We start from the raw sequence: 72,089 nt of genomic DNA, 5'->3' as shown, positions 1-72,089 counted from the left end.
CTGGCAAAGCTCCGCTTGGCATGCCTTGATCTAGCTTTCCTTTTCTGACTTGAAGACAAGACCAGCAGAAAATCAGAAAGCAGATGTGAAGGGAATTTAACGCTCTGTGGTAAAGTGAGCAGCTAACCTGTGTCTATATACACTATGCCGTGTAATTGAAAGCAAAAGCCCCACCCCTGAAAATGCCAGACCCAGCCATAAATATGCTGATAGGCACAATAACATGCTCAAGACTAGCAACTAAACATCCTAATGCAGCAGTTGGAGGATGGCTACAAAAGAGGAAGAGACTGTTGCCACACCCTGGGAGACTTTTCCAATGGCAGCCTTCACGATGAAGTATTGCAGAAGCCTGGCAGCAAGCAGTGACCCAAAGTGGTGCATCAAAGAATATTTTCTCACCACTCAATTATCCTGTAAGGTGAACCCCTCACACACAGAGCTCTGTATGCATTTGCCCATACACAAAGCTGCTCCAACTGACCTGTCTCTCCGACTCACGTCGGTGGAAGGCACCGGCCTGGGGTGGGAGTGCAGGGTGTGAGACAGATTGGCTTTGGTGTATCAGGAGAGAATCGGAGTGGGTAGCAGTGCCCAGTGAGGGCCATCCCTGGCTGCAGGAGGGCGCACGCTGCCTGGGTGGGTTCATGTGAGGTCACAGTGGTGAGTGAGGTAAGCAGGACACACCGCATCCCTCTGTCCTCCACCTGAGGAACTGCTGGCCTGGGGGAGGGGGCCAAAGACCGCTGCTTTCCTTAGTCTTACATCCATTTAGGCTATGGACACGTGAGCACTGGGGCACTGGCCTCAACCATGTCGGGGTCCCCTGGAAGTGTGTCCATCTTCAATGAGTGTGGCTGCTCGGAAATAAATAGCTTCCTTTATTATCATTTGTCCTTGTCTTGATTTAACAGCTTCTCTTAGCTTTGGGGGTTGGGGGGGTGGGGTGGGGTGGGGTGGGGTGGGGTGATGATTTCAACTACGAACAATGCTTCTCTTTGTGGGGTTGCTCTAATGTAGTTCAATTTAGATGGCTAACCGAGAAACTCACAGATTGATTGTACAGTACATCTAGACTGATAATATGGCCATTGTCTTGACAAGGGTTTAACCTAATTCAACCTCAACATGGCATCCACATGCTGCTCAGTATCCAACAGAAAATGTCTACAGATGTTTATACACATCTAAGGATGTCTAGCCAGCTCCACAGCACATCCCTTGCATAGGGGACTCATGTCTTATCAGTTACTTAACACATCGTCATCATTATCTTTAATCTGTAAGATTTCTGAAAAGCAATCTTTGGAGCAGAAAAAAAGTAAAAGTAAATGAATTTCTGGATTTAGAAAAGGGGGTGGGTTGGGCACGGGTGTTACACATCTTGATAAGTCCTTATGGATCTTCTTTGATGTAGTTGCAGTGCTATACATAATGTGGGCTTTCATCTGTTTTATCATGAGTATGCCTGACTGTATATTACTCCATGCTTGCTTCAGCTAATCAGAATTTCACAGAATGACTCAAAAAGGAGTGTTTCTGTTTAGAAGGAACTGGTTGGAGAAGGAGGTGTTCATGTTTCATTTCAATATAGATTTAAGAATAAGACATGAGGAGCTCACTGTTCAGATTACTGGTCACTGTCAATAGGAACTTTAAAGAGAAGCCATACACAAAAGCTGTAAAAAAAAACACAATGGTGGCAATTACCCACATGCTTGTTATGTACATTCTTTCCACATGGTATGGTTGTACTGTGTATGCATGACCATGTTGTGGATACCTGCCTTAAAGAATTTGGAACAACATTGTCAGTTTGCTGTCAACAGTGCACTGCGTTCCCCCTTTCCTCCAGTAGGTGGGGTCATTTCACATGAAGCCAAACCATCCTCCTTTCAAAACAAAATACCATAACTGCACCACTGTTAAAAAAGTGGAGTCATTCCAGAATATTTCAAAACACAAATAGCTTACTGTGGTCTGAAAATCTGCACACTAAGCTCAATTTGTCACTTTTCCAGCAGGTAAGGTGGCAAATAATGTTTTCTCACACATGTTTTCAGCAGCCTTTTAGTGCAAAGTCACAGGTTACACACTTCATTCTGATTAATTACAGAGTCTGTAAAAACATGCAGGCCAGGAATTTTTCCTCCCCCTCTCCAAACAGAAGTTAGTTACCACATGTTCGCCGACCTGGGCCTTCTATGAATACAGTCAGGGAGAGATTTAATCCAGACTTAGACACAAGTCTCCGTACGTAAATCACCTACAAGCCGAAGAATAGCTTGTGGGTAATTTGGGTCATTAACTCTCGCAACTCTACTTGATTGTGCAGCCTCATTCTACTGAACAATCATGTGATGAGCACCCTTAAGCTGCCTGCAACATTCGAAGTGGTGGACTGTCACATCCCCCTGTGAGGTCTTATACAGTCTGGCACCACCATGTACTGGATCACCTAAAAAGCAGAGCACTCCTACCAGATCCCCTGTGCTGTGTCCCCTATGCCGGCACTGCAGGTATGCAGCAAGGCCTAGATTTTGGTCTGTTACTCTTTTCCATATACACACATAGGTTGCCTCACATTGCCTCCCCTGGGTTTGAATGCCACTCTTATCCAGATGACACTCCAATCAAGTCTCCTTGAGATTCCTGGAATGTCTCAAAGACTTCTCTTCCTGAACAACCTCCAACCACCCCTCAAGGCCAGACATTATTTACCTCCAAGCCAAGTCGTCAATAGCCCTTATTGATACTTAACCAAGGACAACTCCATCCCATACACCTCCGACACAGCATAGAATGTTGGGAGTTACCAATGCATGCGCTACTTCCCCAAAGTCTTGCTTTGCTGCCCCATATCTGTAAGTTGGTATCTGTCTCCACTCTGGCCATGCCTCTCCATCTCTCCACTGGTTGTCAAAATCAGCCAGAAATCTTCACACAGAACACCATACTGCCTCTACTTACTCACAGTCTCTCATCTCTTCCCAAATGACTTATGTGCTCCTATGCTGGTCTGCCTGCCTGTCACTCCATGTTGACACTTGCTCTCAGCCTCAGCCCCCTACTGGTGGAATGTGGTACCAATCCTGAGCCATTGTTTCCACCAGATGGCATACATTGACAGTTGTATGCATCTATTGACAGTCTGTGAAGCTGACATGTAAAATCGTGTATTTTTCAGCTTCTGATTACTAATAATTTCTTAACTCAGAGTTTTACTGAGGTCATGTTGGAATTGCCAATTATGCTGCCACATGAAAACCAAGCTTGTGTTGGTTTCAACTTAATGGATAATGCCTTTTTCAGAGTTGCTGACCCAAAGGAAGAAACAAGATTTGTTATTTAGAACATACAGGAGAAGCTCAGTGACCATAGCAATAGTAGCAATTTACCTTCAGGCAACACCTAATTGAAGTTTTTTTTTTTAAAAAATGGCTATGCATTTCCTTTTCACTTGTATGCTGCACCATTTATTATGGTTACGTATTCCTTTATTTGTGTTTGTATTTTGGACTGGAATTTCTATTGGCTCCAGCCACACTGGATAAGGCCACCTGCCAAACAAATGATTATGTTTCCAAGCCTGTTATTATTGTTCATAGTGGCTCCTAAGTGCTTTCATAATAACCAGTATGAATCACAGCTAACCCTCTGCACCGTACAGTAACATAATCTAGGTAGCAACTATTACCATAAATCATGGGGCCAGCATTTCATGACCATAAGCACCAGTTTGGCCGTTGATGGTCATGTCTCCTTGGGCTTGGCTATCAGTGAAGCATCAGCAGTAAAACCATCGACATCCACGTGCTGCACACGACCCCCATTGCAGAGGCTGAAAACATTGAAACCCCCACCCCTACTCCACCCCCACTCCCCATTTGTTTAGCTTGCTTTCATGTGTCCGTGCCTTTCCTGTGAAGGGGGAAACGGTGGGCTAACCCAAACATGGATGTAGAGCTACATGGCTCCCCTGTCCTGTCTCCATGGGCGGTGTGGATGTGGGAGGATCAGGCCGTGGCGGGTGGGATACAGGGGGGAAGACAAATAACAGAAGCGTTTTCATCTTTAAATAAAAAAGCTATGATCTAACAGACCTGGGCCGTTCTCCGAATGTAACTCACAATGCAGCTGGACCCTTTCAGATAAGGTGCCTGCACAAAGTAACAATATCCTACATAAACAGCCCGCCACCCAGCGCCAGGCCTCCTCCATGTGTAAATATAAACACGTTCACTTAATAAAATGCAGAAAAAAGCCATCGTTCATCTATATGTACACCAGTCATACAGGGGTCATCTCCAACCCTATCCCAGCGGCTCCTACTATAAACACATATGTGCACGTAAGCCAGTGGCGGCTGGTGAGCTGGAAACAGGGGAGACTGAAACATTACCTTTAAATCTATCATTACTTTCAGCCTGTTCCCCTTTATCTTCCTTGGTTAACAATAAAACAAATAATTCACAGAATAATTGACGCCAATCGCGTAAATGGAGTAAAAAATTACACTCGCGAAACAGCACAGAATGTCTGTAGTTTGTGTGCTTGCGAAAGCTACAACGTCAGATTGTTTAATTAACAAGGATGGCATTTATCGATTTAAATTACATTAAATGCTCATGACACATCACGGCTTTTCTGAGGTCTGTGTTCTAAACGTTATTGTTCATTGCACTCAACCTAACATAAAAGTTTATTCTCTCTCAGTAATTTAAATCGATATAACTAAATTTAGCTCCGTTTTGTAATTTGAATTTTGTAACACAAGAAAGCCATAATGTGAAACATTTAATAGAAAGCTTTAGGATTACTTGCCACCTAATTGTTCAAATTGCCATCCTTGTTAATTAAACAACCTCATGCTGTAGCTTTCGCAATAGCGCACAAACTACAGACAATCTGCGCTGTTTCGCAAGCATAAGCATTTACTCTATTTAAGCATTGGTGTCAATTATTCTGTGAACTATTTGTTTCATTGTTAATCAAGGAGGATAAAGGGGAACAGATTGAAAGTAATGATAGATTTAAAGGTAATGTTTCAGCCTCCCCACTGACGTAAGCATGCCAGCATAATGGTTCCTTAAAAGCATAGCACAGCAACAACAAGAACATAGGGCTAGGAACAGGCAGAATTACAGAAAAATAGAGGTGTTAAGATGAAAACCAGTGTCAAAATAACAAGAAAAAATTACTTACTTCAGTGCAAGCTTTATCTTAACACTTCCATTTTACCAGCAAACAAGCATGTGGTAACATTAGTGAGTTAGCTATAGGTGATCACCATTAAATCGACCTTCTGCTGACTCCAGAATCAACATTTACATTTAAATTTATTCATTTGGGAGATGCTTTTATCCAAAGCAATTTACAAGTGAGGCAGAGTACAACACATGCAAAAAGCCATAAGGAGTCAAGCAAAAAAACATAAGGAGTCAAAATGGCAATCAAAATGGCAAACAGCTTGTAAATAAGTTGGGCAAAAACAATGCAAACTGCTACAGGAAACTACATGAATGAAATGTACTTAGAAGTAGAATTTGTCCCTTGAGAGCTTAGGAACACCAGAAAAAACATTGCAAACAATGGAACTATCCACATGTATTTCCACTGACATTACCGTGGCATGCAAGACTGCATACCCATGTCCCATGTCGTGCCATGTATGAACATCAGATAGTGGTGTAGAATAAACAACGTGCTTAGCTGGTGTCCGGTCCCCACACATTATTCGCCTTAGTCCGGGTGTGATGCTGGGAAGATCTATTACTTGTCAAGATTACTGATTGTAATGCTTACTTATGCTTTCCTACAACAATAGTACTGCTGCTTCTCTACATCTTGGCAGCTACATACTTGGTCAAGTTAGTGCTACATCTAACTTAGTATTCTTTGAATGAGTTAGTTGGAAAAAAAATATATATCGTGTTTTATTTAAACAGCAATAAAAAGTGAATTATTCCCTAATTTGTTAACATGAATGGAATTCTTAAGTGAACTTGCATGCATGTCATTAGCTTGCCAATCAAACAGCCCTCGATTTTCAAGTTTGCCTGCTGTGGCCCTGACTGAAACAGTTAGCGTGGCAGCTGTAGCTAGACGCCACCCAAGTATTTTGAAGACTTTAATTAATTATTAAAACAAGTAATCTTTTTTGGTAAACTTCACTGACAAACAATGCATCTGTAGGGAGATAAACTCATTGAGATTGAGATTGAGATTGAGCTCATGAATCATTGCTTCCATTCTAATGTAGGGGACAAAAACTTGGTTTCTGTATGTTAAGTTTTCCATCATGAAGAGACCATATCCCTGAATTATTATGGCATTGGTCCACTCGTAACATGTCACATGCCACAGGTCATGTATAAACCGCAAATGTCTGTATGTCAGTGTGTGTTCATTCCTAAAGACTGACAACGAGCAGACACATGCTTTAGGTCCTTATTGTTTTAGTATAACTCTCAATAAAAGTGCATTAGCTCAAGTAAAGATGTTTACCCATCATCTGTTCATTCGACAGGAATGAATGAAAGGTGACTTTTGACATGTAAAGCAGACTTGGCTCCAGGCCAAAACAATGAGAGCGTGGCCTTGGTGTGTTTCATCAAAGCAGAGCAAATTTACATGTTCCCATTCTGTGCCCTAGTGCAGAGCGTGTGCCAACAACAGCATTTTCACATGTTCAGCTCACCAGGAAGCAGGTGGGAAAGTAAGTCCTCACTCATGTGTGCTCCTTTTAGACATCTGTCTCCCATCCCATGGCTACTATATGTTCCAAACGACTGTTCAGTAAACATATGCAGCATGAGACAGTAGGTTTGCGTGTGTTCCCACACGGGTCAACTGCATTACACGGTGCTATTTGGAGCTCCAGCAACCACCTCATTATGTAACCGCAGCTAACATTTCACCGGGTGCTATTTGAAGAAGGTGCACAAATACCTGTAAAATGTCCAAGCAAAGATGGTACAACAGATGATCTGTGAAAGACACACCTAGCTGCTTTCTCATTTTAATGTGGGCTCAGCTAAATTGCTGTTAGCCTCATTTGGTTTTTTATTACTGTCCCCAGTTAATGGTGACCAAATTGACTATTAATAAATGCCTACATGAGTAATCAGTGTTATTCACATTGAATTAGAAGCCACGCATGCCATAATACATTTTCTTCAAGTTTAGGATGTTTGACTATGTGTCTCAGAGGAACTGACTAATGCAGCCCCTGTGTAGTCAAAAATGTTCCCTATTTTCCCAGTTAATTATGATAGGGCAGCATAAGTAAAAACGTGCATTCTATGTTTGCGATACCATCAAACTTGTTGATGTGCTTAGAGACTGAACAGTTATTGTCTTCGGTCTTACACATACCCGCTCCAGAGTAGCCCCATGTTGTTGTGGTTTGAGAACAGATTCCCTCTGTCCAGTTTCTCTTTCACATTGATATGGCACAGCTGGGCTGGGGCTGCCGCAGGGAGTAGAAGAGAAGGATTGGGATTGGTCTCGGAGCAAAGACACATGGCTTTGCTCAGCCAACCATTATTACATTAGCGCATTACTTTTTCTATATTGACTTTTTTTACAATCGATGGAGAAACTTCATGCAGAGAAGCCAGGATCAATGGCAGTTGATTATGGACTGGGGCTCACCTGGCCTGTTCCCTTAGCAGCTCATGAGGCAGTGTGCTGCCATTTTGCTGCACAGTGCCCAGGGCAGAGATTGCATGCTGATCCAATCTGTATTTGCAGTGGGTGGGCCTGGTTTATGGACTTTGGTGTACAGATACTGGAATAATGAGAATCCATCCATAAAGCTGGCTCAGAGGTGATGCCTGAATTTCCATCAATCTCCCCTGAAAGCCCACGTGTGCATTTTTCAATCTGTATGAACCAAAAATTCATTATTTGTGCATTAGTCTTGGGGGCTAATTTAACCTCCAGGTCTCCAGGTCTAGACAAGAGACCTGGAGGTTAAATTAGCCCCCAAGACTAATGCACAAATAATGAATTGTTTTGCTGTACTTGTATTGCTTCACTCCAGGATGGGCAATGAGCACACCACAAAGCAAACAGGCCTTTGTTGCATCAGTGATCATGCAAAAATTGACTTCAGAAAAAGAAGGAGACATGGGTAAAACAGCAGCAGCTGTGACCAATCATGAAGCTACTTTTTATCATTTACATTTTTGTATTTTTTCCTCAACTTTAGTATTTTCGAATTATGCATTTAAGTGCATCACCACTGCAACAACAGCCCTCTCAACAGCATGGGGTGAGACGTTTGCAATCATCTGCCTGTCGCAACAATTTTTTCATGCTACAAGTCCCACAGTGCACCAGGAAGCAAACGCCATCAGAGGTTAGGCACATCCTGCTAATGCTGATTAACTGAGAGGCACCCACATAAGTCCTGGGGAGGCAGGCAGGCAAACAAGGGGACCTTGGTCAACCCTACCCGCCTCCATTCCCGGTGGAACGGAGCAAATTTGTTCCACCAATGTGAGCTCCTGGTCGTTGTCAGCAAATGACAGAAGGGGTTTTGAACCTGGTGTGCAGGGTTCAGCCTGTGCTAGAAACAAGTATTTTTTACTGTCTGAGCCATTCAGCAGGCTACAGGTCCTTGGCTGTCTGGAGGGCCGTCTGAGATGCCCACCTGTGCCTAGATTTACTCCTCAGAATGTGACTCTGGGTTTAGCACAGAGGCTCTGAATTTGGGGAAGCAGTCAGCTTTGTTGAGAAACCCCAGATAGGCCACATTTAGGGGACTCCTAAAGGGCCTGCATAACTGCTGGCACGTTGTTGCTCCCAATGGCCAAATGGAGGTGCACAAAAGGTGCTCTCGGCTCACAGTCTCAGCCCTGTGTCTGGAGAATGTAACAGTGCTGGCCAATTTGCCACCCAAAAAATGGAGGAGAAACCCACAAAACAATAAACAATTTCAAAACCTCAAGCATTGGCCAGGAACCTCAGCATTCCCAACCCCACAAGAAAAACCCCAATTAACTACTCAAACCAATTGCCTTTCAGCAGCCACAGACCTGAATTTAAACAAAGGCTAACTAGGCTCATTAGCCAATGGCGGCCTTCCTTTATGTACATACCTCACATGTGACCATTGACAATTGGCATTTGGAAATGAAGTTGGCAGAACTGGTTTGCCCTTAATTAAGATTGTGAGTGGAAATTAATGAATACAGGATCCTGTTAGACATAACTGTGTCAAACACACAGTATACACATTCATCACATTCACATTACAAAGAAAACATTTTACTGATTATTTTAAAATTTAAATGTCAGAGTAGCTGATTTTTTAATCCCTCAGAGGATCACTTGGAGGCCCTTGGAGGCCCTCCTTTGTAGCGACACCACTAACTATTGTTGTGTAGAGATGCCACTGAAGTGGGGGTTTCCCAAAGGGCATATTTGGAATAAGCTCTGGAGTGTGTGGTGAATTTGTGAGCATAGTTACCCCACACCAGCAGCGGGTATGTCTGAGAGGCTGACAGCCCCAGAGAGTTCAGTGAGCCACTCATTTATCCAATGCGGGGATATTACTCCAACCTAAATGTGATGTTAGCTGGCAACTAGTGTAGTAGTCTCTTCAGTTCTGCCCTTCTTTTGCTCTGGAACAGTAGGTTTTGCCTTATATGAGTTTCCTGACGGTTAAAATATTACTTTCTCAAACAGTTTCTGCCATTTGGGCCTGGTCTCACATTTCAGAACTAATTTGGAGACTCACTCCAGTCCATATGAACTGTCCACAGGAGGAAACAAAACACTGCCATAGGGCCCCAGATGCACAGCACAAAAAATTGTGTTTTTTTAATTACACAGATTTAGGCTAAACATGGCATTTTTAGGTCTGTTGTATGTAATTTAAATCTTAACTCTGGAGGCAAAAATAAATATTTCACTTTGAAATAAATATTTAACTCATGTCTGAAATTTGTACGTGACATTGTATGCTTTCTGAGATCTGAAATGTGTAGGCAGAGTCAGCAGAAGAAATGAATTAATTAGACACGCCCCATGGATTAATGAACATAAAATAATGAATCCAACAAGTGTGATCAGATTCATTTGGCTACCATAATGATCTCATTGGTCATAACGTGATACCACACTTGTATATAAATAACCTGAAAGAATGTCCTCTGTCATGTGGTGTTCTACAAGAACAGATCGGCATGTGTCCTGCACAACACATTCCTGTGTTCCCGACGGAATGATTCGCTTCGGCTCCGTGAGGCCCGGGTGAGTCCCCAGGCCTCGCTCAGATGGGTCGACAGCCAGAGTGTGTCTGACCTCATGTCCAGACTGCACACAGTTCATCTGGACAAAGCAGCCATTTGTCATTTTCCCAGGCCTTTGTCTGAGGACCTGGAAAGCAGCGTAAATTGACCCACTGCGATTCCAGTCACGACACAAAAAACCTGCACACCTTGTTCTTTGCCAGAAGGCTCTTCCAGTGAGTGTTGAGAGATGTGTTAAGAATCTCATTGGCGTCCAGGTGCTTCAGCCACCTCCTGTGTGGGACAGCACAGCACACAAAGTTGCTTGACACTCAATTTTAAATTAACACTTTAAATCAACGGTAGTTGTATATATATGTATTGTATTGTATATATAGTGTATATATGTATATATGTATTGTGTATTGTATATATATGACATTTTAATTACATATTTAACAGGCTTTTGGGATTTGTGATTTAAATCACAAGATATGTAATAAAAATATATTTAGGGTGACAAATTGCATAAACAAGACATTTTAATATTAAAATATGAGATAGCTATCATCTACATTCAGCTAGCTAGATATATTATTTGTTTAATGGGCTGGTCTTTTGGTGGTGTTTGTCATTTTAGTCATTTTAGTTACAGTGACCTAACGTTGCCAGTCATAACACACACTATTCGACTCTTTTGAAGAACTGTGTATTATGAGTGTCACACAAGACTGAAAAGCAGGGCACTGTTGTAATGGTTAGATCTAAAATATTCATCAGATAGCTAGCTTTCTAGCCAGACAGATTTCACCAGTGCATTGTTTCAATGTAAAAGTGTCATGAAAGGTATCACTAGCCAAGCAGATACACCGCATTTAGCTAGCTAGGCAATTTAGCTATTTTCTTGTCATGTAGGATATAACAAAAATGATTAAATAATTAACAATTCCCATAACTAATGACACTAATGAATTGAGCTCAGTGTTTCATTTCCCCTTTACATCTGTGCACCGAGAGCTGAAATGCTTCACAGAAACATAACACTCTGCATCAGGTTCAGTGCAGGAGGTTCCTCTCTAGACATGTGATGACTAATGATCTGATGACTCTGCTGGGCTTGGTACAGAGCCTGAACCTAAACCACCCCCAGAACCAGAACATGCTCCCCAGGGCCAGGTTCTGTGGTGGAGTGTCACAAAGCATATGCAAACTGTCCAATAACAGGAAGCTTCATAGTTACGTTTCTGAACACTGTTCAGCCACATGTGTTACTGTGCTGTTCCTTTCTGGATATCTCACTCACTGTGTCCTTTTAGCTTGTGGTTGCCAGCATCCATGCAAGGTCATGGATCAGCAGCACTTAAAAAGCAGGGCCCTAGCATGGAACAGTTGCTATCAGAGATCACATGGAGATTGATAGAGCAAGGGTCCCACAGTCAGAGAACCCAGAGATGCACAATGTCTATGAAGAAGCACTTCCCCCGATTAGTGATGGACATGTACAGTGTTGTCCTTTAAAGTGGAGGTGTTGTAAAGCTAGCTTCAAGTAATGGCTGTTCTTAGGGACTTTTTATACCATATAACTGACTATTTATACCATATGCTTTATGTGACAGTGCGTGTTTGTGGGATAGCATGATGTCTATGCATAATGGGCTATGATTTTAGCTTTGACGTTTTTGATGACTTTTGCACGTGATTAGCATTGAGATACGGAAATGTGCATGATTAAGTCTATAATATGTATGCTCAGTGCAGTTCTTAGGGTTTCTGTTATCCGGTAATTACTGGGTTTTGCCTGGAAACATTTATAAAAACTGATAAATTAAAAACTTGCTGGTCAAAATGTCCGGTAATAATGCTCATACAAAACATATCTATAACAAAGGCTATCCCAAAACAGGACATTTGTGTTTTGACAGCGAAACAGCCTATTAACATCCTACAGTACTTTTTCCCCCCAAAGGGTGCGCTCTTTTATTGCACGATACTTGCTACTAGGCCCACTACTATTCAACTTTGAAGCAATTTATCAGTTGCCTTAGCCTATTCATAGCCTGCAGCTAGCTGTACCCCGACTGGGCTACACTGGCTAAAATTGCCTGTGTTCTGCCTTGGTCAAATGTGCCAACAGAGAGGGGCTTCTCTCTGCAGAATCTAATTAAGGTGGTGCTGTGAAGTCGTCTTGAGGAGGAGAGAGTGATGCGGCTTATGCGCATTGCAACCTACAAAGACACATTGGACACGTTTGTTTTCAAGTCGGCAGCAGAGGACTTTGCCGCAATGAAAAAAAAGGAGAAAATAAAATGTTACCTGGTAGCCTATAGGCTACATTTGATGCCATGTAGGCCTAGCCTTTTTTTAAACAGGCTACAGATGTTACAGGTTACAGATGTTTCATAATAGCCTACATTTTAGCGGCTAATGTTGAGGTTTTGCTCAATCGTTACTGTTTGTTTTGCTTAATCATTACTGTTCATTAAATAGTCAAACTGATTTCAGGTCGCTGTCATTCTTTTGTCAACCTAGGTGTACATTATATATGTGTTTGTAACATAGACTGTTTTTGAAATGTGACCGGTAAGTTTCAAATTTGTCTGGTAAAATAAATTCTTTCCAGACACTGGACCAGCAAGAAAAAAAGTTAGTGGAAATCCTGGTTCTTATGACAGGAATTAAAAATGGCTTTAAACAGCCCATGATCGTCATAAAGACAAATAGCAGCTTGCATGAATATTCAGTAAATTATTGTAAAAAATGGTACTTACAGTTTCAGTTTTCCCTCATTTTCAACAAAATCACGTCAATCTTTTTTATAATATTTCAGTCTAGGTATGTGAGAGATGCATCTTGAGTATGTGGCTAAGGCACATTTATTTAAATCCTGCCAATATGTTGCTTAGGGTAATGATCAATTATTGGGTTTATCTGACATAACTGGAAATAACAAAGATCTTGCCTGATTCAAGGGGGATGACTGAACTTCCATCAAAAGAGGAAAAAAGATTTCTTTGAGCTAACATGGTGTCAGGAGGAATCAGAAGTGACATGCAGATATTCATGATTTCTCAAACTTTCTCAGTTTTTCCTTTGCTCAAAACAATCAGAGTCAACCCATAAATACTTGCAACACAAGAAACAGTTGCTGTTTAACAGGGCTTTGCAGTCAGCTTTCTTTCCTCCTAACTGCTCTGAGACATAGCACCATATTACACAGAATGTTGTGAGTTGGAAGGGATTGTACCTGAGCCTGAACCTCTACCCCTGCGTGCAAACATGGAAAAAGAGCTGAGGGGAGGGTAGGGGTGGGGTGAGATGGCAGAAACAGCTGACACACGAGTGCAGGTTACAGGATATTTATACTTATAGGAACTGGTACAGCCAGTTTAGGGTGATTGTTTAGAGATTGCTTGGAATGTCCTCTGCCTAGTTGACACTTAAAACTCAATTACAGTAGAGAGGCAGTCCCAGGCAAAGAATAGTTGTCTTTGTCATGTTTGTCATATTTAAACCATTGTAAGGTGAACCTCCTCCCCCCACAACCAGCTCATCCCCGCCCATCCTCCTGAGAACTCTGCACTAAAGATGCATACATTGCCTGCTTTCCTCAGCTGGTGGTGTCCCCACATAGTCTGCAGGAGGAGGTCACTGAGCTGTGAGCATGAACCTTAGGACCTTTTAAAGTGGTGCAGTTAGTACTTCCATTTTCAAACCCGTGATATGGGTCCACAAAAAACGAGGCACAACACAGCGTACCACACCACTGTGAACTGGGTAAGGGAAGGAGAGCAATGCAGAGGCCCTGTGGTTAATCAGCCAGGATCTCTACCCCACCTCCTTCTACATGTACCCAGTGATGACTACAGAATAAGGATAACAGTACCAATCAAGAGAAATGTCGGCCAGAAAGGAGAAACAAAGCTCAAAGAGCCCGTAGATGGCAAAGCAGAGAGAAAATCCCAGGTCCCCTGACTGCAAGTCTTCCTATACTTGCTATACTGACTATATAGGAACAGAAACCGGAGCAGCACAAGTACTGGCCACTAAACATGGAGATGATGACACAAGCAGTCCCAGGAGATCCCTCGTTGGTTGCCTGGCAGCTATGCCACTCCGTCAACATGTAAGAGCAGAAAACAGGTAGGCAGGCATCCCCTGGGATTTGACACAGTTTTCCATTTCCAGTGCAAAACCCTTTCTCCATTTTCCACATTGCAAGCCTCTATTTACGTGTATAGCAATCCCCAGTTAAAACCCCCAGCAATAATGTGACATAATGCTTGTGGTTTAATGGGAAAAACAGACTGTAGTCATAAGCGGTAAATGTCCAAATAGAATGTTAATTTAGAAAGGAATTTCAACCGTGGCAACAGAAAAATTAGAAGCTACATTAAAGTGGGAGCAGGAAGGTCAAACAAGAGAGGAGGATGTTAGTGGACAATGAGTGTCAAATTGATATGACAATTTAAAACTTTTGTGCTTCTTGTCCATTATATCTTTTTGTGTTTTGACTTTACACTTTATTTGACCTGTTTGCATTCCATTTCTCTGCCCTCTTTCACTCGACTGTAGATTTCTAATGTGAAATTTTACTATGAAACTTTTCCAAATCTATTCCAGATCATGATCACTGAGCATAAGGTTTCTGAACAAGTCACAAAACAGCGTATTAGTCCTCAACTGAATGTGAACTATACAATAAAACTACTGCTAGACTGATAAAGATAACATGGATTGTATGGGTCAGCCATGATATTTTCACATTATTAAAAAAAGAAAAATATTGTATCCTTCAGAAGTTGTGGAATTGATTATTGTTCAGTTATAAGTCCCCTGCCTGCACAGGAAGTTATTTGTGGAGCGTATTTTGAGTGTGCGCTCCGTGGAATATGCACTGATCTTCACCGATGAGGCCAGGGGGTGTCTGACATTTCGCATTTGATGTGTGTGTCTTCTCCAGCTCAGTGGGAAAGCAGTCCTGCACTGGCAAGATTCATCTGCCACTTCTCATTTACATCGCAGACCATGACTTAGCCCAGAGGTAGTTGCTGCAAAGGAGTCACCGGAGACAAGGGTCCAGGCTTCTACATTAAACAAAACAATTCAGAGTTCACATATTTGTGATAATTGAGGTAAAATCTAAAAAGGAGTTAAAGAGTGATTAGCTAATGCAAGCTTATTAGCATGAAGTAAGCAACCAAACCGAACATTTTGTTTTATTCGGGTGATGAAGATGTGACCGTCCGAGGGGAGGACGGGAGAGGGCCGGGGGTGGTTGCGTGGACTCTCCAAAATGCGTCAGATCCGCTCTGACTCATGCTGTCCCTGTTTCCTCCAGAGGCAAACACGCTGATTTTAAATTTCCAATGAATGCAAAAGGGCAGAAGTGACTTTTTTGGTTTATTTTGAGCAGAAAACACCCCACCATTGAACTCAGGGGTAAAGAAAAACACAGAAAATACACAGATGTGAGCCAGTGTTACTCATATGCATTGCAGCACGCTCTAGCTCTGCGACCTGCTCTTCTCTGCCGCACATTCTGGCAGCAGACTCTCTGACTCTGCCTTTAGACCATGCCTCTTTGCCATGTCACTCTTTCCAGTATAAAGCACAGCTGTTATTTACAGAGGGAAGATGGCAATACATTGGACATGACTTTCCACGGTCGTATCTGTGTCATACACATCCATTTGGACACATTTGATAGGGTCCCATTATTTTATTTGGTCCCATTAATCGAGACTGTTCACATCCCATTTCTTAAGGACAGTTTTCTAAAAGCGTGAAATTCAGTGTCTTCAATCAACAGCAGCTTTTTGAGGCAATGGCATACAGTGATTCTGCTTTATTGAAAAAAAAGAACATATAGTTAAATTATCATAATAATTTTATTATAAAAGTTAGAGAAAATAATAGAACATGGCAAACTAACAGGCTGAATGAACAACATAAATAAAGTACAGACTATTAGGAAAATATAAATCACAACAAAACAATAATACATTTGGTGCCAGGTACTTCCTTTACAACTGCATTATGGTGCACAAATTACACTGCAAGCCTCGAGTTCAAAAACGTAACTCGCATCGTAATATTTTGCTCAGGTTTATTTAATTAAAGGTGCCGTCATGATCTTGTCGCTGCAAGGCTACGTAATGCTGTGGCACAAGTGCTGGGCAAAGAAGTGGCCATTTCAACAGTGTTAGAAAACATGCTTAAACTCAAACAGTTTGCAAACTGTTTCAGGATACAGATAAGATATTTCATTAACCCGCGGCAGACAGACAGCCTTGTATTTGTTATGTCGCTAGCTGCGAGCAGCTTGTCTTGGAATACTACTTTATCTTAAGTACAGCTTCCCGTAAACGGTCTTGAAAAGTTTGACCTGAAATTGAAAGGAAATGGAACATCATTTGCTGCTAAAGAAAATATTTCTTTAACTGAATATGTTTCCTTTCCATTTAGTCAATCAAAATGAACGACAACAATAACAACATCGCAGCAGCTGGTCCTCACATTCCCTCCGTACCACTGCAGAGAGGCTGTGCTCTTAGCACAGAATAAAAACAAGGTGCGCAAGAACCGCGCTGCATGAGAAAAGAAGGGGGAGGTGCAACTCAACAGACGAACCGCCGGGGGGGAAAGAGAGAAGGCCCACAGATACCAGAGGCCATACATCACGAGCAGGAAAGGCGGACATCACTAAAGCATGTCCGCATAGGGAACTCATCAGCTCTACTGTAAGCACGGCGTGAAGCACGTCGCAGCGGGAGGGCGGCGGGCAGAGGTTTGCGACCGCAAGTATGCGGATTATTGACTGTTCACATCACAGGGAAAGAGTACGGCTCTGAGGCTTCCACCCTGATTTTATGTAAACCCCCTGAATTACACACCACAGCGCGCGCCCGTCTCCAGAGAGAGGAGGCTTTTTAGATGTGGGTCTGGGCTTTCTCTGCTTCGGGGCCCAGTTTAGTACGGCGGGGGACCCCGACATTGGCCGTATAATATCCTGGTAACAGAACCCCCTAAAACAGGATCCCACTCCAGCACCAACAAAAAATCTGACAGGATTATGGTCTCTATTAATAAAACCACAATCGGATTTTTCCTCCTCTTTCTTTAAATGGGCACCTCGGGCAACGTTGGTTTGATTTCAAATGGCCAACCAAACCCCAAAGCCTCAAATCTGATGGTGAGAGCAGATTTTGTCTCACTACTGCACTATACCAGGCTACCGGAGAGTGTGAATCTGTGCGCAGATCGAAGCTTCGTGGAGGTAGCGTGTTGAGATCCCCAGGTAAAAAAAATCAATCCATGCATTTCTCATAAATAACACTGTAATATAAATAATAATAATTGGGAACGAGTGAATGGATAGACGCAATATACCATATAAAGACTATTCTCAAATTTCACCTGAGAACAAACGAGGACATTCAGCAGCCTGCTGTGATTTAATAATGGACCGATGTCCAACTATTAAGGACATCACCTGCGTACAAAAGGACGGAAATAGACCACAAAAGATCGATGTCGCGCGATTGGCCTTGGCGTGGAGGACTGAAGAATAAGGTATTTATCACTCCGAAAAGAACTGACACATTCCCACCTCCCCCGGCAAGAGAAGTTCCAAGTCCCGACATAAAGCATATGATGCGCCAATCGCACTCGGAACAGACACGCGATTGTGCTCTGAACGGACAGGATTGAACGAGGGTTGTCAGAAGCAGCGCGGGGAAAAGAATAATCAGCTTGTTGTGGATGGCTTTATGTAACCGCCGCCACAAAACGTTTAATTGCAGAAAAGCGGGGTGAGCCATGTCCAATGTACTGCCCATCATTACCAGCTCCCTAATAGGGTACCTGTTGTGAGAATACCACCCTCGGAAATAAAAATGTCCTCCTTCCTTACTTCCGCTCTTCGTTCGACAATATCCTTGGTCAAAGAGTGGATGGAAAAAAATGTAATAAATATATTGGTGGTGTTGCTCAGCTCAGCACTTCAGTTCCCATCTAGCAGCCTGCAGTTTATCGCTTACATCACATGTTTGCCAAGTATACATCCTTATCCTGTTGACTTCGGACCTGAGGGCATTGATCACAGAGTCCCAGAAGATCGTTCCTCTCGTTCCCCTGGACCGTGTACATAACGTTGGCCGTTCGAGCACAAACCTCGGCTGCGTAAATGGGTCACAGAACACATGAAGGGTAAGACTGTCTCACGTGTCTCCCACAACAAAAGACATATCTGATTATTAACTCGACTGTTAACTACTCCCTGCTCAGATATCTTCACGCAAATTTAAAGGGGGAGCGTTGTCATTTAATCTCTCCCACCTCAAAAATGTGTAATGTGTCACTGGGCATTGTTATGAAAATGATCGTTTAAGTGAAAAAGAGAGGTTGTGGAGAGGCGAGGGATTGGCTGGTAAGTAGGGTACAGCTGGTTTGAAGAGACTGAAATTTGGGATGGTTAATGACGGCACTATTCTATTGCATTGTTCTATTCTATTGTGGTCTGGAAATCATTTTTACGGTTTTTCCCAATTGTTTCTTGATTTTCTTTCTTGTTTGTTTTAATTCGCTGAGTTATTGCTGATTGACTGATTGGTTATTGATTGGTTTAACTTCTAGGTAGAGATTCAGTTGGACATGTCCTAATGCACAGAGAGGCACAGAGACCTTCTGATCAGAGGGGGGGAGAAGAAAATAGTTGAGTGTTATCAGATTAACAGTGGTAGCAGGAACAAGTGGTAGATTTAACAGATCCAAGTGTCAAGGTAGAACAGAAAGGGGCTAAGCACTGAGCCTTGTGGAACTCCTGTTTAGATAAAAAGTATGAGAAGTCAAGGCAGAGCCCCTCTAGGTGAATTTGTGTCTAATATCTTCATCCCAACCAGGATGTACACAATGATCTTAGGTTTTTCTGTGTCAAATGCAGAGAGGTCCAGAAAGATGACAGTGAAGGAAATGAAAGGGGAGCTACACTTTCAGTGGAATGTCACCAACATTACACTTTGGACTGTTTGTGTTCCCTGTGACTCAAAGATTATCATTTTGTATGGGAGCAATTACTTCAGGCACACTTTGTACAACAACCTGAAAATTATATTATTTTTAGAAGTTTTGTTACTTCTTCACTAGGTGTGCCTTGCCACTATTCCAAAGTTGAAAAGATGGTGAATTTAATAAAAAGCATGAAAAAAGTGCTAAAATGCTTTGGAATCAATGTTAAGGGTTATTTGGTTAGACAAATAAGTAGCAAACATAAGGAAATTCAATATTTATCTTTTACTGTGTAAAAGATAAATATTGTAAAAAGAAAAAAGATAAGTAAAAGAACATGGCATTATGGGGTTAGCTTGTCAGTCTTGTCAGCTTGTCTCGCTGTCTGATTCTGTCAGGATATCGGCACATTCTTTCAAGCCCGCAGAAGAAGAACTCCCCCCACCTCCTATTAAACTATATAAAAAAATGTAATGGTTTGGCTGTACAGTCTAACGTATTGATTTGGTGTAATGATTTGGCTGTAATAGTTTAACGTATTGATTTGGTGTAATGGATTGGTTGTAATGGTTTGGTTGCAATGGCTTAACACACTCGCTAGCTTTACCTGCTAGTGGTACCTCGCCTGGCCAACCTTTGGAACTTTGTTGACTCTATATGGTTTTTCACTTGTGTTGTATTGTACCTCACTTGTAAGTCGCTTTGGATAAAAGCGTCTGCCAAATGAATAAATGTAAATGTAAATGTAAGTGCTGGGGAAGACAGAGGCCACTGTCTTCGTGATGGACCACAGCCTGGCACCCAAAGCATCTCTCCCTCCACAACACAACACCGGTGACCCACAGAGCATGAGAGAAAAGCAGACTAATGAAAGGATTCTTTTTGGTGAAAATGTAGTGAAATCAGCTGTGAAATCGGATTAACTTGCCCAAATCTCTTAAAACCTCTTTGTTCAGATAATATACAGCTGCAAATTTTTTGACTGAGTTGTTTTAAACTATCAGTACCCAGAGTTAAAAATATTCACAGCTGAATTCCACATTCCACAGCTTGATTTTAAACTGCATTAGAGCACTTTTCCTTTCCCATTTTTTGCACCATAAATAGATTAGAGGAAAAGTTAAAGTTTATTTAAATTACTTTATCACCTCATACGTTGTCAGGGGCTTTCTGTAAATGCAAATCAGAAGCATATTTAAAAAACTGAATATAGCATAAGTATACATATATACACTTTTTTCATTTTTGTTTCTTCCAATAGTGAATTTGAAACAATGTCACTTTAGTACTTGCATAACATTTATGGTTGAATTCTAATTAAAATGTAAGATCATACTGTGCAGGTAAAATGAAGTGTTACTTCAATGCATCTCTTAATGCGAGACTAAACCACAAAGCCGATTGACATCCATCCTTTGACATGGCAAGGGCTCATCTGCTGAAGTCCTCAGTAGCCACGGCTGGAAAAGTCCCTGGCAGCTGCATACCTATGGTAGTGGTTTAGGAAAGACCACAGTCAGGCAGAATGTTTCCTGGCCAGTTCATGGGAATGGCCTAGGAACGTCCACATTCAGACAGTGATACCTGGCCTATTCATTGGAGTGATTTAGGAAAAACCATCATTTGGCAATGAGATTCCTGGCACGGGTGGTTACTATGTAAACTAGGATGCTGACACCGTACTTCTAAATCCCATCAGCAAGTTGCTAGGAACAGAAGGTCTAGGAAATAGGATTGTTACCGTTCATCACCCGTGAGCCTAACAAATGCCTAAAGCCCTCTCCCCCATGGCAAACGGGGCTAACGGCATTTAAAGGGATTTGATGCAAACACATGGTGCGGCAGAGGGGTCTGGCTCTTTTCTGGGTCAGAAGACATTGCATCCATTATCCCGGGGCAGTAATGCGGGTCAGGTGGGGATGACGGGGTGGCATGTGGTCGGACAGAGCTTTGGGTCCGCGGGTTCCCCTCTGCCCGTTCTTCATGCCCCCCCTTAAAGCAGAGACTTCTGGGCAAGGCTCATTCTCTGATGCAGGATTACCATCAGCCTTGCGTTAAACCCAGATACACCTGCACTCAAAACATTTGTGGCTCACTAACTGTGCCCTACATTCTACCACACATCTTGGCAAACCTGCTGTCTTGTAAACGTACATGAAACCACGCGTACCAAAACACTGCGACACTGAGCTGCATTATATGAGCAGGAGGAAATGTGGAAACCCATGAGCCACACCAAACTGCCACAGTAGGCAGGGGTGAGCCTTACAAAACGCCACTTCCACAGAAGCACCCTCATTTCAGTCAGAACGTACTGAACAGAAGCAGAGAAGAAGAGAACTGAAGTGCACTCTCCACTCTCCAGAAAGAGCGCAGTACAAAAGCGAGAATCCCTTACATTACCCCACTGACAGCAAACTCCATGCACAATGGAAAAATCCCAGTTAGACAGTTTCTCTGCCAATTGTACATACATACGAATCAGACAAGAAGGGAGCGAAAAGCACTACTTATAATTTTATCTCTTGGTTCACATTTTAAAGTGTGTGGTTCCTGCATTTAAAAATGGGTAAGGCAGCTTGTTTAATGGTGAACCTGCTTTCTGTTCTTTTCCTCCTTTCCAACATTTAGACAATCCTTTCATCCTTCTCTCTACCCTCCAGCCTGTCTCTCCTGCATCCCTGCAACCCTTTTTTTTCACTTTTTTTTGTTTTAACCCAATATTATAACATTGTTATGCAGAAATTCTCTCTTTAAAACAGTAAGAGTATCATTGCCAGCTGGTTTGATTGTGGAATTCCTGAGTTTCCTCCCCCTGGCTCTTTGCTGGAGAGAGAGTCATTGAGGTTGGATGTGCCCACTTGAGTGAATCATAGGCAGTGTCGCTGGTTTAGGGCAACACAAAAGCGCCAAAACAGATTTCCAGAAAAACACACAAACCTACTTGATGTTTCTTCAACAGTATTACACATTTATTGATGTTTTAATACAAAAGAAAAAAACAATTATATATTTTTTATTACAGAAAAAATGCAAAATCTACTCATGATTCAGATTAACACATAAAATTACACATTTCTAGCAGCTTTCCACTTCATATTTTGTTTTTTTTTTAATGATTCACTATCTTTCTTATTTTTACAGTGTTTGCAGAGAGAGAAAAAATTCATACATATATCACCAGTCTCTCAGAATGGGATTGTGAGGTTAAGGGGGTTCCACCCCGGTAGAAAGGGGAAATAACAAACACAGTCACACCAGTAAATACAGAGGTTCCACCCCACCGTGGTTGACAACTCCATATGGAGGTTCTCCTCCCCGCCACAGGGGGCGATGAGGAGCCCTTTCTACGTCAGCTTAAAGACACAGAGGTAGGCACTTGACAGGCTCACTGCGTTGAATTAGAAGTGGTAAATGCATTCTCAAGCTCAAAGCACAAATTCAAAATTTCAGTTTTGCTAACTGACACTTTCTGTGCTCCGGTATTAAAACTATTCACACGATTTATTAAATTGTTTTTATTTCAACTATTTACAAATAGGAAGAAAAATATATCGATCTTTAAGATGTAAAATTAATATCTAATTAAATTAGAGCCTTTAGTCTTGCACAACATATCTGTTGTTTCTACTGATTAAAAATAAAATTCTGGAAAGAATTCTTATTCTGTTCCATTATTTGTTTTCCAGCAGGTGCTCTGTTATACAGTGAAGCCTTCATTTTGAGCTATAGCAACCATTGCTTTTACAGAATATATACATCCGAGTTGTGATTTCGGCCTATATCAGTGTTGTTAAACATCACGGGATGTCACTGTGTGCAGAGGAAAATTCACATTTGTACTATGAGTTCAGTGCTTCCCGGGAAGGACCCTTGTCTAGATGTGATTGCTGTTATTTTTTATTTTTAGAATACTTGCTTATTACAAAATGCCAAAGGGCATAAAAAACACAAAGGGGTAACAAGAAGCAATCCATGTATCAAGCGGCCTCAAACTGCTCCTGTTGGCTTCGCATTCGGCGGACAGCGGCTGTTAGGGGTTTTTAGGGGACCCTTCACTCCAGGTGTTGTCCACACAACTGAGCATGTGTGGACGAGGTGATGCCAGGCCACTGGCCGCCCTGCCTGTGTCCCAGTCCCTTTCTGTTTCAATGCATCCTGGATCAGTCTGACCACTTTGTCTCCCCAGGCAATGGCATCGCAGAATCACCACAGTAATTCTGGGCTTGACAGTCCAATAAATAAAAACTGACCATATGAGGTAAAATAATAATTAAAACAACAACAAAAAAACAGACATGCAATAGAAGTAGTAGTCTCAAGGTGTGAATTTGTGAATTTGCTCAGATGAACCGTAGTACACGATTCCCAGAGTCCACAGTATCTGAATATGTAAAGTATCGTTTTTACCACGTTTTCCCAAGCAGGTGACCTAACAGATTGCTACATGTTAAAACGTAACAGGGACGGCTACATACAACAAATTATGCACTCTTCATTTGATCAGATAGTGAAAAGACTAGGTATTTCACAGCTTTGAAAGCTGTTAACATTTTTTCATTGATGAAGAAGTGGCAAACGGACAGTGGCTGGTGCTGGTTACGCTGACGGCTCCTGCTGGGGAAAGCGTTCGCTTCCTGCTAGTGTTATGAAGACATGTACCGACAGCTAAATACTGACACTCACACACACAGTCAACACGACAACAAAGACTACACAGATTGATTTGGCACATGCAAGGTTTGGAATAGCACACACAGAGGAAACCACCAAAGGAAAACATTCAATATGGGAAGGAAGACATGGGTCAAATGACAGATATATGTCACTGATCTACACGAGAGACAGATCTATGTGATAGAGAGGTTAAGTTCAGCATATGGCACATACATTGAGAAAGACAATGACTCTTGCCGAATATGAGTCTTGGAGAAAATTCACACGTAACCTGCTTTGCTTGTGTCATCAGCTACTGGGTACAAATCAGGGGTGGCCAACTTGACCTTGAGCAGGAGCCGGCATTTACCAGCTTTTCTGTCAAAGTGCAACGGCCAAAACAGATTTTATCAATATTTTCATACATTTCATACATTTATTTTTTTATACTGAGAACCATCAAATACTTTATTATTCTTCTTTGTATTGATTTGTGTGTGAAATCCATTTTCCAATGGGCCTGAGAGTGATAAGACGGAACCGCTTTTTCAGCAAACACACAGCAGCAGTGTAGCATAGTGGTAAGGAGCAGGACTCGTATCCCACAGGTGGGTGGTTTGACTCCCCGCTGGGGGCACTGCTGCTGTACCCGTGGGCAAGCTACCGAACCCAGAATTGCCTCAGGAAATATCCAGCTGTATAAATGGACAACATGAAAAAACTGAAACCTATGTAAGTAACTCTGGATAAGAGTGTCTGCTATATTACAATACTGTAATGTAATGTGTTGCTGCTCTACTAAATATCTGCCTCAGGTGAGGCAGCGGGAGTAACCTGTGTGCCCCTGTCTTCAGAGTGCTCTTGTGTTGCGTAGGCTGTAGTAGCATCACATGCGCTTCATTTGTCCTGACAGAAAACCTTTCCAATCGCAACATCGCACCAATTCATAATGGGTGTGATTACTGTTTTTCGCCTTCACACTTATTTCAGCAGTCACGTGTGTGTTGCTGACAGGGTGTAGGTTGGCCACCCCTGGCGTGACTCAGCGTGCTCAGAGCACTTGAGTCCTCTGTGTGAGGCAGGCCTATTCTCTGGAGTGGACTCCCACATGGTGTGTTATGCGAGCGCATTGGCACAGTAAGGGGTAAAGGGGGAAGATTCCCCCACTGGCTGGCATGTAAAGACACAGACCGGCTACTCTGTTGGGTCCCAACCATTAATTACCATCGCAAAAGAAATTTCCGTTTATTTGCTATAAATATACTTGTCTGTTGGTGCACAACTGTTCCTGGAATATGAGTAGACCTTGCATTTCTGTCACACAACCTAAAGGAAAACCTTTTTCACTAAGGCGGACACAAACATCTTAAGAATACAGAGGTGGGGGGGATTTCACCACAGTGGATTTGCGCAGTATGAGGTTATAACAACACAGTATACAATAATTAATCTTTGATTTTCCTTTAAAAGAAAGATGAGTAGGTAGCTCGCTTTCTGCTCGTGCAGCAAACGCAAATGTTCTGTACTAGCAAACGTTACGAGTGCACCATGTGATTCAGAAACTGACAGAATTACTTAAATAAGATTATTGAGGTATGTATGTCCTTGGCTGCCCTTTACATGTCCCTCTAGCCAATCGCGTCCTTTTACTTAATTGTTACATAGGCCCCGTGCTTCCCTGAACATTCTCAGCTCAAAAGTAACAGGAAAAAAACAGAATCACAGAACATACCATTTGTACAAGTATTCAGTCGGCTATGTGTGGTGAAATGATCAACGCAGAGGATGTCTGTGAGCTGGCTTGCTGGCCTGTGATTTTTCAGTAATGATCTGAGGGAAAATAAATCAGCAATCATGTAAGACCACGACTGGAGGAGCAGGGCTGTGGAAGTGAGAGCGGGTCAGCGATCCTGCGAGATGATCCTTGTGTCATTGTTACTTGCTCAAACATGTCACAGTACGCTGGGACAGTGATAACGAGAGTGTCACTGTCTGACATGGGCTGATATGGAGACAGAAATGCAATGAGAATGTGATGCAAAGAGATGAATGGCTGACCAGAAAAAAGGACCACCGCAAAAAAGGGACCTGAAATGAGACAGCCTGTTTTTTCATGTGAAACAGTCACATGCACACATGCATGTGCACACACACACTGAGAGATGACTGAAACTGATCACAGTTCTGACTGAGCCCCTGGAGATGAGGAGCAGGCAGAGTAGTGAGATTTGGACCCTCCAACAGGTCATGAGGTGGATCGGAGGCAGGGCCAAACAGCACCATCAGTCCACATCCTGCCTCTTGTTCCTTCCACTAAACCCTCAGACTGCCTCTGTGCCCACACACATTTTTTTCATTCTCCTAAGTGTCTGACTTCCTGTGTCGGTTGTCTGCATAGCATGTGACATACTGCTTTCGGACACTCTGATCCCTGACTGGAGGCACACAGGGTGGGGGTGGGGTGTCTGGTGCTCAGTGACTGTTGGCAATGCATGCTACCATCTCTGTAGCACCCTCCCTTGGAGCCTCTCATCCTTAGCGTCAGCCAGCCGACCGCAGCATAGCACTAGCCGCTGCACAAAGATGAGAAACCAGTCAGCGCCAGTTTTGCTTTCCCCCAGTTTGGCCCCTCAGTCTGACCCCAGCAGGTGCTATGATCAGGCTCTGACTCTCACCGCCAAAGCGGCAGGACAAAAGTGTCCTCCACTTCCATCTTTGCAGATCCACCAACATATCTGAGCGGTAATAAATCAACCAACCCATAAGGCCTGAGGGTGTTAACAGTTCAGTCCAACAGCAGCCAATCAAAGCGGCACATTTTCCTGACCCATATACCCTTTTTCAATAAGGAAGTGCCTCTGGGTTTGACAGCCAACAGCAGAAACAGCTTAAAAAAAGAAAAAAAAAAGAGAGCTCTAAAACCTTCAAATCTAGCAAGAGAGGTCTGAGGTCTGGCATGAAGTCTTTAATCCTTCACATATACCTATTTCTCTGTATGCAACATTAATTAATAAGAGAATTAAGCTTGGTACAGACAGCTAGGTTCTTTTTTTTTCTTGTCACGTTTCAGGAAAAAAAATAGCATTCTGGTTGTCTGCTTTTGTCTTACACTCAGTGTAACAGAAAGAAATGTAGTGTATGTTGCGTAAAAAAGAAATTATAAACGGCACATTACACAGAGAACTCTAAAAGAACTCTAAAAGTTCTCTGAAAGGGCATGATTGTCTGCTATCACTGAGGCGGCGATTTTGAACACCATGGGCCGCTCTTTCAGAGAAATGGAAACCCCTTCCCATCAACAGGTTGCCAGTGCTTTTGCACATGGGGACCACCATCAAGGCTGGCATAACATTTCTAACAAAACGTATGCCCAGTTCACCACTGTGTGTGCCAGCATTGTAGGTCAGAGAATTCCAGTGACGCCAGAGCTGTAAAAATGCTGTCAGATTCATGTGCCAGTGCGTGTCGACCGAGAATTGGTCCAAATGTGCCATTTCCTGCCAGTCCAGGTGCACTTCCCGCTTATCATTTCTGTTTACATTCTATGGTACCCTTCTGATTTTTTTTTTCTTTTTTGTTTCACTTTCAGCCTCATTTAGTTTTCTCTGCTTTTCATCATTTCACAAATTCTGATTCATTTTAGTTTTAATTTCAGCAGTGACACTGTATACAGTGTCACCTCTGGCCTTTTGCCTTCTGCCATGTGAGAGGACACGCACCTGTACATTGTGGGAGGAGTCACATGTGTGCAATGCCGGCGTTTTAAATGGCAGCATTTTCTCGACATTTATGGCGAAGTGGATGTTGTGAATTTGATTGCCCTCCTCAAAACAAAGGACAACTGCAAAGATGGGGCATGTGCTCATAGCTCTGATTGGTTCTTTCGATGAAGGTGTTGGTCCTTCATTGGCCAGAGAAAAACCTCTCACACACTCCCTAAAAAAACATGCAGACACAGTGACACACATGCTCACACACACGCACGCAGACACAGAGGAAACTGAAACTGCGCTTCTGATGTCAGACGCCGAGATTTGAAGTCAAACGTCCCCAGGGGAACAGGCCCGTCTGACATCCTCTCACGATGTAATGCCATTTCAAGACGGGGAAAAAAGCACTAGCCCATTCTCTAACAAAGGACCCACACACCTCTCCTGCCCACATAGGTCTCTCGCACTACAGCAGCTTGTGAGGTTAGATTGTACACGCCTTCCTACATCTCAGTCATAGCAGTCCAGTGAGGAGGTATGGGTGAAGGAGTGGGGGGGGGTGGGGGGAAGGATTTTGGGGCACGGCTGGTGCCCCATTGTGAGGTGTTTTTACAGAGTGGAACTCTTCCTCAATGTAGCAGAGGGAGGGTACATGGAACAGCGATGACCAGGGGAGGGAGGGAGCACCTGTATTGAACACGGAGGGTCTGATGGATTATCACAGTATTGCTGGTGAACGGAATCCCTGCAGAGAGAAAAGCAGAGTGTGAGGGCATCATCAAAAACACGCATGGGCTGGACCTGCATGGGTACTTATAAAGGTAGGTGCTGAATTAATTTTTCAATTCAGTGCTGGAATTTGTTTATGCTCATTGGGGTGGATGGTGGGTGGATGGGTATTTAAAAAGCAACCACAGTGCTTCTTTGTCAATATTAAGAGTTATGTCGCAGTAGCTTTTAATGGAAAAGTAGCTTGCAAGGACCTCAGCACTTTATAGCAACTGAACAGCATACAAGGCTAATGTTGCAAACAAGGATAGGAATGAACATTTTACTGTCTATGAGCAATCAGTGAACTTAGTTGATTTTGAATGCACCCACTGACTTCTCTCAAGGTTATGCTGTACCCCCTTCTTCCCACAGGTAAATAAAAAATGTCCATTCTATTGCCAAAAACAGCATCAACAACATTAAAGGTCCTCAAAGCAAATAGTTGCACAATAACTGAAATTGATGGCAACGGCTCAATGACAAGTTTGACACAAATATTTAAGCAAGTGCTTGAGCTTGTGTACAGTAATGGCTTGTGTGTGTGCGTGAGTGTGTGTGTGCACATATGCATAAGTGTTCGTGTGTGTATATGTGAGTGTGTCTGTGTGTGTGCGCATGAATGTGTATGCCTGGCCATGCACAGACCTTTGCGTGAGGAGGGGGTGCCTCAGATGTGCGTCTCCACGTCGGTGAAGCCGGGCAGCATGTCCCCGTTGGCGCAGCCCTTGGGCAGGGGCAGCATCTTGTCGGTGCTGGGGTCCGCTGCCGCCCCCTGCTGGCCCCTCTGCGCCCGACGGTGGATGAGGGGCACGAAGAAGAGCACCAGGCTACCCACAATGGGCGGGATCCCGGCCAGGTAGAACGCCATGTGGTAGTTCCCAAAGTGGTCCCGCAGGAGTCCTGAAAGAGTCAGAGAAATGGGAACAGAGTTACAGTCGGGGGCCCCCCATAACTGCACACGCCACAACCCCAAACCCCAAAAAGTGCCCCATCTCTCTGCCTCCTCTAAAGGCCCACAGGCTGGTATGGAAAAACACCAGCCAGACAGCAGACTGAGATGGATGGTCTGCAGCACAAGGCATATTGATTCAGTCCTGCATACCGAGCTCAGCTCTGCACTGACAGAAAGGGGGGGTGGGGGGCGAACAGCACTCTATTCGCCCCAGTCATTACGACAGTACAGCTCCATGATTGGATGCAGCTGGGAGCGTGTATTCGTTTACCTCATGCCTCCGTACGACCGGGGTGTTGAGTGACAGTGCGTTTCTCGCATTAGTGTGGTGAAACGGCTTTCCTGCTCGTCTCAGGGCCATGCTTTCCACTCCATCCCGCTCCTACCTGGCAGTCTTCATGTGTGTTCTTATAGACTGTGGTTTCACTGCAGAAATCAGGGCTGCCTTTGTGTCAAGTTTTCGTGGAGGCCAGCTATTCTCCGCATTTAAAGACGGCGAAGACAGCTGCTCCTGTTTAAGATGCATTTCTGCAAATCTGAGGGGTTCCGGTGCTGTACGAATCAGTAAGACCAGGTGTGGAGTGACAGAATTAAGGAGATAGGGCTGGAGGGAGCAGAGGATATGACGGTGAGTGGAGGCGCATGGTGGGAGCACAAACCTGCAATAGGGGGTCCGGCAGTCATGGGCACGGCCATGAGGCCCAGCAGGTAGCCAATGGCCTGGGAGGCCCGCATGGGTCCCACCAGCTCGAAGGCTATGGGAGCCATGATGGTGATGAAGCAACCGTCGCAGAGGCCCAGGAAGAAGCAGACGGCGATCAGGCCCTCAAATATCTGGCACTGGGGGATCATCATGGACATGAGGCCCAGAACCGAGAACGACACCACCTGGCAGGCAGGGCGGGAACAGGGCCACATGTTTAAAGGAAAGCAGACACATTCTGATAATTTGACAATTAATTGTGTTCCACATCGTTCCATTGCTTTTCCAGGAGCAGAGACAGGAACGGTAGTAGAGAAGAGATGATAGGCTAGTTTCGTTTTTTTTTTGGGTTATTTTTTTTTCAGCAAGCGTGCCTGGCTGCCTCTCCCTGATCCTCTCGTTGTGCTTCCTGGCGTGGCGGCAGGGGCCCACTCACCTCCCTCTCTATCTCCAAACACACTCAGAAGACATGGGGCAGGTGACAGAACATGGGGGGGGGGGGGGGGGGGATGAATCATTTTTTGGTGCAGGGATGAAGGACAGCGTGTGCTAACAGGCTGCGTCAGCGTGCTCTGCGCTGATCGGCAGGGGAGGCTGCGTGGGCCCAGCCTCTGAGCCTCGCAGCCGTAGCAGGGCTATAATGGAAAACAGCGCAGGACCCTGTTGCGGCTCTCTGCGAAACCACACAAACAGTGCGCTTCTCTCCTGCGCACCGCACCCCCGCTGTAACCTCCACGCTCGATTAGTCACACAAATCCCATCAATCACAGCTGTCACATAAAACGGCACCTGTGATCATGCAAGCTACTGGTTAATGCCAGTCTGGACAGCAACCAAGAAAGGGATCAGGCTGTATTTAATTTTCTCATTTAAATACTATATTATTTATATACTAAAGTACTTCAGTACTACATAAACCATTAAATACTATGCACGCACACACACACACACACACACACACAATGTGTTGGTGTGTGTGTGTGTGTGTGTGTGTGTGTCTATGCATGTACGTATATGTGTTTGTATGTGCACATTTCTGTGAAAGAACATACTACACACGTTGCTCTGTAATCAGGACTTGTTGCCATGGGCAGCAGAGACGGGTTCATTTGAGATGCAAATGAGATAGAATATCCAGCTGCAAAGGGAGCACAGTGGTGGCGGGCCCCACACGCTGAGCGCTCGCAGCGGGGGAAAGGAGGTCAGCAAAGACCAAATTACGGAGGGGGCAAGGGAAGAAGTGACAAGGCTAAACACCGAAAAATCCCCCTATCACAACGTGCCAACCCGCATCTTATCAATGAACTGTCAACTAGATATGCGGAGCCCCACTCCTCCATCCATAGAGAGATGCAAATGTGGATGGTATGGTTTGTACACGATGTGAACGCACTCAAAGGAGACGTGGCCCACATGTGACTTCTGTTGCTGCTGCTGCAATTCATGTTATTTTCCCTGAACGTGATGGCTCATGGATACAGTTGTGGATCTTATTTATTTATGAAAATAAATAAGAAAATAAGAAAATAAACCAATAAATGAATTTTAGATATACTGTGCAAAACAATGGCAGTGTACACTGTTGTACTGGCGCAAGCTGGTTCCTCCCTGCTCAGCCCCCCGTGTGGCAGTACCTGCATGTAGATCTTATTCACCCCCGGGATCAGGTCCCCCACTTTCCCAAAGATGAGGCGACCCACTCCAGAGGAGGCACCGATGCACACCAGCAGGACCCACTCTTTCTGTGTCTCCTTGAACTGCTCCTTCACAAATTTGATCTGGGGGGAAGGAGGAGGAGGGGAAAGGGCTTTCAGAGATCCCACCAAAGCAAGGACCCTCCTGCTTATTCAGATTCCTGATTACACAGCAATGAAAAACGGCACACTTTGCGTGTATTGTTTCTGCTTAAAAGTAAAATGAAATATGTTTAAACTTCCTTTTCAGCTATCCACTCCAAGACATTGAGATTGATTTCTGCCCAGGTTAGCATTAGCTTCATTTGTTTGCCTGTTCCCAACTGGCAGATCGTCACTGTATTTTGAGGAAGGCTTGAATTTGAATTTATCTTAATGGGTGAGTTACCACTCAGCTTGAAATGTGACCACTGAATACTGTTTGTGCAATATGGTTTAGCTGAATTCTTGAATATTTACATCACGGTATGACTTCATTAATTCACTATGCCACTTTGTACTATGTACACCACTTTGTGACAATTACAATTTTAAAAATGCATTACAACAAATAAAATCTGAATGATTGGCTGTATTCATGCATAATGTGTGTACTGAATTTGAAATGTATGGAGTAGAATAGCTGTTAATGTACAATGAGGTAGAACACCGTTCTGGATTACTGAACAACTTCCTCCATGAAGGGCTTGTGCAACTCAGTACACAATTCATTCCCTGTTCTATCCTGTCTATGTATTTGTATTTGTAAAAAGGGCAGCAGTGTTTTGTAGTGGTATGAGGCAGGACTTGTAACTGAGAGTCTTCTGGTTGAATTCCCCATTGGGGCACTGCTGCTGTGTCCTTGGGCAAAGTACTTAACCCATAACTCCCTCAGTAAATATCCAGCTGTATTAATGGATAACATGTAAAAGTGTAACCTATGTACGTTCCTCAGGATAAGAGTGTCTGCTAAATGACAATAAAGTAAACTGTGGCGTTGTATTTCATCTAATACCTTGTGCATAGGAAAGGCGCTCGACAGATTATGTTAACTATTATTATTATTTTGATGTAAAGAATGGCTGCTTCTTTGTTACTATGTTTGACAATGTTTGTTGTGTTACCTTTCCCGTCACTTTCACTATTGAAAGGGTTTATGTAAGCTGCAACTGTATGTGTCACCCCCTCAGTAGTACTGTACTGTACAGTGTTTATCCAGGAAGTCCCGCGTATTCTTTGAAATGAAAGAGAGGCCGAGGGGGAGCCAAATACAGGAAAGCAAAAACTACGCTTTGAATGGCTTTCCTCCAATCCCACCCAAATGCCGGGACCAGCAGGCACTGCTCCGCACACCACGCTTCCTGGCCCGAAGGTTACCACTCGATTCAAAACTTTTTCCTTTTTTCCCTCCACTTTGAAAAGGCAGTGGACGCAGCAGGTGACTTCAGCGTTTAGGGAAGCTCGCGGAGCGCGGGAGAGACAGACTCAAGTGCACGTGCAACAAAAGCCAGAGCTTTGTTTACTTCTGGTCCACGGCCTGAAACAACAGGCGAGTGAGCGGGGTCCCCCCGCCCCCCGACCTTGCCGGGGGCTGCGTCTGCGTCCGCGTCCGCCTGCCAGCCCTCGCCTGTTTTCACAGGTGTAAACAAAGAGCTACTGTACGGGAGCGCGGGGACCTCCGCTCTGCGAGGCCCCCCCATCGACCCCCATGTTCCCCTTTGAGTTCACCTTTAGACTCCCATGCAAGAGCCGGCCAGTCAACACCTCCCTCCGCTGTGTGAGACTCCCTATCAACACCAATTCACCGCAGTGGACAGCTAAATTTACACTCCGGGCTCCAAGCCCGTCCGCCAGCAGAAACCGCCAGTGTGATTTGCTATGGAGCTGCCATGTCTGCACCCCCCAATCTCACAGCATCACTTTTTAACAACGTGGGTCTGAGCACAGAGCACTGCTCTATTCATAAGCCACCAGCTGATCACATGATGCACGTGTGCAGTTCTGAAAGGGTCTCACCTTGATCCTATTGACAGTGGTGCCAGAGACGCTGCAAAATTAGCGATTTACTGACTGTAAGTGATTCTGCGCCTCATTTTGAATGTTTCCTGTGATGCTTTAAATAGTGACTATGGCACCTGTGTAGGACCAGGAAAAAACACGGGCTGCATCTCCCAAATGATCTTCGTCTGCGGCTTGTAAATTGCTTTCTTAATTACAGCGCTGGGCCGCATGTGCTCCGTCAGACACTGCGGGCCTCAGAGTCATGCCTCACGCGCTCATGCCCAGACCTCAAGGTCTCACACTTTCTGAACCTGCCCGGGCTTCTGCTTACACAGTTTTCAAGACTGTGCCAAAGTAATACTGAAGTGGTATAAATCTGGCACTGGCAACGGGGATGCGGTTTATCTGCCTCTAACCACCCCTTCTGTTCCCTGATAGACAATTTCAACATCCTTCCCCCCAAGCCCTCTGATTCTCACACACTGCACTCTGCCAAGCTGGAGATTTACGTACTGTTAACCACAGACGCAGAATACTTCACTGGCAGAAACGTCCTATTTGACACGCATTGACAGTAGTGTGGTGTGGTGGTGAGGAGCACAGCTCATAACCAAAAGGTTGCTGGTTCAATTCCCTGCTGGCACACTGCTATTCTACCCCTGGGCAAGGTAATTAACACACAATCGCCTCAATAAATATCCAGCTTTACAAATGGATAAAACTGTAACCTAAAACTGAATGTAGGTCGCTCTGGATATGAGTGTCTGCTATATGACGTAATTTAATGTAATATATTACACTGTACTGTCACTCGGAATGCACATTTTGCCATGGTTACAAAAGATGGGGATGGGAATTACACAGACATAACTGTTGCACACACGTGTATTAGAGCAATTAGGGATTTCACAGTACTGGCCAGTCAGGTAAGGCGCGCAGTCTCACCAGGTGGACGTAGGGCACGAAGTAGCCCAGCACAGCGGTGGCCACACCGAAGGCCCACACCCTGTATGTGGTAACATAGAACACCCTCAGGTTGAAGTACTTCCGGACCTGGGCGAGCACCCGCTGCCAGCGGCCAGCAGGGGGCGGAGCGGCACCGGGGTCGTGGGCGGGGCCGTGGGCGTGGCTCGGCAGCAGAGGCCGGAAGGTGAGGGCGAGCAGGGCCTGGACAAACATGAAGATGCTGAGGACTTGGAAGGTGCGGCTGAGGCCCAGCGGCCCCACCACCTTCTTGAGCAGCACGGGCAGGCCCATGGAGAAGATGCTGCTGCCCGCTGTCACCACACCGTTCGCCAGTCCCAGCCGCCGGCGGAAGTAGTGGCCCAGGATGACCAGCGATGGCTGGAAGGCGAAGGACGAGCCACAGCCAAAGAGGATGCCATATGTGAAGTAGCGCAGACCCAGGGACCTGCAGCGGGGGGGACAGAAGGGGAGGGAGGCAGGTTAGCAAGTAGCACACCACCTGGTGGCCTGCAGGACCACACAAGCATCAGCATATGGCTGTTCGGCCAATCTAGCTCTTGTTGCAACCTTGCTAATGACTAGGAATGAAAACATGAGATGTCTCAAGTCTGGCCTGATTTACTGACTATAATGTACTGCACAAAAATCAGCCTCAGCAACATGTTTCATTTCATCCTTTGAAGACTTACTTAATAACATACATTTTCACCATGTTGTCAGTACTCAAGGTCAAAGATCATTTTGGACAATTGGTGCAACAAGGCCGCTGATGTTGGGATTCTTAAAAGTGAACCATGTGACCCGAAAAAGGGGACAGGATACGGATGTCTCAGACCCTGTCTGAGCTCCTGCAAACACAACTCTGAGTTTGAGTCTGACAGGGGGGACGCTGGCGGGCCAGTGAGGCCAGGAGGCCATGGAGGCATGCAGGCACAGCCCGTCAGCACACACGCTTTAGAGGGTGCAGCGTTTGAACTGCTCCGGTAAACCCCTTATTCATACCACACCATCTGCACACGTTATGTAAGGCTCAGAGTCGCCACAGGGGCCCCTGCATTCGGAGTGGGATGGGCCCTGGGGGCAGGCACCAGGAAGGGGCACAGCAGAGGCATGCGGGGTGGGGGGGTGCATAAATCACCACAGAAGGGTACCTCCTGTTCTCATTAACATGCCAAGCTGCTCACATGGGGTCCAGCTTTCGCCCCTCTATTTTAAGTCGCTTTGATGACGGGTATACAGCCCACAACTTGTCAACGGCTTTGTCCTGTCCACCTGCAGAAGCCGTGCCTCCTATATGAATAGAAACTCATTGTTTGGTATGATTTAATAAGAATGGGGGTGTGACCTGCAGCAGTCTTTGGTAGTAGTGGTCAGATCTGACAGTACCGTGCAGAGTGGATGAGAGAGATGACAGGCACATGTTTGGCAGTCAGTAGCACCAGTTTGTAATTGTGTGTAGGAAAAGGCTCAATACTTGGCGAAGGAGCTGGTGAGGAGTCCGAGGAAGGCAATAAGAGCTCCGCTGACAGCTGTTTTCCGGCAGCCAAAGTGGTCCGTGAACATGCTGACGACAGGAGAGCAGAAGAATATCATGCCCATGGCCAGCGCCCCAACCCAGGCTGCAGAGAGAGAGAGGGAGAGAAACAGGGGGAGGGAGAGAGTGAGATACAGAGGGAGGGAGAGAGAGGGTGGGAGTGAAAGGGAGGGAGAGGAAGAGAGAGAAGGACGGAGGGACAGAGGGAGAGAGAGGAAGAGAGGAAGAGAAGGAGGGAGGGAGAGACGGGAGAGAAGAAGAAAGGAAGAAAAAGCAGGGGCAGAAGGCAGAAAAAGGGAGAGAGGGAGAAAAGGAGAGAGAGTGGGAGTGAAGGAGAGAGGGACAGGAAGAGAGAGTGGGGAAGAGAGAGGAGAGGAGAAAGATGGCGAGGGAAAGGAAGAAAGAGGGAAAGAGGGAGGAAGGAGAGCAAGGGAGACAAAGTGAGAAAAAAACAGAGAGAGAAACAGACACATGGTTAACATCATTCCGTCACAGCATTTGTATATTCCAGTCCACAGCGAGCAGAGGAAACTGCAGTAAAACATAAACACGAGAGGGAATATAAGGTTAGCGCATGCTGCTACTTATCATCCCCCCACGCCATTCCCACACCCCCTTGCACACAATGATCCTATACAATATATGACAAGCACCTGAGGCCAATCAGGAGTCCACAGAGAGCTCACTGGAGACCCAGCAATGGTCACGCACGCGTTTTAAACTGACAAAATCACTCTGGGTTTCTCACATAAAAAGCCACTCAAATGTTCACATTATCACAGTTGGCTCTCCTCATGTTGATTTCAGCTGTAAACATTTCGAGGTGCGAGAAAACTAATGTTGGTGATGTAAACAGAGCTCTAAGAGGAGTACGAGGCTGCACACAGTGCAGCTCCCTATGCCCCCCGCTGCCACGCTTACTCAATGGTAGGGTTTCTGTGCAGCGTCTGGGCCACTGGGATAAAGCCACCCAGTGTGCTGAGGAATGTGAGCCATCCTCGGCACCTGAAAAGATGCCGGGAAGTACGCCCACAAAGGACAGAGCCTTCATCCGCGCTTCAGCCTGTCTGCCTGCAGCCAGATTGGCATTTCTCCTGCTTACTCAAAGCTTCTCCTCTCCAGCTAGATGAGAGGGACTCCTGAGTGGCTCAAGGCATTCAACTCGAATGTGGGCTGAGCTCTGTGGCCCAGGTTTGATCCCAGCCATGTCATCAGCCAACAGTGACTGGGAATCCTGTAACAAATTGGCAAAGGTTGCCAGTTCCATTCCCATATGGGCTGCTGCTGCTGGGCAAGATACTTAAGCCAGATTTCCTCAGTAAACACCCAGCTGCAGGAATGATAACATGTAAAAACCGCCAGTTGTGTAGGTCGCTCTGGATAAGAGCACCTGTTAAGGCAGCATAATGTAAATATAATAGTAAGGACCAACTGTGAATACATCAGGTCCTTATTGGCACAGCCTAGCAGCCAGAATATTTCTCTCTTTCTGCTTCAAGCATGTGAACTGGCCTGAATCACATAAAGTTTGTAACTCACAGGTTGCCAGTTTGATACCCTCCGGCAAGGCATGCAACCCCAAGTGCCTCAGTGAATATCCATCTGTATAGATGGATAGAATGTAAAAAATGTAAGATATGTAGTCGTTCTGAAGTCTGCTAAGCAGAACAACTACAGGCACATGTGCCAGAGCCATCCCATTAAACAATTCGCTATACAAAACTAAAGACAGCCCTGACACTACAAAAAAATACTACAAGAGGAGTTTCTTAATGATTTCAGCCTGGTGTCATGTTAGTGCTGTTCAGAGCCTGGGACTGGACGGAAAGTAGCATTCCAGCCCCTTGATGGATGGCGTTCAAATGCAGGATTACGTAACTGGCCTCATTTAGCAGGAAGGTTATCACTGTCACATTTGGGGGGTTTTTTAATTTGTTTGGGCTTTTTTTCCTGCCTCAGAGTGGCTTTGTTGTTGCTGGAAAGAAACAGTAAATCAAAAATTTCCTGGAGGAAGCCAGAGAGGGCCTGGTGTAGCTGACTGTGTTATGTAAATTCGACTTTAGGAGCACTTAGAATTGGAAGAAGGAGGGGGCGTGGCTGGGGGAGTGATCACAGGATTCAACACCAGCGCTCGGCAGTCGGAGAGAATGATAAACGTGGAACGGGCTGTCCCTTCCCTTCATGACTGTATTCATTCTGCGGTACTTTTCATCATGATTTTATTTACACTAAACCTCTCCGCTCTTCAGACAAAACAAACTGTGGATCAGTTTACCCTTTCAGATTTTTTTTTCCTTTCCATAAATCATTATCCTTTGTTATTGGTTATACAGTTGAACATAGCCAGTATGAACTGATTTTTCTCAATCATGTCAAGTCTGCGGGACAGCTTAAGATTGAGGCCACTCTGGCTGCTCCCAGATCTGTAAACATGTAGCAGAGAAACCCTCTGGAAAACGTGCATTGTGAGCAGCCGCTTCACCTAAAGTACAGACAGGCCGCAGGGCCTTATCAGTCAATAGGTGAGTTGTATGCAGACATTGCCATGCATAAAAAGAACAGGCCGACATACACAGATTGCTTGCCACACGCCTTAATGGAGGCATGCGCATGACTTAACACTGATCTCTTGGCAGCTACACAGGCTCTCTCACAGAGAGACAGAGAGAGAGACAAAGAGGAACCTGCTTCATAAGGAATAATTCAATCATTTTTGCCCCCAGAGAAGCAAAAAAATGAAACAACTTTAGCTCGGAATCATGAGAAAAAAAGTTTTGCAAGGAAATAAGGGGACAATCTAATTTCCAATGCCTCGAGTTCCAGCCCTGTCCCCATACACCCCAATCATCATTTGTGCAATGACAAACTCCCAGAATTCTCAGAGCAGTCACTGATTCTTCAGTGCCCAATACCTGACCCAACCGCAACCAAATGTATAAGCTGCTCAACGAGGAGGGAAAAAACCTGACCATTCTTTCCAAACATCTGTTACTTAGCAACTGCATTAATAACAGTGTGCCCGGTTTGGGCAGGGTGCCACCACACATTTTGTCGTTGCCATTTGGACTCAAGCAGCACACCTCTGACAACTCTCTCACAGGAACAACAGGTCACACCGAATAATTTGCAACACGCTAAAGGTATTGGTTTAGCATATACTGGATGTTAACATGAAAACAAATATACAGGTCTTATTGCAAGGGCATGTTACAGGCAAATTAAAATGATAATCCACAAAATAAAACTCGCAACCAGCACCACGTCAAGTCACCATTAAATCCCCATATGCTGAGTGTGCTAAACTACCCTAGATTTACCCACCCCAGTAAAAGGCTCTTTTCTCACCCCTCCATCTCAACAACACCTTTATATTAGCCTATCACTCTCTCTCCATCCCCTACTGCTGGAATCCTAGGAGTTAGACCCCACCCTGTCCTTCTCTCAATATATTTTCTTGATGCTTCATATGATTAATTGAATAAATTCATATGAGTAGAATAAGATTTCATTTCCACTGTAGGAAAGGACAAATTCCAGGATCCTGAGAGGCTCATATGGTAATGGTCCAACAGCCTGGGTTCAAAACTGGCTCTGTTGTTTGCTGACAGTGACTGGGAGCCCACACTGGCAGAACAAATTGGCTTCACTCTGTCAGGGGTAGGGGGATAGACATTTGCCTCCTTTTGCACTGTGGGAGTTGTTTAAAACAGTCGCAGTAGGCATGGCTGTGTATCAGAGGATTGTAAGTGCCTACAGCAGTTGTCACAGAGCTGATGATGATCTTAGATGCATAATTGGCACCTATTAAACATTTAAATAACAAAAGGGAAGATCTTTCTAAAACTGGAATGTGTCTAAGAGAGATGGCAAAATATTTAAATCCTCCAGATAACACCAGCATTCTGTGAAATTTCTAAAATTAAACAAGAATATTGAAACAACCATCTCTTCTTCCAACAGCTGTCTAGAATAATACAGAACAGCCTTTAACTTGGTGAAGCTATGGATCAAAAATAGCCAGCACAATTGCTATTGCTGTGTTGTTTTACAAAAACCCCAAAAGTGGCCTTGATGGTCAGGTTGAGAAGAGGTTATGTACACCAAGCACTTGCACAAGCAGCATTAGTTACAGCTTCCTGTATATTAGAGATAGGCATCAATCAATATGTATGCATCCCCTTTATTGCACTGAACAATGCTTCCTGCTTGTCTTGTATTACGGCACACCACGGATAGAATTACATGCCAGAGAACTACTCGCTTCTGTTTTAAAACCCCCTGTGACATTTTGGGAAACCAATTTGTTTTAAAAAAGGCATCTTTTAGAGGCCAATTTCACAGTTCTGTCAATTATTCCACAATCACTGAGGGGTTGCATGGTTCCCCTTGTCTGAGGAGTTGCCTTTAGGTGGCTAATTTACAGTCAAACGCTTCAGGGGTTTGGGGGGGTGGGGTTTCAATGGGAGTGGGTGTGCAAGTTGACTTAATGGATGCAAGTTCTGGCAGCCTGGAAGTGCTGATCTAGGGCCAGCTTTGTTGTTTATCTTTTAATGGTGAAGGTTAGGATTGCGGTTGAGGAACCTGGGCATGGATCAGCACTTACAGGCAAGTCCTGCCTCAAGCGACACTGGCAGATGGTGTAGTGTGAGCCAGCCATGGTTGGGGGGGCTGGGCCCGATGGCACCTGGCACTACCCAGAGGCTTTGGCTGTGTCGGCTTTCTGCCAATAATTTAATGCCAATTTGCCCTAAATTAATTAGCAAAAAAATGTCTCTCCCCTTTCCTTCATAACAGAACATTTTGTTGCTTCCCTAAGCTGCTCTCATGACCCCCCCAGGCATAGGTCAGTGAGATAAATCACTTTTCACGATGTGCATGGCTTCTGGCCAATCACCTGCCTCGAAAAAAAAAACAACAAAAAAACGTCAGAACACAGAGACCTCAGAGCTTGATCTTACATCTTCCACCCAAAAGCTCAGTGATGGGGAATGAAACAAGATGAACACATTTCACATAATTGCTGCCTCTGCGCCCCGTGTCAAGCTGGCTCTGTGGCCGACTGTCTGTGCAGTTCTAAATCACGAGGCAGCACTGCAGACAACACAGGCTGTGCGTATCGCAGACAAATCTGCAGGCGGCTTCAGAGGCTCTGTCAGCAAGGCTTTCATTCCTTGACCTTATACCCCAGGTTGGGAAAGGGCTATATCCCCCACCAATGGTGATCGGAAATGAATTGGCTTCATTCCGCTGGGGATAGGGGTGGTGAGGTCAGCCAGGGTTTCCTTGTCTCACCACTCTGAGGCACACAGGTGCACCCATTCTCAGGCACCCAAATTGCTCAAAAGTCATTAGCACAGTAGCATGTATCCTCTGAGGAGTGGCCACTCCACTGTGGTGCGCTGCGTGACTTGAGATGTGGAAAACAGCCGCTAACTGCGTGCAAGTGTGGAGGGCTGCGTTTGTGCCACTTCAGCGCTCCTGCACTGCTACAGAGGCCCATGTGGTGAGGTGAGATTCATGTACTGCACAACTAACTCTAAAAAGAGAGTTATAAAGGGAAAAAGCATGAGAAGACAACTTCACACCCATTGCTAGCTCATGAGTACGGGACATGACTGTAACCTGGACCAAGACATCAATGCTCCTTATTCTTTGTGTCACAAACTGCCAAGTACAGCTGAGCCAAAAACAACAACAACAACAAAAACAATAGATTAAAAAACCCTGCAGGCCCCAGAATTTATACTGTAAACAGACAAAACTGAAAGTATTGGACTCCCATTCCTCCTCCAACAAAACAATTTCCAGAGACACACTCCCAACCACTGCGCTTGCATCATGGTTGCTAGGTAAAAACTCTGATACTTTGATACTGGTTTGAAAATTAATATTACTTGTGTTATGTTGTTAGGGGTGTACAGTGCAGCTGTGCATGAAAGCTGAAACACTGGTGGATACATTATCTAGGTACCAGTGCCAGTAGTGGGTCAGTTGGAGAGGCAAGCACTGCAAGGTCCATTGAAATTTAAAAGAAGAAAGCTTTCTCATTGATTATTTGCATGCACGCATTACAGTTCAGTTCCTTTCCAGAGCTGCCAAGGATGAGCTGAGTGTAATCTCTGAGTTAGGCCTGATAATTGTCCATCTGTGATACAGCAAGCTAGCTAACTGCTGTAGCTGAATCAAGCAGTCATTGTCTGTTACCAGTAAAACATTAGCTCGCCTGAATGTGAAGTATGTAGTGCTATGCATTCTGGGTGGCTGAACTAGCCATGTGCAACGGTACACCACCCCAGAGGATAACAGCAACACCACTCACACCCCCTGTTTGCTGGTGTGCTAGCCTGCAATAAACAAAGGCCCTGTTTACATCATTTATTACATACATTTATTGTTGGAAAAAGCATAAACGCTAGATTAGAACATTTTGAACTTCACCGTATTTGTCTGGCACCTTGCCAGTATGGTTGAATTAAATAGGCTAAGCAAGATATCATGTTTCCAAAGTTTCTTATGTTATTCACTGCAATGAAAATGTTTCATAATGTAGTTTAATATCAAAGGGTGTCCGCTGGTTTGCTAGTGTTGTGAATACATCATGAATTAGCTACTTTTCTAAAACCGAAGCGCGCTTGTTACAGGAGAAGGGACATTCTAAAATGCTTAACGTGGCTTTATGTTCCAAAACAGCGATAAATGATCACCAAATTTCTCTCTGACATCTCCTGTCATAAACACTTCCACCTGTCAAAAAATCAAAACCGAAATCCTATGAGTATGGATGCTTTTTTGATAGGAAATATAATTTATGACATGTGAGATGTCAGACAAATTTGGTCATCATTGATCGCTGTTTTGGGACATTAAGCCACGTTAAGCTTCTTCCTTATAATGGGCGTCACTGGAGAGGAAAACGTAGTGAGATAACGACCATACTTCTAGGATTTCGGTTTTGATTTTTTAACAGGAGGAAGCATTTCTGACAAGAGATGTCCAAGAGAAATTTAGTGATCACTAATCAGAGTTTTGTAAAATTAAGCCACGTTAAGTGTTTTAGAATGTCCCTTGATATTCATGATATCATATATCTTTGACTCCCACAATAGTCTAACATTTATTTTTGGAACACTTCACGTAGTATTCACAATATCATTTTTCATGTAATATATTGCATTAGATCTTTGGGGCTTGGAAGCATTTGAGGTAGCTTGCGAAGTCTAGTTGTTGTTGCCCGTTATGGCACTTTAAAACCCTTTCGCACGTAACTTATTTTTCAAGCTGTGTAGCGCACATGGTTCGTTATGTTTTCATTAGCGTTATTTAGCTTCTCATAGTTATCAGTTAGCATTTGCTATATTTTTTAACGTTAAATCACTGTTACCTCAAAGCTAAAATTAGCTAGAATTTTTTCCAATCTAATGTTCTAATCGCACCGGTTTTAGCTTACACGCTAAACAGCTAATTACACCGGCGTGAACACCGTTTGCGTGCGAATGAGTACATACTTCCGCTTAAGCAGAGGACGTCAGTTGAGTAGCGGTCTTTCAATGTGGCCCAGGACGCATCTGTATTCACACTGCTAAAAGAATGTGGCCATATGCGGCCCAGACCACCTCCAAGTGTGGTCTGAGCAGGGGTGGAGCCGATGGCTCACTGCCGAGGGGGCGAGGACCTGTAGTGGGCCCTTATACTGCCAATAGAGGTTGTACATGTGACGTCATATTAGGCGGAGTCATTGCGGGTTACACCCACTGAGTGGCAGCGTTAGCGTTTAGCATGAATGCGCGAAAACACAAAAAACACATCTAAAATGGGAAAGAAATGTTGTTCGATTAACTGTACAAATAGATTCAACAAGAAAACGGAGCTATTTTGTTACAGACTGTCGAAAGCTAAAGAAAAGCGACGTTACGTTGCGCTGTTCCCTCAGTTTTGTTTTTTTGTTAGTTGATCGCTTTTTGGAAAATTAAGCTGCGAAGCGTTTTCCTTATAATGTATGTCAATGAAGAGTTTTGCTTTTACGCCTGGCAGCGAAATCGCTTTATAGAGACAGAGCACATTTAGGCCACGCCCACGCCGTAGGGAAAACAACGCTGCACTTTTCCATTGATTTGCATTGCAGTTCTCTTTGTCTTGCAACTAAAATCGCAACCATGCCAAAAAAGCTGTTGCGTAGTGGGTTGCACAGCTAAAAAGATAACTAACCATGATTTAAACTTTTACAGGATTCCAAGACGCAAAACGAGCCAAAAAGACGTCATAGTTGGCTTAAAGCTATTAACAGACAGTAGGGCTCGCTAACCACGGGGACCTTATGGGTTCCCGATAATATTCACGTGTATGTGTGCAGCAGACATTTTGTGTCAAGTAGCTCAAAAATTTAATTCTCTATCTGAGAATTTGTTGTTAAAAATTTGTATATGATTGATTCCAATTCCCCAGATACATTATTTTACTAGTTAGTTAGCTATCTAGCTATGGTAGCTTGCTCTAGGTTAGTTACCAGGTAGGCTAGCTACCAAAGTACTCAATCGATCTTCACCGATCTGCAAAGTCGATCTTCATGTTTGCAGGGACTTATCCTCACCGTTTAGTCACTTTTAATAAAGCCTTCTGGAAAGTGCATGTGGAGAATAACATTGTAATCAGAGTCTGACATTTAGCTACCAGTCACTGTGGCTAGTTGATTTCGAAAGTTAGCATTAGTCGCCAGCCATCCTTTTCACCAGCCAAAGTCTAACTGTAATTTATATTTTAAATAAAAAAAAATACAAACATACAACATACAAACATGAGACATGAGATATACGTGTTGCGTGCGGGAAGCGTTGCCTTCACTACGTCCGGTTACGTCCGCTAAATCCCGTTCTGCGATCGGATTTTTAAACTTCATTATAAACTTATGGGACGTACAAATGCGAATGGACGTTAAGCGGCGCATGACTGTACAAACAACAATACTGTAAAATAACAAAATTCTTTAAAAAAATAATGCCTTTAATTAAACCAGATTTTACACGTTACAAAGAAAAAATACATACTGAAAAAAAGACCTAACCTACTATTACTTTCTTCAAATAATAGGAAACTCATGCAGGGTTTTTTTTTTTGTTTGTTTGTTTGTTGTTGTTTTTTTTTTTTTGCGTTTTGCCAGCTTACTCAATTGAGCCTTTTCTGTTTTGTTGGGTTTTTATTTGCTTTTTTTCCCGTTTTTGGTCTGAGAGGTTTCCTTACTTCAATCATTCCTTTGGTCTCAACAATCTCTCTACTCATTGATGAACCCAAGTCTAAAAATCCGGAGAAGTCTTTTTTCTTGCAAGGGCTCATGGGTAAATGCCAACAGCAATAATCAGTAATGAATTTAAAATTTAGTACTTTAAGATGAAGCTGAAAAGCTAGAACTCTGTTCAACTGCATTACGTACGTATGTCTCCATCTGGATTGCACGACGATAGCCTGAAGTTGACCAAAAACATGTGGCTCTGTATAATGCCTATATAACAAACCTAGGATTCTGATAACACAAAGCAGTCTGCATTGAGGCCAGATGAGATTGGTCAGCAAAACATTCTTTGAATGTCTTAAGTAAGTAGAAGATGGAAATATTTGCTCCTATGTGTGTAGGCAATTTCCTCCCTTTGTAAACAGTGGATTCCGTGAGTGCTACCACAGAGTGCCTGTTGGAATCCTGGGAAATGTCAGGTTGGGGAGCAAGGATTTGAAAAGCACCATTTCCCCATGTCAGAGAGGACCTCCAATGTCTGTTATATTCACTTAACTGTCCAAAGTTCCTTTAGTATTAGCTGTGTAAGGCTTGCAAAAGGTTCTTAGTATGGCCTAACTGCTTCGAAGGCTAAATTAAAAACATAAATCAACCATAACAGCGATCATAGTGTGAATTCCACTTCAGAGGCATTGCTGAAAGAACTGGAGCATTTGGGTATCCTTGTTGCCAACCGAGAAAGAGAAGGTTGACCGCCTGACCGCCTGATTGATCCATTCCAAGATGTGTGATGTGATCTGCTCTCCCATTGGAGCTCTGCAGAATGGAAAAAGCAGCACCACACATCTTCCTGTGGAGAACCAACAGGAAGGCCAGGCTATCATGGTAAACAAAGTAGGTCTACACAAGTCATCTAATGCTGGGTCTGCACTGGATTGTCTCCATCCAGAGAGCACAGGTTCAGGCTGTCTAGATGGAGACAAGGGTGAGATCAAAGTGGACACAGATGTGGCCTGGGATGAGGTGACCGCGGATCCGCCCAGACAGGCGGCAGACATGAAGCCGACGCAGGGGCCCGGTGCCAGTGCAAAGGCCACTGGAGCTGGTGAAAGTTTAACCAGACAGCCACGTGCCCATCTCCCCTCAGGCGACCTCCCCTCTGTGTTTGCACCGCATCTGTTCTCGCCGTCCGCAGGGGCCAGGCAATAAGACAGATGACATTTAGCAAACAAACAGCATGTCCCGGCTTTTGAGAGCACTGCCTCTTGGGTCAGCCACCCGACCTACCCGACCGTTAAACATTACCATTTCGGGCCAGGCCACCTGAGGACGCGTGGTTGAAGCCAGCTTTCGGCGCAAGACACGCCCAACAAACCCATCAGACAAAACCCCTCACTCCCACCACCCTGTGTCTCTCCTCACCGGAGAATGCAAGCACTCACAGCAAAGAGTATCCGTTCCCTCCAGCTTTCATCCAAGGCCACCCTCTGGGTATCCCTTTCCCGGGGGTACTGGACATGCTTGTGTGTACTATCTATATAAATCCAGTCTCTCTCTGATATTTGGATGTGGAAAAGCTGTAGACCCTGATCGGATTTTGAGGAAAGTGAAATGCTTTAACAGGGCCTCGAGGGGCTCTGAGGCAGGGCTTTGTGCCACAAAGACCAAAAACCCCTTGGCACTCCACTCAGCATTACATTGGGATTAGTCTCCCGTTCATATGGAATATCTCCCTTTTCTCAAGGAACACCCACCGCTGCTGAGTTCACTTACCACCGCATTCCTCTGAAGGTCACCGTTCCCCAGGACTGATCCAGGGCTTCCCGGGGGTGGGGGGGGGGGGTGACTGTGGGTGTACACGTATGCCTGCACGCGTGTCTGTGCATGCGTTTGGCGCAGTGGCACAGCAGCAGTTGCCCCTGTTGAGGCACAGCAGCAGTTGCCCCATTGTTTGCCCACCGCATAGGACACAAAGGGATTGAAAAGGCCGCCCTTCTTCCCCTCTGGAGGTGCCCTTTGTCTGCATGGAGCCAGAGCAAGTGGGTGGGTGAGTGGGTGGGACAGCACTCCTCCAGAGGCCAGGGGGTGCACACTGCCAGGGTGCCCACTTGGCAGGCCCCTTTAATGCAAATGGTCTCCAACCTCCCACAAGCTTCCAGTCTCGTTTTCAGAGGGCAGCAGGGACAGAAAACAAGCAGCGTACTACAGGGAGGGCCACTGGTCTCTCTTGTTTGCCCACCGTGCACATTCTGCAGGTAAAAGCACCCACAGGATAAAGCAGGGTCTGGCCTGTCTGTTTTTCCGCTCCTGTTAGCACAGAGAGCACAGGGTTTCCTCAGGCTTGCTCAGTGACCTCTCACCCTCTGCTAACAAAGCAGGCTACAAACACCAAGCATTTTGGTTTGTTTAACAAAAGTAGCATTCAGAATGGCTACAATAATTTCTGGCATTTCTTTAGCAAACACACAGGTTTGTGGCTCAATGCTGTTGACACGGTCAGGGTAATGACATGAAGTGCGACTCTTTCTCCCTTACCCTATTACAAACTTTCTCTGTGAGATATTTAACATCTTTAGTGAAGATGTTAGTGTGGCATTCCATGTTAAGCCTGGTCTTACAGATTGTATTGTCAATGCGCATTATCTCATACAGAGAATGAGAGGTGAGGAGTGAAATAGGGGTCCTTTCATAGTATGTGCGTGAGTTGCCGAATTAGCCTCCTCCAAGGGACTCACGAGAAAGCCATCCCTCCAGTGCGGGGCAGCCCCGACTTTAGGCCTCACAATGCATTCTCAGCTTCCAGGCCATTCCCCCACCCTCCCTCCCACACGAGGGACCGTGCCTTAGTGCGAGTGCCAGACATCCTCCGGTGTTATTTCAGCGGCACTCCTGTCTCATGCAAACATTATTTCCTCTGGGACCCGCCGATCTCACCAAAGCCTGGGGCTGCCCGAGAGCACAGAGCCACAGAGAACAGCGTTAGAGTTGAGAGAGAGAGAGAGCAGGGACTATAAGGAGAGAGAGAGAGAAACAGAGAGCAGGGACTGCTGGGAGAAAGAGGTAGAGAGAGAACAGGGACTATAGGGAGAAAGAGCAGGGACTGTAGGAAGAGAGAGAGAAATAGCAGGGACTGTAGGGATTTTTGTGTTTTAAGGGGCATCCCAACAACCCCCGAATTATCCATGCCTGCCCTTCTCAGGTTTATCTTGGTGTAGGAGGGGATAAAGCCACACACAAACAGGCATGCATCTAAGGCCTAGGGTGGTCAGCTCAGAGGTATGTATCCATTCCCACAGACACTGACATGTTTACGGTCCCCCTCAGAACAGCAAAGCAACACAGTACTCTCAGCTCTCCCTATATCACAGTGCTCTCAGCTCCCCCTATATCACAGTGCCCTCACTTCTCCCTATATCACAGTGCCCTCACTTCTCCCTATATCACAGTGCTCTCACCTCCCCCTATATCACAGTTCTCTCACCTCCCTCTATATCACAGTGCTCTCACCTCCCTCTATATCACAGTGCTCTCACCTCCCCGTATAACACAGTGATCTTACCTCCCCCTGTATCACAGTGCTCTCCATATATCAAAGTGCTCTCAGTTCTCACCTCTCCCTAAATCACCCCACATCTCAGATTTACACCTACAAACCGATCATTCTAATGATTCTAATAATAATAACCAACAATAAGAGGCTCTCTCAGGTGTTTATCCAACCCCTGGGGGTAGGAGCTGTAAGACCACCAGGTGCATAATTTCTAAAACACTCAGAGACATCTCCCTGAGATTAAGCTGTCCCTGTGTTGAAAGTATCCCTGCATCTCCTTGTGTTTTAAACAGAGAGGCTCAGGTTTTCTCCTGCCAGCACTCGAGAGCAAAAGAAAAAAAAAATCATGTCACATTCCACTGTGGACAAGAAACGTACACAAAGCACACACAGAAAACAGCCTGGTGTGAGGGTTAAAGAGGCAGGCTGGCAGGGAGATACCAATCACTTTCCCCAGATTCGAGTTTCAACATTGTAGCTAAGTCTTGACCAACATGGATTAGGGGGAACTATCTGGTGGTTAACAGTAGCTGAAGCTTCCCCAGTTCACCTCTTCACCTTCTATTTTTACCTTTTACGTGTTCCTGTAATCAACATCTCTCTTAAACTCCATTATTTTATTGGTTAGTGAGCAGAGATGCACATGTTCTGATTTTTTGCTGGCAGCTGCAGCAATTTCCATGATAATTTACAAATATTTAGCGATTGCTCCAGCACTTCATGGCACAGCCCACGGTGCCATTCAAGACAAGCAGGTTTCAAACTGATGTCATACAGAGAACACATTCTACAACATGTGGAAACAAGCCAAAAATTGGCTAAATGCTATTAAAGCATGTCCTTAATATGAATAGTTTGTTTGGTAATCTGTAAAATACATGGATGTTCTCCTCTAAATCTGACTTTTGTTAAAGGCCAATTAACGAGCAAGTCAAACACACAGATCCCCTGACACAAAGGAGGGGCTTTTTGTTGTTTTGTTTATTAAGCTTTGAAGGATTGCACGCAGCTGTACCAGGCCTGTTTTGTGTGCACTATTTTAACTCCTGCTTCTTCATGGATTCATTCCCATTTTCCCTGTGGCGTGTAAACACTCTGAAATGTGAATGGAAACCAGGGTGCAAAATACAGGGGGTCTCTGGACAAAATGTTTAAAAAATTATTTGTCACTTGCAATTGTTACTAAAAATGTCTTAGCCTGCGTCCAAATTCACATCCCTTCTTCTCGGTTGAATTGCTCACGAAGTATTCATCGCTAACGATGCTAGTTGCTTAGTGTTGGCGAGAAAAATAATTTTGAATTTACATCAGATTTAATCATAGTTACAATTTGCATACAGCTCAACATCCATCTCCACACACATTACTCTTGTTTGAAGTACTCATGAACTCGTCATTGCATAGATATGGAACACATATCACAAGAAAGAGCGGAACCGTAGCTTTGTAATGATGCTAGTCACATATTTGTAATTCCCAAAGTAATCATGTTATTACGGTATACAGATCAAACTTCTGCAAAGTAATATCTTTACTAATTTCTTCGCTCATTTTCACACTCCTGGTTCTCGGTTGAATAAATCACGAAGTGATGTCCCTATCGCTTCACAACGTTCCGCATATCAAAATAAACAACAGAACTTACCCTTTCCGATTATACTAGCTGTTCGTCCGTGTGACAAAGCGTTGTTGAATAACCCGGTTTTGAAATCACAGCAAATTTCTGCATTGTCTCCAACATAGGGCTGACATTACATCCCACTTTGTATGAAAAATAAACACAAAATAATGTATTTGCTTTCATTGCAATGATTCAAAAGTTGTGGTCAAAAGACATGCACAGTTTTTCATAAAAAGAGCACATTCTTCATTGAATGATTCAGTGACAAGACTTCAGTGAACAATGACATTTATTTCCATAAGGCACTAAGCACATATTTTTTCAAACTGCTAAATCATAGTATCCCACCATGATGGTTCTGATATTGCCAGATTCCAGTCAATCTCCCCTACACAATTTTGAAAAGATATCTCTAATGAAAAATATTGTTGTGGTGTTTCCTCTTATATTGCCATTGAATACTGGGTTGTTTCTGGTATGGCCTCTTCTATGGGTGGTGTGGTGCTGTTGCAAATGGTCCGCAATCCAAATGTTGTGAAGTTTAGACAACCTAAAGTTACCCTGAACAACTTGAAAAGCAGTGGATTTTTTTCTGCTTCAACATCATGGTTACAGTTAAAAATACACACTCAGTACGCATCAAGTCAGGAAAATATATCAAAGAGAAAGCAAAGTTCATTACTTGCTAACTTTGCATTCACTTCTAAAAAGCTGAATCAGAATAACAAAGAGAACGTAGTGGAGACACCTGGAGATAACGCTGGTGCCTCTGCAGCTACTAGCACATGCACAGGCGAGTTGGGGGCTCCTCTCTCGCCAAGTCACTCCCCAGAACCAGGTCAAGTTGAGGCTGAGAGCTCCTCTCAGGGAGACGGAAGTGATGCGGCGGCTGCTAGCATAAGCGACCTGCCTGCTGGCTGGACAACGAAGCAGGTGGGCGAATGGAAACAACGCGATGCTTAGCTTGACGTTGAGGCTGGAAAGTTTAGTGTGTAGGAAAGCAAAGAACTTGTTGCAGAAAAGGGACCGGGTGTACACCTCGCAGAAGAATGGAGCAATGGTGAAGTTAGTGATCCTGATGCAAAGAGGCTACGAAAAAAGATCTATAAACACAGGGACAGCCAAGCCCACACAAGGTCAATGGAAATAGCCCAGGTGAAAGAAAAAGAAACCCTCCCAAACAGCTTCATTGAGCAGCGGCTGAGCTCAACATGAAAATGTTGAAAATTGGTCAAATTTTCACCATCAGATGGGTTTCCAGTAGCTATAATACAGTAAAAGCTGTATGGAAAGATTCCCCTGCACTAGCACTCCATTTTAAAACATCCAGTGAGGACACATCACGCACTGATGCTGAGAGGCAAAAATACACACAGGGCTTCACAAACACCTAACCAACTCAGGATTTGTGGAAGGTTTGGCTGTCATGAAAGACATCCTGCGTGAACTTCAGAGTCTGTCTCTCAAGCTGCAGAGAGGAGAAATGACACTTGTGGATTCAAGACAATTGGTGGGAAATCAATGAAGAAGGCTGAACTCATCAGGCCTTTTTAAAGATGTGGAGCTGACAGAAGGCAGGGGGAAAATAAACAAGCCTCGCTTTTATGAATCGGTGGTTGCCAGTCTAACCAAGCGCTTACCAGAGTCAGACTTGGTCCAGAAGCTCAAGGCTCTTGATAAGCGCCTTTGGCCAGGAGAGCAGGAGGCCTTGACTTTGTATGGTGAACAAGAAGTACACAGCCTAGGTAAATCGCTAGGGGAACCATCCAGGGAGGCTGTGGAGCAGTTTTGAGACTGGAAAGTGCAGGGCACACCACAGGGCAAAACACTGAAAAGGCTATGCATAGCAAGTCGCACTTACCTCCCCACATCTGCTGAGTGCGAGAGAGGATTTTCTGCTGTAAATGACACAGCCAGCCAGAGCCGCAAGAGGTTTCGCGAAGAGAGCCTGTCTTCATTTCTGTTTGTGGACCTAAACGGACCCCCTTTGGACAAATTTGATCCAGTGCCGCTCATGAGAACCTGGATTAAAGCAAGACATCATCTCTCCTCTTCTTGGATACCAGGACGGCAACGAGAAGAAGCCGAGCCAAGGCCTCTGTGGCCCATTCTTTTTTAAGGTAAGATAGAATATTTTTCGATCTATGTTTTCTGTGACGGATTTTTTTTTCAGTCGAATTTTTTTTCATCATGCTGGGGTTGATCAATCAACTTTGAGTTTGAGAAACAATGATAATTTCTATTTATGTATTATAATATATTATACTTCTGTTCCTTGAAATACACAGAATGATGGTAAGATGTTAGACTGACGTGTAACGAGTACACATATTTATGAGTTAAAAAAACAACAGAGTCAGCATGCTGCTGGAGAACTGCATAGCCGGTGGGCGGCTTTGCCAGCTGCTGCTGCTGTTGCTGCTGCTTCTGATAGCTGTGTATGTGGGGGAACCAGGGCGCGGCCGCGTGATCCCACCGATTCAATCTTCTTCCGTCTGAGCCTGGGCTGGATTAGCAGCACTATTTAAAGAGGCACGTCTAAGCCTGCGCTTACAGGGCGGAGAGCGGACGTCCGGGGAGCTGCGGACACCTGTTGAACACCTGATGGCGGAGTGGCTGTCACATGACCTGAGTATGGGTTGCCTTCCTGAGTCGCAAAGGCCGCCGGACTGTGGGAAGGACACCCCCTCTGTTCAGAGCTTACAGCGTACTTTTTGTGATATAAGGGAGAGCGCCCCCTCTGTTCAGAGCTTACAGTGTATTTTTTAGGATATAAGGGAGAGCGCCCCCACTGTTTACAGCTAACACTGCTCTGTGATACATGGATAGAAATATTACTATATTATCATAATGAATTATGTATATATACAGTATATATATATATATATATATATATATATATATATATATATATATATATATATATATATATATATATATATATATACACACACACACATACACACCTGTATATGTGTGTTTAATTGCTCTTAAGTTTGTGGGAATGGTGTCAGAGCTTTTGGCAGAGAGGCCCTGGGCCCCCTTGCTTAGACTGGGAAAGCACTGTGCTCACTGTAAATCAGGCTCCAGAGCCTTGGGCACAGATAAGGTGGTGAATGTTTGGGTCAAAATGAGTTCAGTGGGTTGCTATAGAAACCGCCACACATGTAAGATGTCTGATGTAATGTCCCCTTCTTTGGAGGGGAAACAAAGAGACACGTGATGTCCTGGGATTGACTTGTCTGGTTGGTCCAGAAAGTTCTGGAAAAGGTCCAGAAGAGTACAAAAGATGCGCAGAGACGCCTGGTAGTGGGAGAGGTGTTTGGTCAGTTTGGGAACTGGACTCCCTCCCAGTATCCAATCTTCAGAGCTTGATCTGACTTGATCTTGATTGATCTGAGATGGCAGGGAGATTATATTAAGGAGGTTATATTAATGTTATACCAAGCTGCTTTCAGACCACTTTCAGAGCACAGTTCTGTGCGACACACTCTGAGGAGGATAGCTCTGGTTAAAGAACAGAGAGGGGCAACAAGACTGATTCCAGGTATCAAACTGAAGTTGTAAATGCCGCAGACTTAAGATACTTGAGCCTCAGCAAACAAGGGGCAATTGATGTTTTAAAATAAGTTTAAAAAGGGATTCATGAAGTGACTACAGAGGCTATGCCTCAATGTGTTCAATGACTGAAATGAACGGACATCAGGTGGAATTCAGTCAAAGTAAATTTCACACTGACAAAGGGAATTATTATTTAACCCAAACAGATACATAATAAGAAATAGCTTATGAGGAATCATAGTGGAAGAAAACATATTTAGAGAGTTCATGACCAGGTTTGACACAGTGCTGGACACGTTCTTGCTGGATGAAGCTGGAAGGAATGGCCTGTTCCCATCATTAGATTTCTTATGTTCTTAAGTTCTAATATTAGAGTGTATATAGCCCCTTTCATATGTATTCCTTGGGGACACAAAAGCTTTAATATCACTGTGAATACAGTGCCTTTTATATGAGCTCTGTGGGGGAGACACAGACTTCAATATCACAGTGAATATATGTCTTTTCATAGATAGTTTCTGTGGAGAAACAGGCTTTAGTATCACAGTGAACAGACTGCCTTTCATCTGAGCTAAATGGGTACACACAGGTTTTTACCATTATATATTGCACCTTTAATCTGCACTAAGGACTACTTAAATCTGTAGGGACAGACAGTCTTTAATAACACTGGGAATATAGCACCTTCCCTTCAAGGGGCAGTCACCTTCATTCATCACAAATGCGTGGCACCAGCACTTACCCAAGAGATGCGCGGCGGGAAAACTCGCAGTGCAGAAAATCAAGAAAAATACTTCTACCCAAGTGCTCATGGGAAATGAAGTGTGGAGCTGGTGTAAAAAGCATACTGCAGCCCCCTTCCCATCAGTGAGCAGGGTTAACAGGATAAATCCAAAGAGCATTTTGCAATGGCACTCATTTGCAGTGATGCGGGCTGTGTAGTAGCTTCACACCAGCCCTGAGTTCTCACTTCCCATCAGCACCTCTGCAAAGCATTGCTTTGCCAGCAGTGGAGAAGCAAAGATTTCTGACTATCTAATCAGATTAGGGGGTATTACATGGTCATATGAAGCTGGTTCCTCTTCGCAAGAATTAAATATACTGTATTGAACTTGCCAGTTTTAACCTATTTCCATAAATTAAGTTGTGCTGTTAAATCTGGGTACTTCATGTGACCAATGTTTACATTCAGCTTGTACTTGAGAGGGTTTTTTTATTATGAAAATGGCAAGATCCTCATACAATTTATGTACAGCACGGGGGTGGAGTGGAGTTCCATCCGCTTCCCATCTCACAGCATGCTCAAAAACACAGAAACCAAAACACAGGCGTTGCATCGGGGGGTGTGGACAACCCGGCCAATCATCAGACAGCCCTTTACAGGCCACAGCCATGGGGTGTCCACACTTAACCCTTTTGAAGGGAGCATCAATAGCGTCTGTACACAATCAGTTAGATGCGGAGATATTCTTAACAAATCCAGATACTGAAATCTGCACCCGCCATTGCAGTGCCGCAGAATCCCATCTAGGGAGGGTGTGCGCGCTCCTGTTCTGAGGAGTTGACACTTGTCAGACGGAGGGCTCTTGCCTCAGTCAGTCTCATAATTCTACATGTATGGACAGATCCAGAGAGCCCTTCTCCGCACAGGGGGGTCAGGGCATGAATCAGCAACATCTTGGTAAAGGGAAACTGACAGATTGACGTTCAGTTCTCCTTCTAAAGCTCCCAGATAAACTCGTCTATTATTCTCAAGATCCTACGATACGGAAAGCAGTGTCTGAAAGGAAAAGCCTCAGAAAAAAAGCCCAAAAAAGGCATGCCTTTCAGTCCAGCCAATATCTTCATTACATAATGGCAGCAATTATCAACTAATTCAGCTACTGAGAGACTGGAAGCTGGGGAACACAAAAGAAGTTTGTTGACTGTCACTGTGACTAATTAATCAGAATGAACAGATAGATGGGCACACTCCACTGTTTCTTTTGCCCAAATAAATGCAGGTTATGTAAGACCATTGACCTGAGAGCAGTATATTACGCTCTCATTGAGCAGAAAGCACTTATTCTGAAGGGGAGGCCGGCCTCTTTGGAGACCTTAAATTCAGCCAGTCTCAGTGCGGGCCACAAAGTGAAGCAGGAGGGGAGGCCCGAAGCAGGACCTGAAGCTGACATCAGCTTTGCAGACGTGCTTTGTTGGGACTGAGGGTAGGCCATCATAGCGACATCAGCTGGGTTTTATTCACTTCATACCACCATTCACATCAGCAGCAGACGGGGAGGTGTGCTGTGCTGCATCTCATAGGAACCAGAGAACCAAGTGAATGGCTTACGCTGCCACTCACCCAACCTCCACCAGAATGGGGCCCCACCAGTGCCACATCCGCCTGCCCGGGACTACCTGAAAATAGCTTCTCCATCTCAGTTCCCATTTACAGGAAGAAGGAAGAAAAATTACAATCCCCTCCCCTTGCCTCGAACACAGAATGTTCAGAGAGAGAAAAGAAAATACGAGCAACCTTCTCCTCAATCAAAACACCCGTTGACTTGCCTGTGACTCAACCCTGTGACGCATCAGGGGGTCCTGTTTTTAGACACCACTGATACTCTGTGATGATCCACTCAGTGTTCACCCCACGCCGAATCCAGGTGCCTGGGCCAACGCCAGCAGTCTCAGAGACCTCTCTGAGACAACACTAAAACGGGCCCTTATAGGGCCAAACATGGAGGGAAAAAGCAAAAGAGGGCATCAAAGAGGCTGAGGCTGACGAGAAAACAAAAACACCTGGGAAAAAAAAAAAACAGAACCCCCTTGGTGCTGGCCCGGGCAAGAGTGCCCACGCAGATTATCCGACAGGCGCTGAATGAAACAGGCCCGACTGATCCGATGCCCACTGCTGCCTCCTCTCATTCCAGCACTCTCTGCTCTCTCCAAACAGGCCCAGACGTTAATAAGGCCCCAAGAAGAGCCTCATTAGGGAGAATTAGGCCCGCTCGGCTTCAGGGCATGAGAGCAGAGGGGACAGAGGGGGAAACAGCAGGCTTTTCTCCTGGGACCGCACCTACAGCGAGGGGCCGATGGATGAGGCACGACAGGCCCCTACGGCTAGAGCCGGGCCCCGGCCTGTCTGGGGATCAGAATATTGGACAGCTCATTTCGGGGGCCATGGGAAGGCGTCACAGCGCAGTGGTTCCACTTAGATGCTATGACCGCCCCCTCCCCTCCCCCCTGCCTCTCTCATCTCCTTCCATCAGTACCTGTACTGCCTGTAAACTGTGCTTACTGTGCCAGTGGAGATCAAAGTGCCACTGCGACACGGGAGCAGGGGGGAATCAGAAAGCCCACCACTATCTCGCGAAACACTGAACTACCAGAGATGCAGAGACACACAGCTGTTCCTCCGATGCAGAACACAACCATTACTGTACAATCTGAGTGCTGCAGATCAAAGGAAGGACAGGCACAATGGAACTGCTCTGACGCGTGCTCAAACTGAGGCCTTTCCTGCTGTTCAGCCTGCCCATTATCACTGAGGGCCACTGAACAACTCAAATCTGTCCCATAAAGTATCCATAGCCTGCGTGTTGCGTTGCGTGGTGAAACATAATCTTCTTGGCAGCCTGACAAATACCTGGAAAAGGGCACAGGACGCTATTTAAAAGGTTCCTCATTGAAAGGGATAGGTATTGAGGATCACTCCCCTGATAACCATCACAGCATTAAAAAATGGGGAGAGACTAACTTGATCATCGGGTCTAGCCTGGGTAGGAGTAAGCACGCTGCATCCATTGCTGTTGGACTCCATTCCCATGCTAATCATGTGCCTCAGAGCCCCATGGGAGTCCTGGCCTCACATCCAGGCTGCGAGGTCACTCCTCTCGGGCAACATCCCGGCACCATGGAGGTGAGACAGAAACACCACTGATCAAAGGGGCAGGAATCTGGGCAGAGGTAAAATAATGAAAAACAGAAACTTTCAAAACAACCTCTTTCTGGCACACGAGCGTTGCTCCGGGTGGAAGTGCTCCTCTCACCAAAAAGAGGTGATTGTACAATGAGGTAACTGTCACTGACAATTTGTCAAGCTTGGCATGAGCATTATATCAACAGTAGCCTAAACATTACCTTGGATCATCTGCCACTTAACACCCCTTAATGAGGCAGGCTCGGCTTGCAGAAGACAATTCAGTGTAGAACTTGATACATAACAGAGCACTGTTGCACACTGACAGCATTGCGTGGAGTGATGCTGTGTTGTAACAAAGGATATGCATCTAAATGGATATAGTGCTGATAGTCTAAGGCACTGCAGGATATGGATACCTTCCTTCTATGATCCATGCCTCTAAACGTCAGGCTACTTCCAGCAGGTCGTGACAGGCGCATTTGGAGACAGGTATTCCCCTGTCATCAAATGACACCAAAGATCAAACATTTCCACAACTTTCACAACTTTCATTCGAGAGCCAACGCAAGCTAAGGCAGTAGAGGTGCATGTGCAACAAAATGTGATATTAGAGCCTCAGAACGTTAGATCTCAGAACATTAAACAAAGGAATTCACACCGCGCACATTCAGGGTTGCTCTTTGTGTTTCACAGGGCCTCAGATGTTGTCACTGGAGAGGTCCCAGGATTTTAGCATTGTAAATGTATCTAAAAATGAATGCCTCTTCAAATCTGCACAAGTAAAAACTACAACCTAAGTCCCTAAGGCAAAAGAAATTCTCTTCACTAGCACAGCTGCATAAACCTGCCAGTCTGGATCGGGAGACTGTAAAAAAATTTACTGTCGGAGAAGAGAAATTGCTCCCAGATGAGAGAAAAACTGGGGTGTCAGTTTAAGAGGCTTCAAATTGCAATAAAGGAAATGGGGATCACTGAGCACAACTGATAATTATTCAGACATATTCAAAGTTATGGATTATGGATATGCAGAGGCATGACAGGCATCACACACACGCACAGATACACACACACACACACACACACACACACACACACACACACCTTACAAAGCACACAGGAATGGACACACAGGCCCAGAAAACTGGGTCCTTAACAAAAAACAGAGAGGTGCATTGTGAGACATGGAACCTCAGACAGACTAGGTGTAACTGGGAGGAGATTGCTGCGGCCCGCTGGTCTGAGGTCAGCCAGACAAAATTCCAGTTAGTGTGAAGTTAATGCAAAGTTGTAAAGTTAACCATCAATTTTAAATAGGTTACCAACAGAAACTAACCACCACCCTGAAACATTGGTCCATTCATACGCTCAATTAACCCCAGATTTGCATTTGCAAAGTACTGTCTTTTCTCTCTTACAAACCTGACTAAACTGACAGAATCAGATATTAACCTCACCAAAACTGGCAGACACAGACATTTGAGTCAGGAGGGCATGACCTAATGGCACAGCAAGAAACATCCTTATGTTTGCGTGACAGTGATCGCAATTGATTTTCAATATTTTTGATGCAATCACTGGTGACCCCATTCCTTCCAACAGCTCAATGTAGCTCTAAAACTTCACAGTACAAAATGTGAGGACTTGATGTTCCTCTGGTTCGTCTGACAGGAATGAAAATAGCAACAGTCGTCTAGTGGCAGCCAGCGTGCAGTTAGTTCATCACCTCATTGTCTTGGCTGAAGCTTTTGGGTTGGTTTCGTCTGATCTCTGGGTAACATGGCCTTGTGACAGCTTGCAGTACACTGAATATGCCTTGCAACAGGCATCTGCAAAGCGCATAGCTGCCAGGCCAAAACGAGCAAATATCTCTGCACATCCTATTCATGAAACAACCTCTCCTTTTAAAAAGAAATGTTTTTGAAATACATCCTTTTCCCTGTTTCCACAATATTTTACAACAAGCACCAGTCATGACTAAAAATGTATCTAAAGAGCGCCAGACACAACTGTTTTCTTACTAGATTTAAGCCATGCATTACTGCTGATAATGAGGATGACCATTACCTCAGTACCCTCTTTGCTCTCAGCAACCATGTCGGCTGGCACAGCATAATGGTTAGACCACACAAGTTTGTTCACGCAACATTAGACGCATGTCTCATTTGTCTTAGCGCAGAGCAAAGCAAAGACGCTTGTTGCTTGATTCAAGTTCTTGTGTGGGGGAAAAAAGCTTGGGTACTTCACCCATGGGGTGATATTATTATTACCCAATTATAGATTATAGTCATTGATAATCTTCTTATTTTATTATTATTATCGTACTAGCATGTTGTCTTGTGTGTGTGTGTGTATATATATAATTTATTTATCTTTTTTTTTTTTTTTTTTACTTTTTTTCAGCTGAATTATATTTAACGTTCAAGAAAATCCACTGTTAAAAAGGCAAGCTTTTTTTAACCCTTTCACGCATACAGTCACACTGGTGTGAAATCACCATTTAGAGCGTATGCTAAACCCGGTGCACTAAAATATTAGATTGGAAAAATTCTAGCTAATTTTAGCTTTGAGGAAACAGCGATTTAGCGTTAAAAAATATAGCAAATGCAAAATGAAAACTATGAGAAGCTTAATAACGCTAATGAAAACATAACAAACCATGTAATGTAACACTCTACACGCGCTACATAGCATAAAAATAAGTTATGTGCAAAAGGGTTAAAAGTTCAATAAATGCATGATGTTTCCAAAGTCAATGAGTAATCGTGTTAAATAACTGTGATCTCAATATTGACCAAAAAAATAATCGTGATTATGATTTTTGCCATAATTGAGCAGCCCTAGTCTCCCTCCATGTTGCAGGAGAACTTGTGAGCGAGTGGAGCCGGGTTTGCACACAGACGCAGAGGGAGAGTGGGGGCGAGGTTGCGCAAAGAGTGTGAGAGGAGAGATGCAAACACCGGCATGGCTTTATGGAAGAAACGGGTTATGTAACACGACATCAAACTATAGCGATATAAACGGTATTGTCTCTTCCTATATTTCGTTTGAAAATATATCGATATACCTTGAAAAGTCGATATACCGCCCAGCCCTAGTTCAAACCTCTGCTCCTTATCCTTTGCTAATAAATGACTACGTATGTGACATTTTCAGCCAACAATTTGTGCCTTTAACCCAGAAAATGTGGCACCAAAAAAAATATCTAGGGATAGAATGTTACAGATGCTGAATTTGATCCACTTAACTCCAACAGGAGAGATCTGCCTCAAGGTGCTCGAGGCAGGCTTTGGAAAGAATTCCAGGTTTTAAGTAATAACAACACTGGCCTGTGCTCTGCAACTCCACCATGGTTTGAGTCATCAGAGAGGCTAGAAGCATCAGGTGTCTAAAAGGCCACGCTGCACCAGAGGAGAAGGGGAAATATGACGAGATGCATGTCCACAGGGGGCAAAGACACAATCGCCGAGGGCCGTTTCTGCTGAGGCCCAACACTGACTCCCATCTGGCTTACACAATGCAAGCCTATGCTGCCCCATCGCCTGGCTCGGCACAGGAATTCGCAAATGCGATGAAGGATTTTCCCTAGAGCCAAGATTTAAGGCTGAAGTGCCAAACCTGGCCCCGCTGGTCGGAGTGCTGCACAAAATGGCAACCTCTACATGCACTATATATGCTGTTGTAAAAACAAATGCCTTAACTAACAGCAAATTAGTCATAAAGATAAAAACAGCTACTATCTAGTACAGCAAACTGAGACCCCTGATGTGTAATCTCGACAGTCTAAGGCAGAAAAGGGCAGGCCGTCTGCGATTTCACCATAGTGTTTTAGTGCTGTGAAAGTAGCGCTGGGCGGTATACCGGTTTTAATTTCCCGTACGGTATGAATTTTTCATATGCCGCCATACCGTAGCATAGCTGAGACAGCAGCTGTAACGCTTCAGTAGGCAGAAAATTATATAATATTGTTCACCACTAGAAGCGCTACAGAGCACTGTGTAGAGTGTATTGAGAGGGGACCCCTATTAACCGTGCGTACCCTTCTTACTAATGGTTATAACTTTATAACACAACAATTAATTACCCACAACTTACTCTCTTTAACAGGGCAAAACACCATGGGGGGGGGGGGGGGGGGGTAAGCTTACGCAACTAAGCTCTGTATGAACTAATCATGACGTGACTTTGTCAGTGTCAAAGTAAAGGATTACATATGAACGAACGACCATGTGTCATTGAAAACTGCTGTGCAACATGCCTTAACAGTGAAAGCATTCATGAAATTTCTGTTTGTGTGCTTGCAAAAGCTACAACGTGAGATTGTTTAATTAACAAGGATGGCATTTATCGATTTAAATTACATTAAATGCTCATGACACATCACAGATTTTGTGACGTCTGTGTTCTTAATGTTATTGTTCATAACACTCAACCTAATCTAAAAGTTTATTTTCAGTAATTTATTTATTTATTTATTAATATTTATTTATTAATTGATTTAACTAAAGTTAGCTCCTTTTTGTAATTTGAATTTTGTAACACAAGAAAGCTATATGGTGAAACATTTAAGAGAAAGCTCTGGGATTACTTGCCACTTAATTATTCAAATTGCCATCCTTGTTAATTAAACAATCTCATGCTGTTGCTTTCACAATAGCACACAAATTTCAGACAATCTGCGGTGTTTCGCGAGCATAATCATTTATTCTACTTACGCGATTGGTGTCAATTATTCTGTGAATTCTGTGTTTTATTGTTAATCAAGGAGGATAAAGGGGAACAGGGTGAAAGTAATGATAGATTTTAAGGTAGTATTTCTGCTTCCCCTGTTTCCAGCTCACCAGCCGCCACTGTGTAACACTAATAATTTTACGTTTACAAAATTACACCGCCGAAGGGCATACTGGGTACAACTTGCTAGCTAGCCAGGTAGCATAACAGTTTGTTAACAGCTGGGAGAGGATCCGTCGCTACAGTAGATTAAAGAACAGAAAACAGAGATGGAGGATGTAAAAAGTGAGACCGGAGATGCACCATAAGAACTTGTGCCCAAGAGAGGAGCTGTGTCTGCAGTTATAGTTTATAGAACTATCATAAAATATTTTGTTTTGAAAAGGAAGCAATGTTAAAGTTGTTGGCATATCTATTTTTTAAGTTCTGTTTTTACTACGCTGCAGTTGGCACAATAAAAATTGTTTACATTCTGCAACTGTTTCATGCATACTGATTCCTTCATATATTGTGTCATTTTGTGGGGCCAAGCAAACCCTATAGTAATCAAAGCCTTCATTATATACATGATGAAATTAAAATGTTTTTATATTTTATGTTCTCCTGACAGTAGAATAAGCCACAAACCTAGATAAAGGCCCAGTCATGCAAAAATAAATAAATAAATAAAAAATACCGTGATATACCGTGAAACCACCAGAATCTTAAAAAATACCGTGATACAAATTTTTAGTCATACCGCCCAGCACTATGTGAAAGCCTTTTTTTGTTCAAACTGTTCTTTTCTTACCCTGAGAAAGACACACAAGCAGTTAGTTATTCAATGTGTGGTGACCCAGAACACGGATTTTCAAAGTCACGGTCTAGGCTCAGAATTAGGTCACAAGACGTCAATCATCACATCGTACGAAGAAGATGTTATGTAAACATGCAAATTTTGAGGGAAACAGTCAAATAGTTCAAATTAGCATGAACTTTTCATAGGCCAATTGAGCGAGCATCGCATGTTGTGCCAATCAAATCGGCACCAACCAAGCACTCGTTAGGTTTTTCTCCCATTGGCAGTCCAGTGATTCACACCTTCAAAGGTAAGCTCCAAAAAATGTTTAGGACTGTGTCTATTAAGTGGGTCACAGGCATAATAGCGATGGTTTGAACCGGTGCAGAAGGGAAAAAAAGGTCTTAAAAACACTGACCTAGAAAGCAGAGTTCTTGCTGGCAAAATTGCCAGCTTCTTAAGAAAAGCTTGCTTTTCCTTAACTGATCTACCCTCTAGTTAAACGGCTTACCCTGTAAAACACATTTAATAAATCTGGAGTTTGTGATTTTATTAGTCCCAATATTTACATCACTCTATGGGCCGTTACTGTATGCAAGATGGGTTTCACCTGTTTAATACACATGATATGCTAAACTATGTAGAAACAGCACAATGACAGCATTCTGGATTGTTTTCTATTGTAATCGTTTATCCTCTGAGTTGCACATAATATACACTTGCACTGACCTATATTTTGCATAGTGGGAGCTCTCACATAATCCACTCAGAAAGATTAAACATTAACGTTCCCTATTCCAGTGGCCTAACTAGAGCTCTGCATTAAAAATTCATAAAACGATGACTACAGTACCACTCAGCTGAGAAAATGCGTCACCCCTAAGCCTTCATGTTAGTTTTTTTTCCCTCTGTACCCCTCAGAAGGGGATCAGACCTGCTTTGGCAGTCCAATTAAATCCCCCTTTGATAAAAGAACAGCAGGGGTATTTTTTTCAAGATTAAACCCAGTCGCGGTCCTGAAAACGCACAGAGGAGGAAGCAAACGGAGATGGAGGAGAGTGAGAGAGGGAGAGAGAGAGAGCGCATCGGCATCGGGCTGTTCGGACAAACGCCCGAGAGAGCCTCCATCCAATCCTGCCTCAATGTACCGCGGATCCCGCCCCATCTCGATGCGCCTCGGGCGTGCATCTGCAAAACTGAACCTTTACAGCTGCTGGCCAGGATCAGCCAGGCCACTTCAACGATCTTCTCTAGCTATTGTCCAGTCAATAATTTACATCTCCAAGCAACAGCTGACCCAGTGATGCAAGGGAGCTAATGAGCTTCTGTTTAAAAAAAAAAACCTTAATCTTTGCCAGAGCTCTGTAGGATCAGGGCCTCCGTAAAACCCATGGACGAAAAACAAGCTCTGAAAGCACACTGTGCCTGAACAGATGGGGGCGTTGTGATTGTCACCTCACAGCACAGTATATATCCAGCTGTATAAATGAATAACATGTAGAAATTGTAAGCTCTGGATGAGAGAATCTGCTAAGGTATTGTGGAATTAAAAGGTGCCAGGCTGCAAACTGGAGATCATGTGCTATGCTACACTTCTTGGCCCTCTGCGTTTTGGCAGCTGCTCGTGGGGATGGGAATGACTTGAGTGATCGACTGAGATCGACTGTTACTGCGCCCACAGGCATTGTGGGAGTCCCCCTGCCAGGAGGGCCACAGAGGGGGGCGCACGTGGTAGGGGTACGGGGTCTCACCCTCTTGCATTTGTCCTTTTTTGAAAGACCCACACCATCAGCTGGCAGGGAAATGTCAGTGCGCGCAGGACAGAAACCTTGCGCTCGAACCATTTTCACCAACGCAGTAGAGCGCAGCGCTCCCCCCCCCCCCCAGGTCTGGTGTGAAACCCAAACAGTTTCAGAATAAAGCCCAAAACAAGTCTTGGAAGGAAGGAAGTGTCTAACTATCACTGCACTTTCATTTCGACAGTAGCAGCGGGAGAACAGCTGCCCTGTCTGATAGGGTGCTAGTCAAGACTCTTTAGGCACCGTCCTGAGGGAGAGGTTGTCCCATGATCCACCGGTGCACAAGAGGGTCAGGTTGGCTTGGTCAGAAATACCCAGCTGCATAAACTCATGTCCTAGTGGAAGCACTGTGAATGAGGCCCATGGATAGGAATCACTTGGACTTAATCACTAGAAGATATGACATATTATTAGCGGAGTATATAGAGTACACCACATCAGTTGAGTAAATGGAGGATACACACAATGCCATGCAACCATGCAGTCTCTGATGGTGGCCTTCATTTGTTTTCTATATGAATTAACAATCACTTGAATAAACTGCACTAAGTTGCATGACAGTGTCTAAATACTCCATATAGCATTTTCAATGGGGTTGTCTAGAAGGATGTGACAGAAATGTGAAAAGGCAATAGACATAAAATTTTCCTCAACTCAAAACATCTGACATTCTCGTCATAACCGTCGTTGAAAGTAACATTATGTGCTGTGATTACGTAAACTGGAAAAGTGAATTCAAAGTGTAACACTTTGTTCTGCTGAACACGGAGCGTCACTCAAGGGACGGAAACAGTGTAACCGTGGTAACAGCGCACTGTCCTTTGGCCGCCTTTACGCGACAAGAAGAGGGTATTAGCCCCTAAATTGGTTTTAGCCCCCTCACCAATAAACAAGTCGCGCTGATTCAGTCCATACTCCTACAGAGTCATTCTGCTAAAACACAACACAACAAAAATGGCACACCTGGAAACGTCAGACCGGTGCAAGGAAGTTAAGAAACACACCCTCTCACGCATGCACATGCCTGATCGCTGGTATTTAATTGGTTTCGGGGCATTTTGGAATCACGGGGGTTAACGACATGACTTTTTAATAGAACCCTGTCCAACTGAATTACAATTAGTTTCTCCGTCATCAGCACCTACAACCGCATCAACAGGTGGCCCAGTACTCACCCACTTTAAACTGGGAAGCGTGGTCACTGTCATCTCCGTGTTCTTTCACAAGCATCATGTGTAGAATGCCGAAGGAATTCTGAATTCCAAAGATTGACCCGTTGCACCACGTAGCAGCGAAGACCACTAGCCATCCGAACCCCCCCTCGGGCGCCACAAACCCGGCGTCTTGTCCACTGGAGGGGACCATGGGTCTGGTCTCGGAGCTTGGAGACGCTGGGGATTTGTCAAAGCATCCTGTCTCGATAAGGTGCACAGTGTTGTCATCTTGTGCTTTTTTCCAGTTCCCTTCCCCATCATCTTGTTTCTCCGAGCGGTTTTCCTGTTCCCCGGTGCCTTGCTCCTGCTCCATGTCAGGGACAGTGGATTGATCGCGGTCACCAATCTGCGTTTCGCAGCTCGATGCCTCGGGCTGGCTGTCAATCCCATTTAGACCCATCTTTTCATGTTCGCGTCCGTCTGGGTTGCATTCTGCCACGGTCTCGGGTGCATTGTTGTTCTTCTCGGTGCGCATCCTTCACAACTCCTGTTCAGACTCAGATGGTGAGTACAATATTATGGCTAATGTGGTCTTGTAAAACGATATGAGGTCCAGTTACTTTACAGCGGTGGAAGATTATTTTACACCGATTTAACTCCCTGAGATTAAAAGTACCCAAAGACCGAAAATTGAACGCTATCGACGTAAAATCCTTAGCTATCCATCGATGCAAATCTGAGGCAAAACGAAGTCGGTAACGAGAACGTTTGCATACTGTCTAGGATACACATGGGTACTTATTCCACGAAGAGAGGTTCCCTTGTTTTTCCAGGGAAATATCTCGGCCTAAAAATATTCACGCTTATTTTCTCCAGCGCAGATAAAATGATGGCATAAACCGGGTAAGAACATACATCGACCTTGGTCAAGATTCTCCTTCGCTCGCACCCTACTCGCGAACTGCATTCGATATTTCCTGAAGTGCTAACACAGTGACTGTCGACTCCTCCTCTTTCACTTGTTTTATGTCCGCCACCCGAGAGAGAGAGAGAGAGACCCCACGCACTCGGGTTTCTGTGGATCCGTTGGCGTATCACCCACAGAACCCTAACAGAATAAACAACCTTCATTCACAGATTACCCCGCCTCCTCCAAAGATCGTCTCCAATGGCCTGCCCGAGAAAGCCATTTAAAATTCCAGCGACACAGGATTACGGAATGAGGCGGAGAGCGGACCGCCCACTTTTCTCCGTCACTCACGAGCTGGGGTTTGGAGAAGGAGCAGCGGCCATATGAATGGTGTTGGTATAGCGAGCCAAGAGTAATCGATTTATTTTGAGAAGGCAAGCTATTTTGTGGTAGAAATACTACAGTTACAATACGCGAAGAACACACCACATCACTATTATTAGCAGCATTTGCCCTATTAAAAACATAAGACAAGCGTAGTTAAGCGACGAGGTCTGAGTTTGTACTTTACTGACTTACATTACTGACATGACCTATAGGCTACATTACCAAACTAGAGTCAGGTAGTTTGCGGTATGATTTATGCGTAAGACCCAATGGAATACAATCCCATTGCAATGAAAACCATCTTAAATGTTCCTCCTCCTCTGTCTTGTTTATTATGATCTCAGCGTTGTGTCATAGGAATTAACGTTTAAATTGTGTTTCTGGGAGGTCGCAATGTGGACAAAGCTTATTTGTGTTAACAGGTACTCTCAGAAATAATTAAGTAGGCTCCCGACAATAATAGTTTATTTACCTTCTCAAGAAATATTTGCAGCCTTGTGTATGCCATGCTGCAAGGATTGTGCCTCGTGGCCGCTCCGCCCCACGTGTGAAGACAACGTAAAAGATAAAATACGCATTGGACAATCGTGTAGGAAACGCGTTTTCCCAGTTACTGCTGCGGTCTTGTGATGCATCCTTGCGCGTTACACTATTGACAGCTTCAGCTCTTCGAATTCATGGAACTCACAGTCCAGTATAATCCGAAAGTCTGTCCTTTCAAAATCATAAACCAATTTCCAGAGCTGTGAACTCTTAGAATTCGTTTCAATAAAATGAAGTTCAAAGAGAAATAACAAGCGAAGCTGTCGCGTTTTTCTCTTTATACTGTATGTTGTTTGATATGGACTAGTAAATGAGCACGAGGAATCTATGGGTTGCTTCACAGTGCTGCAAGCCTACAACTTATGTTTTAGTAATAGATATTTTATCACTTACTATAAATATTTCTTAAGTTGCAAACATAATTAACAACTACGTTTTTAAATTTTGTGTCATCCTTTGTATCACTAAGGGCACAAGTATGAAATAATGAAAATAGCATAAACTGTGTGGTGGGAAGTGAGAAACTATTAACAATGATATTATGATATAAATACTTGTTAATATAACAAGTTGCATGCATGGCCTCTTGAATGGCGATGAGCCAATGTAGATGTACTTCTGCTTTGCGTGTATTTTACGCCCTCTACTGGAGACATAAATAAGACGTTTCGTGTCAAAGATAACGCAAATAACATCTCTGTGCTGTACAATATATCACGAGGACTACATGAATCATGAGTTTATTTCATTGTCTCAGCAAGATTATTTACAGTCTCTAGTGCTGTTACATAAGTAAGCATACCATTTTAAATCCATTACAGTTTCAGTTAAGTATTCTACAATACATTCCGATTTATATAGAACCACATGGGCCACACTTTCTCCAACTTACACTATCCTCAGCTCTAGCTCCAATATGATACCAGTAAATGGCAGAGCGAAACCCCCATAACCTAGAGGTCAAATTCCTATACATGAATACACACTATATTAATTTAATCTCTGAAGACTTTACCCTTACTCTGAGTGCTGACCTACCCAACCACTCAATTGTCACAGAAAGGAAAGGCTTAGCTAGTTTAGACCACAATGTCCACTCATTAAAAGAACCTTTAGGTAAGAAGAGGCCTGAAGCAGAACTCATGAAAATGCATCTTAACCAGTTCTTGCCTTTTCAATTTCCATCAGAAAACAAAGCACACATATGACTGTTGGATGTACCTTTTGCTGACCAATTTCCTGCAACAGGGCATTGTGTAGGGTTGTCCTGTGCAAGTTGCCGGTGATAAAATTTGATGAATAAGAGGATGTCATGGGGGCTGAAGGCATGCAGATAGAAACCTTGATAAGCAGGCATCTGTGAAGATGTAAAGTGCCTTCCACAAAAGTATGTTAATGGCAGAATGGAATGTGTGATTTTTGCCATTAACTTAAAGTGTTTGGATTTGCAATGAAAAGATGAATGTGAAATAAAAGTAGAAACTATCGACTTTTATTTAATGGTCTTCACCCGCACATACATTTTACCATTTTAGAGAAATGCTTCAAAGTAAACACAGAGCAGGTCACCCACGTAAAACAACTGCAGCTGATGACAGAAAAATCTTAAGAGCTGTGAAGAAAAACCCTAAAACCATGGTCAGTGACATCACCACCAGTCTACAGAGTGCTGGTGTGAAAGTATCACAATCCACTGTTTGCAGAAGACTTCAAAAGCAGAATTATAAAGGGTATAGTGCAAGATGCAAACCTCTTGTCAGCAGCAAGAATCACAAGGCTAGATTAGAATTCGCCAAAAAATACAGAGATGAGCCAGACGACTTCTGGAGCAAAGATTTATGGACAGGTGAGAGCAAAATAAACCTTCACCAAAGTGATGGAAAGCCAAATGTGTGGAGGGAGATAGGAATTGTCCATGATCCAAAGCCTGCATCTCATCTGTGAAACATGGAGGAGGTAATGTCATGGCCTGGCCATGTATGGCTGCTTCTGGAACTGGCTCACTGATCTTTATTGATGATGTAACAGATGATGGCAGCAGCAGCAGGATGTTGTGTACAGACGGATTTTGTCTGGCTATGTACAAAGCAATTCCTCCAATCTCGCCGCTGGCCAGCGCTTCGTCCTGCAACAAGACAATGACCCCAAACACACTACCCATGCAACCAAAGTGTCAGATCTGCCTCCAGCCAACTCCCTGTTCAGCCACGCCCACGTTCTGGGTCACCTGACTTCTAACCATACCTGCAGCAAATTCAACTAATCACCACTAGGGGATTTAAGGACTGCAGTTTCAGGCACCTCTTTGTGAGGTATTGAGCCTGCTCTACTGAATGGTTTCTTTGGTGTTTCCACTTGTTACTCTGCTCCTGTTTTTTTGAGCTGTTTGTCTGTCTTTTTTGGCCTTGCTCTTTGTCTTGAGATTTGCATTGTTTGCACAGATTCCAGTTTAGCCCTCCATGTGGTTTTGACCATGGCTTGTGTTTTTGACCTTCCCAAGGACACGGATTTGGATTTGGTGGACATCTTGATTAAAGTACCAGAGCTCTGCACTTGGGTCACACTTGGGTAATGTCAATGGGTCATGCACTTGATGCAGTCATTGCACCAAAGGACTATACAACCAAATATTAGACCTTATCACTTTGATTTGTTTTGAAATTCATCTGTTAACTTTTGCACATTTGAAAAAAGGGGAGTCGACATTAAAATGGCTCTTTCTATAAAATGTTAAACTATGTGCATGTAAATGGCATGAACTAAAAGCTAAAAGCTAGTCTCTACTTTGGTCTCATAGTAATTTTTTTTATCTCAAATGCAAATTCCTAAAGTAGCAAATATCAAATTCCACTCTCCCGTTAACATTTGAGGGCATTGTAAATCGGAGACATTTATCTAGAAAGCGGGACAGAAAAAAAGCTAGATTGTGTAGATGGTGACCCTTCTCACCGCTGGACGGCGCCACTTTTCCTTTTAATTTCGGCAGCCTGTCAGAGGTTTCTATAAGATGATTGAAGGAATCAACATTTATCGTAATTTGAACAATACGCGTTTAAAAAAAACCACACACATAATTGTCTATCTGCTGAACATTGAAGTCGAAGCAATTTAACTGCTTCGACGACGTAATAGTTCAAGATTTATATATGTAATAATAATAATACATAATTTGTTTTTTAAGATAAATTGCTAATGCTGCTTCTTCCTAATTTCTGCCAGCACGATCCTACTCCACGTCTCATACAGCAACAATGTTCAGATGTGCAGAATGCTAGTTGTCTGCCCAGCAGATACACATAGGACAATTACTTTAGTTTGGAAAGGGTTGCTCTATTTCGGCCTGGCCTTATACGTCATAAATTACACGTTCAACCTTGCTCATTACTCTTGCTGCTTGACGTGAAGGCGGTGCAGTTATTCACTTGGCAAGCATATTGTGGGTGTATTGGCTGTCTCTATTGGATTTCTTTACATTCACTGCATGACGTCCCATTGTCGCCCTGACAGTGTTTTGTCTCTTTTTGCACCATAAAGGGGCAAGAAAAATCTTGCAATCTTGCCTAGCAGCTAGCTATCGGATATTCACTGCAAGGCCCACAGTGCACCACAGTAGGACACGCGGCAATTACACGATGACGTCACGAGTGACTCGCAGGCACGTACCGAGCCATTAGAAGGCGCTACGATGGCGAGTCAAGGGTAACTGCTGACAACA

General features: G+C 44.1%; 1 protein-coding gene across 1 annotated transcript; it reads right to left on the bottom strand.

The window, feature by feature from the left end:
• Window positions 1-27,491: 27,491 nt before the first annotated feature.
• slc16a2 (solute carrier family 16 member 2) lies at window positions 27,492-67,533 on the bottom strand. The gene is made up of 7 exons (XM_036547903.1): window positions 66,556-67,533; window positions 36,154-36,298; window positions 34,659-35,124; window positions 31,674-31,817; window positions 29,996-30,224; window positions 29,030-29,284; window positions 27,492-28,358 (listed from the first exon to the last, which is right to left on the bottom strand). The coding sequence occupies exons 1-6, from the start codon at window positions 67,067-67,069 to the stop codon at window positions 29,052-29,054; spliced, it is 1,731 nt and encodes a 576-aa protein (XP_036403796.1). The 5' UTR covers window positions 67,070-67,533; the 3' UTR covers window positions 27,492-28,358; window positions 29,030-29,051.
• Between the last annotated feature and the right edge of the window lie 4,556 nt (window positions 67,534-72,089).

This window comes from Megalops cyprinoides, chromosome 16 (genome assembly GCF_013368585.1).
Source record: "Megalops cyprinoides isolate fMegCyp1 chromosome 16, fMegCyp1.pri, whole genome shotgun sequence".
In the NCBI taxonomy this organism is placed as follows: domain Eukaryota; kingdom Metazoa; phylum Chordata; class Actinopteri; order Elopiformes; family Megalopidae; genus Megalops; species Megalops cyprinoides.
The sequence above is the reverse complement of the archived record's forward strand: the minus strand, read 5'-3'. Positions and strand labels throughout refer to the sequence as shown.

Coding starts and splice junctions, on each gene's coding strand:
- slc16a2 (XM_036547903.1), bottom strand. CDS start 67,069: ATGCGCACCGAGAAGAACAACAATGCACCCGAGACCGTGGCAGAATGC. Junction 36,299..66,555: donor CGCTTCCCAGTTTAAAGTGG/GTGAGTACTGGG, acceptor CTCTCTCTGCAG/CCTGGGTTGGGGCGCTGGCC. Junction 29,285..29,995: donor TGCCGGACCCCCTATTGCAG/GTTTGTGCTCCC, acceptor TGACTCTTTCAG/GACTCCTGCGGGACCACTTT.